Source organism: Chenopodium quinoa, unplaced genomic scaffold (genome assembly GCF_001683475.1).
Source record: "Chenopodium quinoa cultivar QQ74 unplaced genomic scaffold, ASM168347v1, whole genome shotgun sequence".
NCBI lineage: Eukaryota > Viridiplantae > Streptophyta > Magnoliopsida > Caryophyllales > Amaranthaceae > Chenopodium > Chenopodium quinoa.
In genome coordinates, this window is record NW_018744662.1 from 310001 (window position 1) to 370948 (window position 60948).

At 34.3% G+C, this 60948-nt stretch overlaps 2 protein-coding genes, 2 long non-coding RNA genes and 1 pseudogene across 7 annotated transcripts; 3 read left to right on the forward strand and 2 right to left on the reverse strand.

Annotated features, from left to right (window-relative positions):
• The first annotated feature begins 26963 nt into the window (after positions 1–26963).
• Positions 26964–28209, forward strand: LOC110701839. The gene is made up of 2 exons (XR_002507400.1): positions 26964–27583; positions 27911–28209. It is a non-coding gene; the product is annotated as an uncharacterized LOC110701839 (long non-coding RNA).
• Positions 28210–31025: 2816 nt separating this feature from the next.
• On the reverse strand, positions 31026–39772 carry LOC110701879 (annotated as a pseudogene).
• Positions 32570–36596, forward strand: LOC110701880. 4 transcript variants are annotated; one of them, XR_002507418.1, is made up of 4 exons: positions 32574–33979; positions 34358–34433; positions 35467–36169; positions 36307–36596. It is a non-coding gene; the product is annotated as an uncharacterized LOC110701880 (long non-coding RNA). The 4 variants fall into 4 exon arrangements; XR_002507416.1 differs by having other exon boundaries at positions 33506–33979; positions 35467–35667; positions 35756–36596; XR_002507417.1 differs by having other exon boundaries at positions 32570–33979; positions 35392–36596.
• A 1666-nt stretch (positions 39773–41438) lies between the features above and the next one.
• Positions 41439–46012, forward strand: LOC110701882. The gene is made up of 2 exons (XM_021879486.1): positions 41439–41885; positions 43051–46012. The coding sequence occupies exon 2, from the start codon at positions 43423–43425 to the stop codon at positions 44353–44355; it is 933 nt and encodes a 310-aa protein (XP_021735178.1). The 5' UTR covers positions 41439–41885; positions 43051–43422; the 3' UTR covers positions 44356–46012.
• A 12527-nt stretch (positions 46013–58539) lies between these two features.
• On the reverse strand, positions 58540–59574 carry LOC110701782 (protein FAR1-RELATED SEQUENCE 1-like). Its single transcript, XM_021879411.1, has one exon. The coding sequence runs from the start codon at positions 59572–59574 to the stop codon at positions 58540–58542; it is 1035 nt and encodes a 344-aa protein (XP_021735103.1).
• Between the last annotated feature and the right edge of the window lie 1374 nt (positions 59575–60948).

Below are 60948 nucleotides of genomic sequence, written 5' to 3' on the forward strand. Positions count from 1 at the left end.
CTACTCCACCTGTTGAAGACATTGTTCTTCAATCGCTCTTTGCTGACATGACCTTTCTTCACAACCGTGCTTGTCATTTGGTCGATCCCATGGAAGTTGCACTTCCTAAGGAAATGTTCCACTATGATGAGGATGCAGTTGCATGGATCGGCAAAGAAGATGTGAAGGAATTTCTACGTGGTGCAAAGCTTAACATTTCCCTCATTCAAACATTCATGAGGTACTTCAATGCCCACATAATCTATACTTTTTTCAAGTTATTCAAATTGATGGTGATTATCCTACATCTCATTAATTATTTAATGTTCATGCACGCAGAGCACTACAGGAGCACTTAACTGACACTAATTCTCCTTGTAAAGTTGGGTGGTTATGCCCCGAGCAGTTATCCACTACTAGAATCATAGGAAACCCTCATGATGTGTTGTATTATATTGAACAGAGTATCAGGGAATCAGAGCGTGCGGGAGTCAAGTTCATATTCGCCCCATGTTATAGAGAGTAAGTCTAACCATGACAAATTCAATCGATTTGGCCTCATTATATGTTGACTCCTAAATATTAATTGTCTTGTCTATTTTGAACTTATGTAGGGAGCATTGGAGCCTCATGGTGATTTGTAATTCCACTAACACAATTTATCACCTTGATTCAGCTCGATCATCGGAGAAGTGGCTCGTGAAGTCTATATTGCAAAAGTAAATATATATAGCAACCTAGTGATGATTATTGCTAATAATAACTAATTTAGCAATCATACGACTAATCAGATTTGAATGTACTTTTTTTCACTACAGTGTTATGAAGAAGCTACATTGTCGTGCTCCAAAGGGTCCAACATGGAAGTCACCGTTGGTAATTTACATGATATTGTGATTATTTTGAAAATCTATAATAGTAAATATTTGCTCATTTCCTTTGCATGTTTCACTGATGTGATTTGTTTGTCATATGCTAGTGCGCACAACAACAGAATGGACTTGATTGTGCTTTGTATGTGATGAGATTCATGCTTGACATTGTGACTCATTGTACGGACACTCAACAGCTTGATGAGGTAAGTCCTAAAACTTATTGAAATGCTATATTGATGTGATTTATAGCCTTATACACCTAATATTACCCAACAATGGCATGTTATGACAAACAAAAAGGGTATTTCACAAGAAAGGTAGAAAATAGGTTGAATAGAAGTCATATGGGCCATATTTGGGCCATTTTGTTATAATATGCTCTTTTGATGTGATTTCTTTCCTTATACACCTATAACTAGATAATATTGACATGTTATGAGATAAATAAAGTTCATTTAATAAGAAATGTAGGAAATGGGCAAAGTAAAGTCATATAGGCCATATTCGGGCCATTTTGAATAAAAAAGCGTCATAAACCTTAATAAAATACTCTCCTATACAATTTTAGGGATTAACACATACAACTACCCAACATTGACATGTTATGAGAAAGAAATAGTTCATTTGATAAGTAATGTAGGAAATGGGCTACATAGAAGTCATATAGGCCCTATTTGGGCCATGTTGAGTAAAATGCTTTGTTAAACTTATTAAAATGCTATATTAATGTGATTTCTAGCCTTAGACACCTAATATTACCCAACAATGACATGTTATGAGAAACAAAAAGGTAGAAAATGGGCTGAATAGAAGTCATATGGGCCATATTAGGGCCATTTTGTGTTAATATGCTCTTTTGATGTGATTTCTTTCCTTATACACCTATAACTAGATAATATTGACATGTTATGAGATAAATAAAGTTCATTTAATAAGAAAATGTAGGAAATGGGCAAAGTAAAGTCATATAGGCCATATTCGGGCCACTTTGAGTAAAAAGCGTCATTAACCTTAATAAAATGCTCTCCTATACAATTTTAGGTCTTACACACATATAACTACCCAACATTGACATGTTATGAGAAAGAAATAGTTCATTTAATAAGTAATGTAGGAAATGGGCTACATAGAAGTCATATAGGTAATATTTGATAAAATACATATTGTTTTGCCTAATTAATTAATTTTAACATAATGTTTTTGTATTTCAAGTTTTGCAAAGTCCAAAAGTATGGTCCGTTGACAATCAAGGAGCTTAATGAAGTTCTTGACGTGTTGGCGTCTTTTATCACCTTCAACATGTAAATGGCATTGTAATTGTAAATTATTTATGTTAACTTTTGAACTATGTAACTTATTATTCATTATATATTTACTTACTATTATTTGTATATGTAAGCAACTTTTTTTTTGTATTGCGTTTGGGAATATTTATATCCATATATATAATTAAATTCTTGTTTTTAATATTATTTTTGTATCTTATTATAATAATTAATAATATTATTATTAGTTATTATAATAATAATATTATTAATTATATTTAATATAATTGCTGGAATTACAGGTTATTATTATTGCTGGAAACAGGTTTTTTTTTTAAATATTATTGCACAAAAATTGGAAAAAAAAAAACAAAAAAAAAAATATTTGGTCAATAGGCACCGGTTAGGCACGAACCGGTGCCTAAAATAGCTACCACCAAAAAAAAAATTGGCGGGAGAGTTGTTAAAGGCACCAGGTAACCGGTGCCTAATTGGGCATATAGCACCGGTTAACCGGTGCCTATTTTACCCTATGGCACCGGTTTTGAACCGGTGCCAAACCAAAAAGTGGGTTTTTGGCACCCCCCCCCCATAGGCAGCGGTTCAAACCGGTGCCTTAGACCGGGTTTGAACCGCTGCCAAAGTCCTATTTTCACCTAGTGTTATTCTCATGTGGTATCTGTGATGCGGGGGTTTCCAATAATAAAGAATTGATTTCTATATATGTTTCACGTAAAGAAAGAAGGCTTGTGGGACTGTGGGTGATATGTATACTGAATATCTGCTACGTTTATCATGCATGACCTAGATATGCTAAATCCTGTGAAATGTCTCAAGTATATGATTTCCTATGACATGGCATGTTAGTTTTGCACGTTCATAGAATTTGAATTTGTTCCAGTTTCCTAAGCTTTATTCTGAAATTGATGAGTTCATCAGCTAAGGTGTATTTGATTAAAGCTTGAACTAGTTGTGTATCATCTTGATTTTACTTTCTTGATCGAAAGTTGTATGTAGATGGTTTGTTGTGTGGTATATATTCAAGTAGTGGTGGATGGAAAAATCCTGAACCATATGGGTAAACCTTGATTAACTAGTTGTGGAAAGAAGCATGTTAACGCGAGTTGTGCGCTCCTTTGAGTCTGATATGTTTGAGAAGAGTATATCTTGTCTTGCTATTAAAAATCCATCTGTTGTAAGTAACTTTCAAGGTGAGTTGAAAGGAGGTTGATTGGAAATGAGCTGAAGGTAAGATACTGTGATGTCAGGATTTATTCTGTAAGTTTGGTGCTGACCCACATTTATGACTCACCTGGTTTGTTCTAAGTTTGTCTGTTTTGCAGTATGGTTGCTTAAGCTTCCTAGCGTGTTTGATTGTAAATCAAGGGTATGTATTTAAAACGCATGCACAGATGACAACTTAGAAGATGAGGTATTTTTGCTCATGAGGTTATATCCTTTGTGATATGTATAGTGAGTGGGGGTTAGATTTGAGTACTCTAACTTGTTATGTTAAGTTTTTCTTGGCATGTGAGTTGAACTTCTTGATGCATGTGTGATGTTACTATGGTTCGCATTGATAGAGTTCATTTGCTAGAATGATCATAAGTTGTTAACTTCACATGCATGTTGTTTATTGAGATAAAGATGTATATGTGTCTCTAAGCCAAGAAACAAATACAAGATAAGGAGATAAGCAGAATAGTTCTAGGCAGTATGCCAATGAACTAATAAAGGTACGCATCAATCTCATTATTGTGATGTAGAGAAAGTGGTTTGGTAAATTATATATCATGCCTAAGCCATAGTTATTTTATTATTTGGCCTTGATGTTTAATTCAAATGTGCTAATGTTTTGCAATCTAAATGATGAACAAACTATTCTTGACGTGTAGTGGTTTTGTTGTGAACTATATTGTTCATTCTGTTTGTCAAGAGAGAATTACTCAATTATTGTTGAGTTTCAGTTAGTACAGGGATGAAGGTTAAAGTGGGAAATTTTCTCAAGTACCTATCCAGTAAATTCTAAGAGACAATGATTGAATGAACAACGATGATTAGTTGAACCTCTTCAGTGTATGATTTTAACATGATGAAGGGTGGTGCTCTGTTTCGAGTGAGCTGCAAAACAAATTGTTGTACACTATCCATTATGAAGCAAAGGTTCATTAGATTGGATGACGTGTGTCAAGAAGATGATTGTTGCAAAAATTAATCTCTAGAAGTTTTTCCATTGTGGGGGTAAGTTGATCCTCATGTTCTCTACATTATTTTTCACAAGTGTCTATGTATGTTGTCAGGAACTACAGATGTAGTGACAAAGTTAGACAGATCTTGTGGAGGTGATACTCATATTAGAGTACGTGAAAGCAAAGAAGAATCAAGCAAGTCCTTATACTAGGATGAAGCACAGGTAAGTGCTTGATTGTCTAAGAGAATATATTTAAGATCTTGTGGGGTATTTTAAATTATTCTAGCGACGAAGTTTAAAATTGAGTCTACGTCCTGAAGTGATCTGGCTTGATAACCCTCTAATTTATATGGTTATGAGATGCTTTGGTAGGCTTGTTGCTTGATGTTTGCAGGTTGAGATTTAAGTGCTCTTAATATGTCCATAACCCAGATTGGGTGGTCAATTGAGACAGCTTACATGGACACACCGAAGTGTTTTAATTTATTGAACTTTTGTTCTGAATGGGTCTAGAGCCTTGTTTTGGTTGACTCATTGTTGGATTTACACCATTTATGTTTATTGAATCTATAACTTTTTTCAGTGGTTTGTTGATCAGGTGGATTCAGTAAGGTTGAGCGTGGCTCTTAATGTCATTTGTCCAGTTATTCTTTGAGCAGGGATTGATAATGGTTCTTAAGTTGATTTAAGACCATTAGCCCAGTGGCTCTTAGAGTAGGATTGATAATGACACCGAAGGTGGAAGGTTGAGCATTGATTGCTCTTAATACTACTAGCCTAGTTGCTTGAGAGTAGGGAACGATAGTGATCCTTAAATGAATTAGAATCACTAGCCCAGTTACTACTCGAGTAGGGAACGATAGTGGTACCGAATGAATGAGGTTGGGAGTATTCCTTAATGCATCTAGCCTAAGAGCTCATTGAGCAGTGGATTGATAGATGCACCGTCGAGTTGATAGGGTTGAACTTTTTTGTTCTTAATGTTCTTATTCCATTGCACATAAAATCTTGGGTTTGCAAGGCGCTTGAATGTGTTTAAGCCTACAAGGAAAGACCCTAGATGTGCTGGGAATGTGTAATTTATACACAGACGGAACACCTGCGTGAGTACGAGGGGTGGCCTCCTTCAAGGGAAAATTGTGGTGTAGTTTTCCTGAAGTACTCATGAGAGCCCAAGGTGTTGGCCAAGACTGGCGGAGTTGCTCAAGTTCAAAAGGTGAAGTATGTGATACATGTTCCTTCCTCGCTCCTGGGAGTTCAAACCTTTGGATACTCACCAGAAGAGTGTTGAATACCTGTGTCACTAAGGCGTTAGTTCAAACCTTATGGATACTAGTGCTTAAGTACCTAAACTTTCATTTTACTGTTCAGATTTCATGATCTCATGTCCGTTTTGCATTAGTGGGGGATTGTTGGAGTTTTCCTCACTAGTAATGCAAATCGAAGTTTCATCAAGTGAGTGTGCAAAGAGTTAGAGAGGGAATGATGGAGAATGCAAGTCTAGGGGATTGATCAAGGCCAAGCTAGCAAGAGAGCTAGAGCTCGGATGCTGGGAACGCCTACGGCATGGCCGAGCTAGAGCTCGTTGCCATAAGTGGTGTGCAGTAGATCCGAGCTATAACTCTCCTACGAGTGAGCTACTAGCTCGCTTCTTCTTTGGCTAGCTGGAGACTCGAGCTATAGCTCTCATACGGGAGAGCTACTAGCTCGCCCCCTGTTTTCACTTGCGGCAGTCCGAACGAGAGCTTCCTGCGAGTGAGCTATAGCTCTCTACTCCAAGCCCAACCGAGTATATGGGCCTTGCGTGAGGCTCAAGCTGCTTGTCTCTTTTCCTTATTACTCCTATAAATACAACTCATTGGCCTTTATTAAAAACCACGTTAATTTCATTATTGAAATAACCTAAACACAAAAACAAAAACCTACCCTTTGAGATCTGAACAGTTCTTGAGTAATTCCACGCTTCGGGTTCGGGTACAAGAATTATGAAGGAGAGTTGCGTTAAACTTGGGGGGCGTGCGTCATCAGGAAACCTGTACCGGTGGTGGCGTATTTCGCTTCTAAGGCAGTGGATTATGGTCCACGGCGCGACTGTGAGTTTGAGATCTTCGACCAAGTATTTTTTTCCCTTTCATCTTCTCTATTTTGTCATTGGAATCAACAGGTATTTTACCAACAACCTGTAACGTGTAATGGAGGTAGTAGTAATAATCTCGTACCAAATGAGGTGACTAGTATCATAGCAAGTGAACTGCTTAGCCAAACTTGTATGCATTTTTTTTTATTTTTTCCAATAATGTATTTCTTTTATATAGCAACCCTTTGAAAAGCGTGTTGCATTTATTTTAAAAGGCACCATGGAATAGTTGTGTAATTTCAACATCAAGAAAATGTGGAGGAAATGATTTACTTTCTCCATTTTATAATAATAAACGCAATTAAACTTGGTACATTTGTTAAGGCATTAATTTGACAAGTAAATATAACGAATTAACTATTAGGAAAATTTGAAATACACCACCAATAATAATACCCTTTTTTTTTTTACAAAAATCACCAGCAATTTTTTTTTAAATTTTATTTTACCACTAACTTATCTTTAAAACCTTAAAAACTACCACCATGACGTCACTGTGGGCTTCTCTAATTAACTTCTTCTTAATTTACCTCTTTTATCCTCTCCATTCTCACGATTCTCTCCCATGTTCCCCAACTACTTCCCTCTCTCCTCTTTTCTTTTTCTTTCGCAAATCACCTAGGCAATAATTAGGGTTTAAATGTGTAATTTGTTCTTCAAGCCAATAAAAAATGCAACACCGAGTGCATAATCATGTTATTAGGAATGTAATTAGGGTTTTTAAAATCAATTTGGGGGTTTTTAATTGAAATTAGAGTTTATAAATTACATTTGGGGTTTTGATAATGGGGTCGTATTGTATCAAAATTGGTTCTTATTTTGGGATTTGTTGGCAATTAAGGATGTAATTTGATCTTTGTACGAAATCTAGGGTTTTCCACAACCAATTAAATAACAAAAATTACCTTGATTTTGTCATTTTCCTAGCTGAATTTCAACACCATAATCTAAACCTTAGTCCCTCCCACTCCAATGCATCTAATTTGTCCACGCTTTTGGCCCCGCGCTGTTTTTTTTCAGAGAAAAATAGTGAAAATCCTAATTTTAGAAATAAAAAAGATAGAGAGAAAGAGAAGTGACAAATGTAGAGTTTCACATTCAATTTGGGTGGATGAGAATTCAGTAGTGACTAGTGAGTGTTAGTGAGGAGAGAGGGAAGTTATTAGGGGAACAGGGAAAAGAATCATGAGAATAGAGAAGGAAAAGGTGGAAAAATAAGAAGAAGGTTATTAGTGGGGCCCAAAGTGACGTGATGTAGGTGGGTTGGAGAAAATAGGTGGTAATTTTTAAGATTTTTAAAAATAGTTGGTAGTAAAATAAAAAGAAAAACTGTTGATGGTTTTGTAAAAAAATGGGTGTAATTATTGGTGGTATTATTCAAATTTTCCTAATTATTATTAGTAAAAACTATGAAAAAAAAAAGTTCATATTGTAAAATTTTATACAAAATTTTTCATTAAGTTTTTTTCTTATAATATATTAACAAAAAAGAATATTAAAAAGAAGTGTGAATAATGACAAAGTCAAAAGGTGTCAACTAAATAAAAAGATGTAGTATAATGATTGTTCATTTTTGCGTTACAAGAAAAATGAAATGGAAGAAGTAAGTTAGTAAAGACAAACAACAAAAAGACCAAACAAACCATGGTGAGCATGGACATGCAAATCTAGAAAAATAATCATTGAGACCCACAAATAATATTGGACAAATAATTTAACCATCAAAAAACTTGTCTATTAACTTTTAAAATTATTTGTCCAATTTTATAGCAGTTATATTCAACAAAGTTTCATAGAAAATTTGTTGATGCAATTGGTCGTTCATGCACTCGTGTAGTGATCGAACTTATTAACCAAATATGTAAGTGGATTGTTAAAGTCCAAGATTTGCTTATATACTTTATTTACATACGCCCCTTTATACATGAGTATGTTGAGTTTATAGTGTAGATGTAATATGGGCTCTATCCAAACCTGCGAGTTCAGGTCAGCGGGTTGACTTTTGGTCAAATTTTGAGTTATTTGGGTAGTTTGGTTCAAGTGTCTTAAGATTATTTGGATCATTGCAAATTATGATAAATGGGTCAAATTATGTAATTTAGGTTTGAAATATGGTCTAGTCAAGAATTGATATGTCTAGCTCCATCATATCCAACATATAATATTCCACCTTGAAAGGAGGGTTTGACAAATTTGTTACTTTTGTGTCACGTTGGTTGTAATACAAATATATCATGCTAAAGGATCAACTCAATCAAAAGCTTAAATTAATGAATGAAACTCATGATTGGTTTAGACATGTATTATATTCTTCACTTCAAAACTGCAGATAGATCTAGGGTGTGTGTATACACTTCATAAATTTACCCTATAACCATATTCGGCTGTTAACATCAAACGGGTAAATTTGCTTGTTAGTGGTTGAATTATGGTGGTGGGTGAAATTCAAGTGGAGATAAAAAGTAATAGTGAAAATAATAGTTGAAAGGATTAGTTATTTGAGGGAGGGTAGATAATAAGTATGTTCATATTAAAATATGGGCATTACCCAGTAAATATTAGACGAGGTTTAGTACCTCCATATTTTCGCGCTGGAAAACTATTTATATAATTCCAGCTAAATAGCATCAACCTATAACATAAAGATCTTCGTTTCAAAATTAAACAAATTATTTTGTAGCATTATCGTCAATTAAATTTAATGACATGCAATTAGTGTTAAGAGTTGGCATGTTCGTTGCATTATTAATTTAATGTAATCGTGAAAAAATGTAGTAATTGGGTGTAGTAGGTCGAGTGTCGGTCGCCAATAATGATAAAGATTGAGGCATACAACCACATTTCGTCATCAATAGATTTTGCTGCAACTATTCTGGGGGAAACTTGCCAAAATTAGCAATAATTCATTAAATTAATCACAATAATAATATTGACATTAAACAAATGTTCCTTACAAAGGAGTGAAATCAAATACTCCGTACAATAATATGCGGTCCAAATTAAACTAACATTACCTCTTTTAATTGCAATATTTAGACAATACTTCGTATTTGTAAGATTAAAAAAAATACCCAAGTTACAAATAATATGAATTGAGATAGTAACTTGTGCACGTATTCAATACAATTACTTACAAAATTGCACTTGAACTCAACAAATCTTTAGATTGGAGGTTCATTTATACGTGATTCATGTGATCTTAAATACAGGGAAAAAAAAGTCAAATCACAGAATTTAATTAACAATAAACCAGATACATTTATTGTATAGGGTAAGGCAGAGATGTTGTATTAGTCTCACGCGGCCCCGCCCTGTGATGAAGATTAATCTACAAGAAAACAGACATTTTACGACAGCTTCTCTCTGTCGCAAATAAGCAAAACAACCGTGACTCATAAGAAAATATCTTTATCACGGTCAAAACTCATAAGTCAATCAAATTAATTCTAATTATTACATTAAAACCAAGATCTTATTAATTCTTATGACTTCCAAATTAGATATGTACAACAATTTATCAAAATATGGAAATTATGAAAACGTTCCATAAATAAAGTTGTTATGTCTAAATTATCATCACAGGTTCATATGTTCGCAGGTTGCTAGGCTAGGTTGTAGGTTACAGGTTACCACGAAATCGGTTTCAAGTAGTTAAAGGAAGTTAAGTGAATACTTTTCCAAGGAATACTCCAAAGGGATTGAAGCTAAAAGAGTCAATAAGTGAGGTCCCTTATGAATCAGAACCATAAGCATCAACTCGCTGTTAATAAGGAATGAGTAAAACTGCCATGGATAAGTGCAAGGAGAGTATGGCATGAAACTCACAGTTGAACCTTCTAACTAACTTCGGGTTCTACAAAATCAGATTAGGACTCGTAGAGGCATTTTAAAGAATCTTTATTATAAATAGAAAGAGAATCATTGTACAAAGGCATCACAAATATCCTAGCCTTATAATTCATAACAATTAGCAACTATTAAAGCATAGTTACAAATCTATTATGAACCTACAGTGTACTTGTATTAGACTATCAGCCTAGTATATTAGTGGACTCATAGCCACCGTACTCGTAGTTTTAACCCTTATTCCAAGGGTTTTTTACGTCGTCATCTTGTGGCTCTTCTTCCCTTTCCTCTTTGTTCATTTCTTGCATATCATTCATCTTCATTCCTTAAACCTGCATTATCATTTGCATCCTCATTAATCTAGCTGTTGTTTAATTGAGCCTGGTCTTATCTCAGCTTTTGGCATAAAAAAAAAAACCCATAAAGTACACAAATATTAGAGCCGTCAAAAGTTGACCCAACCAGAAAACTTTACCCGAATCCGATCATGACTGGACCTGTTTGAACCCGAGAAATTAGTGACCTGAAACCAATATGACCGGCCTAAAACCAACCCGAGACCCGAGTTAACCTTAGAATTCATGACCCAAACCCGAACATGACTTACGCTAAGATGAACCGACCTGGACATAACCCTTCTATTACTGACCTAAACCGAACCTGACCCGAAATCAAGATTAACCCAAACCCGTTTTGACCCGATGAAACTTGAAATCAACCCTACCTATTTCTAACCTGACACGAATTCAACCTGACCTACATTATTGAATCCGACATGTTACTAATCTGACTTGAATTCAACCTGATCCGTTTTTAACTTGACAGAAACCTGATGTAACCTGACCCCAATAGTAATGCAATTAACTCAAATTGATCTGAACCAAGATAATTGAACCTAAACACTCAAATTCACAAAACTATCTTTAACATTGCTTAAACATTGATTCCTTAAATCAACTTTCCTACACCGTACACTCAAATATGAAATTATTTATCCTAAAATAAGTGAAAAAATGTACTTTAAACTTATTAGCTCAAATGTGAACTTCTCTGGAATTATTCCTCTTACAATAAACGAAGAAATCGATGATATACGGTTAAACATATACGTCAATACATGAACAAAAGACACGAAAAATGTACCTGAACCCGGTATGAACCGACGACCTGAAATCAATCTGAGACCCAGATTACCCAATATTTGAGACCCGAACCTGAACATGACCCGACTTGAAAATGAACCAATTATAACCCACAACTTATTGACTTGAACCAAATCCAACTCGAACATGAGAACGACACTAACTCATTTTAACCAGTTAAAACCCGAATTAAACCCGACCTATTATTCACTTGACCCAAATGTAACCTGACCTTAACCAGACCCAAACCTGATAAGATGTATGATCCGACTCAAGCATGATCCAACCCGACCAACATTGATTACGACACTAACCAAAATTGACCTGACACGAGTTGACCTGACCCATATTAATTCGACCCAAATCTGGCCCGTTTACTCGAATTTGAAAAAAAAAATTATCAAGAACTAAATTACCGAATAAAAAAAAAACCTTAAATTGAAAAAAACATCCACATACTCGCTCACTTATTCAATTCATTCATTTATTCATTCACTTATTCAATACAAAGTTTCAATAAAACAAATATTCACAATAATAAATATTCATAATAGTTTCGTAGTAACATAAAGTTTTGATATCAACTTTTATACTCTCGATATTCTCGAAAGTTTGCCTAATTTACTCTTTATGTGGTCAAAATCAAAGGTTAGACTACATTTTATGATTTATTCAAAACAAGTACATAATTATTATGGAAGATCTCATTTGATTCATTATAGTGTAGAATTTTCAAATATCACACATTTACAATTTTAACTTATACACAACCAAACATATTAAATTAATGGTTAAAAACACATTAGATATTGCATATATTAATGTATGGACTTTCATAATGGAGCTGAGATAATATGTTTTTATTAATACCTCCGTTTTTTATTAGTTGACACGTTTTGACTTTAACACTATTCACAGACCTCCCTTTGACCATATTTTGTGATTTATATATAAGGAAAAATATAGTCAAGTGGGATCTTGTCAGATTCATCACAATGTATATATATTTTCATTATACCAACTTTTTATAATTTTTGCTTATCGGTAATTAAAAATATAAATAATTTAATTTGTGCATCGGCAGGGCGACTAAAGAAACGTGTCAACTAAAAAAAGCGGAGGAAGTATTATTTAATTATACATATTGTTAGGGTTAGTGAGTGAGTAACGAAAGTAAATTAACACTACAAGAAAATAATTCAAGGAGGGCGTCTTTATTATGGAAAAGAGGACGACTTGAATTTCACCTTCTTATAAACCATCTAGTAGGGCATACAGAACTTGCCCTATTTTATTCTTATCAAAGAGGGTGAAAAACATGTTGTTGTCTTATATTTGATTCATAAGGGCTGAAGGAGTTGTGTTTTCGATAAGTGCAATTACTAGATATATCAAGGATCACTATTATGGAGATAATAAGTTCGTTCTCTTGAGGCGTCATCATCTGTTGCTAGACTATGAGAGATGATTTTTGGGCTAGTCAAATGGTCCAAAGCCCGCTAGAATGGATCCTATGAGGTCACACACAAGGGTATTGGGTTAAGCAAGTTAGAGGCCCATTAATGGGCCTCATGAGCATTTAACTAATCATGAAATGGATTGGGCTAGCATAGTTAGATTGGAAATAAGTTTTGGGCTTTTGACATGGGCTCTTATTTAGAGATGACATCTATAAATAAGATCCATGCCTAGGGTTGCAATTAAGAAGTCATAATTCACACACAGTGAATTTTGACATCAAGGCAACCAATCCCAAAACCCTTATTCCCTCTCTAATTCATGGCTCCCTCTCCTTCCCCTTTGGACTCACAGCCGGCCACCCTTGGTGGCGCGTGTGGTGGTTCGTGGTGGTTTATGGTGGTTTGTTGCTCGCAATTCTCCATAGAAGGTCAATTGAAGGGTTCAATTGCAACTAACTAGCATTAGTGGAGGTCTTAATCTGTGCCCATGGACCAAGTAGAGGAATCACGCTTGAGGTTCTTTATCTCCCATTGTTCTTGCTCGATCGCACGTGGAATCACGCTTCAAAGGTACGATTATATGTTCTTTATGTGTTATGCATTAGATCTTGGGATTAGGTACTGTATGAATATGATTCATGTTTATTTTCGCTGCGTAGTACCTATAAACCCCTACAGTGGTATCAGTTAGCCTATTGCATTTACGCATATTGATTATAATTCATTGATAGTCCACAATTTTAATTCAATTAAGAGGGAGATTAATTTAATTCTGGTTCAATTATTATTTTTAATGTGATTAAACTTTTGGAATCGATTAAATGTGATTTAATTATGCTCAAATAGCCACGAAGATGACCGTTTTTAGCCCTAATATGTTCGAAAATTTCGAACCCCCTAACCCTAAATTTTGAATTTTTCAAAAATCCTAGCCCTAAAATATGATTTTTGTGCTTGATTTTGATTTAATTCGGTTTATTTTATGATTCATAATTTTAATCGGATTGATTTATGCATAAAAATGTTTTATGTATGATGATCAATTTAATTTTAAAAGTTAGAATTAAATTGGGATTGATTTTATGATAAACCTTAATTTTAAAGTTGAATATGATTTTAATTTTAATCTTATGGACTGATTTAATTCAATTATGATAAGTGTTGTTTTAATTAGATTAAAAACACAAAAATTTATTTAAGGTCGGCAACCGCGGCTGGGTGGCGCAGTCACGGCGGCTGCCGACCAGGTGCTGGTCCAAGAGGGAGGAAAGGGGAGGGTGGAGGTCGGGGGTGGCTGAGGCAGCAGCTGTGCAAGCGTTGCACGCTACTGTCGTTGCTGCCACTGCTACGGGTGCTGCTGCCTTACGGCAGTGGCTGCTACAAAGCAGCCAGCCACCGTGGCTAGCTCCGGCTAGCCAACCACGGTGGCTAGCAACCGTGCAGTCACTGTTTTTCAAAAAAAAAAAAAATAATAAAACTGTTTTGAAAAATTATTTCAAGATAATTATGAATTATTTTGGGATAAAATCAGTTTTATTTTGGATAAGATAAAATATTTTGAAAATCTGATCTTTTATTTTTAAAAGATAAAATTGGTTTCATTTGGATAAAATCTTTTATTTTAGGATAAAATCAAATCTTTCAAAAGTTGTTATATTTGATATTATCCATATTTAAAGTTGTTAAATTGGTAATTATCCATAATTAAAGTGGTTAATTTTGGATAAGATTTGTTAGGATATTATGAGCATATTCCAAAAGGATAATAATTGATTTAAATAATGTGATTATCCCATAATTAATTTTGGATATAATTGATTTAAAATTTTGTGATTGGCTAGTAATTAGGATAGAATTTCCTAACTTTGTTAGGATAATCTTTGAGGATAAATATGATTTATCTTTTAAGATTAAAATAAGATTTGATTCTATCTCATGACTAATTTAGAATATATGATATTTTATTTATGGTCATGAATAATATATGATATTATCTAATTGCTTTAATTAAAAATATGAGATATTTTGGTGCCATGTTTCCTTAATTGTGAACATTCGATGTTGTAGTTTAGGAAAGCATGATGAGTGATTTATTATGTGGCAATTTTATAATATATGATGTTATTTATTGCTATATAATGACTAGTATGGCCCAGTAGATTACTAAATATGATCTGCGCATCTTGATGTATTTTTGTAATCTTAGTACGGTCTACGTACCGATAAAGTATTTTTGTAATTTTATTTCATTTTATTTCAGTAGTAGATAGAATATTGTAAAATTACAGGTTGCAGTTAATCCAAGAAACCCATGAAGTGAAGGCCCAAAGGAGCAAGGTGGATGAGATCCATGAAGGTTCAAGTGGGAGTTTTTTGCTTTATTAGTTTCTTAGGATTAGGGGCCATGCTATGTCTTGTTTATGCATTCAGTTTGTTATGCATATTAGATTTTATTAATGTTTTGTGATGATGCGCTAGAGTTCACTATTTAATCACAACATAATAAATGTAGGTCCCAGTAATATTGAGGTTGCTTTTCCAATTAAAAACCCGATGAAACCTTCGATATTTGTGATAGGTCATGCCTCAGCTGGTATATATTATATCTTAGGGGAGTGGGGTAAATCACGTTTTACAATTTTAATTGGTTATACTCAACAAGGTTACCTAAAGAGTTTAGAACCTTGAAGCTAAGGGTAATAATTAAACATGTGATGTGTAATTGTTCAACCAAGAGTTATAAAGAGTTGTAATCAGTAAAGAGTTTACTTACCTTGAAAATGCAATACTTGATGGTAGGGCCTCAGTTCGGTCAATTATTGCACAAATAAAGGATCTTGGAATCATTTTATTCAATAGGGATCAAATTAAAATTGAATAAATGCTTTAAAGTTGCCAATTTAATTCGCTTATGGCACTTTAAATTTTTGTTAAACATAATTGAATTTTGCGTTTACTTATAAGTAACATGTCGTTCTAATTTTATTATTATATAATCTCCTCGATTAAAAATAAAGTTGAGAAACGTTCTCAAAAGGTTAAAAGATAATCCATAAACCTATATTCCAATTTTTCTAAGATAGTTCTAAAAGGCAAGTTTAAGAAATCCATGTCACATGTCTAAGGTTGGTTTGATTCAAAATGTTTGAGTAAAATGCCAACACATCTTCATTTTGAAAAGTGTTTTCAAGGGATATAATAAGATGGGAGGTACAAACCCTCTAAAAGACAAGTATAAAAGTCCAATAAAATCTCTTATCTTCAATATGATTGAATATAATAAAGTGATTGGAATATAAGAAAGTGATTGGAAATCTCTATGATCAAAAGTTGATCAAATGACGCTATTCTTCATCCAATTTATATAAGAGTTAAATAGTTGATTAAACTCTATTATAAATAATGATTGAATAGACTTAGCAAAATCATGAAAAGTGCTTAAAGTAGTTAAGCAAAGCATCATTTTGAACCTAAGAGAAGTGTTCTAAGTGGGTCAAATGGGAAAGGTTTAGGAATATATGAGGATTGCATTAAGAAGTTATAGGCCAAGAAATGCAAACAAGTTGCTACTTCTCAAACCTAGAACTACTTAAATGCTAAAAGTTGTTATGAATAACAAATGTTTCAAATTAAATGGACCAATTCCAATCGATTAGAAACTACCTCATATAGTTGGAAGGTAAAAGAATGGAAATGTTCTAATTTAAGAAGTATATTATAGAAATTGATTTAGCACATTGATACTTCTTGGACATATGATGTCTTGTTTAATTCTCTCATTGAGAATGAGGTTGAACTAAATGAAGAAGTATGGCTAAAGGATAAATAAATCTACAAGTTTAGAAGCAAATGTTTCTACTTCACAAGTAGAGTCTACGAGTCTGGAAGCAAAAGTTGCAACTTTACAAGTAGAGCGGCCTATATTTCACCTTACCTTGTTATTGGCTAGAATTAAATAAATGTTATTCACTCTTGCCATTATCAAAACACCATTCAATGTTAGTAATGACTAAGCATCGAAGATTCAAAAACGTGGAATAAATGTTATTCAATGCTTCATTAAGTCATAATGTGTTTCGAAATTGCTAAACAGGTTTAAAGTTATATATGATAGAAATAATTAAACCATTTATATATATATAAATTATCTCTAATATGTAAATTAATTCGAATGAAAAATGAACATTGCATGCGAAAGATCCAAAAGGATGGACTTTCAATAACATTGGATTATGAATCCATTAATATATGTAAATATCATTCTAATTTGAAAGTATTGACAAAGTCACCATTTAGAGAAATGATGATGAGAACTCAAGGTCGAATACATATCGATGTAAGAAAACCAAAGGTTTAAAGGCTAGAAACGGACAATGAAACTTCATTTGTGATATGATCACATGTGCTTAGTTGAAGCATAAGACTGAAAATTTTGAAAAGTTCAAAATGTTCAGTATGAAGTTCAGTATCAACTTGACAAGATAATAATTACATTACAATATGATTGTAATTGTGAAAATTTAATTCGAGACATATACTTGGCAAAACATTCAAAGTATTGTGATGTGATCGTGATAATGAGAATTTAAGCCAAGACCTTGATGAACATCCAAGAGTTGTGAAATCGTTTTACGACAAACTCCGAAAGAAAACCTTGTGAAGTGTTTATGAAGGGAGCTATCAATCTATATAAGATATATTTTGATAATGGATGTAAATTACCTATCTTCCAACCATTGTTCAAGGGATATACTTTTAAGATAAGCTACAAAACTAAACAAACTATATAAGTCAAATCAAATTGTAGCAAAGACTTCATATGTGATATGGATAAGAAAAGTTCTTATTATGTCTTTCTACAAAGCAAGTAATAAATATTGTATTAAATCTTTTAATGCACGATCAATTCCTACACAGAGCACGGGGTACTACTACACAAATCATACTTAGCACAAAATGTGTGTTGCTCAAGTAGGTGCCCTTATGGAAATTGTTCCAAAAGGTCAAGTGGGAGTAGTATAAATCTCAAAAGAGTTCGAGATAAGCAACAAACAAACATGGTTCAAACCATGGTTGGTTCACCCTATGCTAAAAGTGCCTCCTCAAAAGGCAAGTGGGAGTATAAGAATCTCGAAAAGTTCGAGAGCCTTGAAAGAGTTCAAGAAAAGTGATTTGAAAATCTTGAAGAAATTTGAGAAGTAATCGAATCAAAGGAAAAATATGAGCATGATTCACCTCATGTTACAAGTGACAATGCGTGGTCTCATTAAGTGTAATGGGAATAATAACCATGTGTCGAAGGTAGTACATTCCAAGTGCAAATCCTCTATTGTCGTTTCTCATTGAAAACTAAACAAAGTTGTTGTATGAGTCTCAATTGTTGCATAAAAACCCACAATGATGACTAGTATATGTAAAACTTAGCCAAAGAAATATGATTTCATATTGACTAAGAGTTCTAAAATATTTATTTTGGAACATGATGATTATGCAAGTAACAAAGATGATTTGACAAGTTATAACTCCAAGTGCTTTAAAAAAAACCCAGGAAATCTGAAATAGATTCTAAGTCTGTAAGCAAGTGTATGACACTTGAATAATTTGCCTAATTGGGTGAGACCCATTATAAGCAAAACAGACAAGAAAGAAAAATGTTTTCTAACTAAAGAAAAGACTTGATAAAGGATTCAACAAATTCATAGTATGACTATGATTACGATAAAACCTTTACATTTGTCACGTTGCAAAGATCTATTAAAGATATTTTAGTGATTTCTACCTTATAAGATTTGGTAGATGGATTTCAAAAACGCCTTCTTGAAATTTTTCATGAAATAAGATTTGTATATGATACAATCAAAAGTTTGAAAATCCAATAATCCTAAAGATGCATAAAAGATCCTTTAATGGATTGAAGTTAGCATCATGGAGTTGATTAATGTTCTTAATTTTTGAGTTAATCAAATCGTTTGATGTTCTCGTAAAATGAAGAAAAGGTCTTGTGTGTATAAGATGTTTAGTGGGAGCTATGAAGTCTTCTTGGTCTAGTACAGAGAGCAATTGTTCATTTCTTAAAGGGTCAAGTGATGGCTAATGCATTTTGCATGAAAAATCTTGAAGAAGAATGATGAGTACATTTGGGATTCAAAATCTATAGAGATAGGTTTTGATGAATGTTTGAGCTTGGTTAAGAAACTTATATTGATAATATTCTTATAAAGTTCAACGTTATATTGAAAGGAGTTTCAATCCCATGTAACATGTCACATTTCTTATGATTCAATACTTTGAGAAAGGTTGATGAAATTAAGGTCTTGAGTGATGATCCTTATGCAGTTTGCAAAGGATGCATCATGCATGTCATGGACTATACTCGTCTATTTGATTCACATGTTTTTAAGAACAAGTGATGATAGATTTCAATTGAAATCCAATGTAACGTTGGAATACAAATTAGAAATTTCTAAGTTCCTTATGAAAGGACGAAGGAAAATTCTTAGTGTATGGAGATGAAAATGATTATAAAATTTAGAAATTGCAAAATTCATGTTTATGAGAATGTCTCATGAACTCTACTTACTAAACCCCTTCCATTTCCAAAGCATGAGAAACATGCTAATGAAATTGGATTGAGGAAAATGATGTAATTAGAAGTTGTATTTGTTTTTGGGGAAAAACAAGTTACATGTGTAATACATTCATTTGCAGAATTTTGTTTATCAATTGGAACAAAGTTTCAATCTTATTTAATCGTGGTTTCAAGATTAAATAAAATGTCCAAAATAATTATGAATTGATGGGCTCATCGGGTTGATGACCTGGTGAATGAAACCCCACAGGTGAAATAAATTCATATATTATTTAAGTTCCTAGTTTGGAATCATTAAACTAGACATAAATGATTTCAATTCATGGACTAGCATGTAAGATTGATTGGATAGCGCAGTTTCATGGGTTATAGGAGCATAGTGAAGCTCGATCAATCACATGGATATGCATGAATGATGCATGATCGAACTATAGACCTACTTTGAAGTTCAAGTATAGAGCTTCCGGATATATTAGTGGATTCCTTTGACATGAGTGGAACATTGATTTCATTCAATGGATGTTATGGCTGTGGTACACTCAAACGTCTGCCCGCAACTGGAGATTGTAAAGGGTGTTTCCCGGTTATTTCAGAAGTTGAGTGGGAGCTTTGGGTGCCACAAGATTGGATAGAGTCTACCTATTTAATTAGGAATGTGTCTTGGCCTCTTAAAGAGGGAGAATTTAGAAAATGCATGGCCGTGCTCAAATGGATTACATAGTAACCATTTGTTTTGTAATTCTCACTCAGTTTTCAAGAAAAGATTTGTAGACTAATATGATCACGACATGAGATGCAATCATATTATCAAATCGACACACATTGATTTAAGGAATTTGAATATTGCGCACTAGTCTCTGACAAGTGGGAGATTGAAGGAGTTGTGTCTTCGATAAGTGCAATTACTAGATATATCAAGGATCACTATTATGGAGATAATAAGTTCATTCTCTTGGGGCGTCATCATCTGTTGCTAGACTATGAGAGATGATCTTTGGGCTAGTCAAATGGTCCAAAACCCGCTAGAATGGATCTTATGAGGTCACACACAAGCAATTAGTCTAAGGTGCATCCTTATGCACCTTAAATAGGTGTAACAACGTAGCCCAAAAGCCTAATTACACACAACCCAATTAAAAAAAGCCCTAAAACTAAAAAACACGAAAACTGCAATACACCCACCCACACCTAATAAATGTAACATCATTTCCATACTCAAAAATCTTCTTCTTCTATATGATTTTCTCTCTCCTCTTTTTCATTCTTTCACTAAAAAACTGCAAAAACTTCAATGGACATTAGGAAAGAGATGCAAAATCAAAAGGATCCTCCCCAAAAAGGCAATTTTATGTAAATTTCACTTAATTTTTTTTAAATTTATATGATGATCACTTAATTTTGTTTGAATATTGTTCGAAATTTATTATTGAAATTGTCAAAAAAATAAATGAAATCAAACAGATATTTTATGTTCACATTTCGAAATGCATATGTTTATATTTTGAATTCTTATGTTCATATTTTGAATCCGTATGTAAACTTTCTGAAATGCTTATATTCACTTTCTAAATCCATATGTTCATATTTTTTTATGTATATGTTCACCTTCTGAAATGCTTAATTATGTTCATACGCATTCAAAAATGAACCAATGCATATGTTCATATTTTGAATGCATATGTTCATATTTTTAATACTTATGAATTATGATGCATATGTTTCATAATCATATTATTTTTATTTCTTCAATTTTTTATGTTCATAATAAAATGCCTTATATTCATAATAATAATTTATTTGTTCATAATTTAAATATTCATAGTAAATATTTGTTGTTCTCATTAAGTCTGTTTATGCATATCTTCTCTCTCTTAAATGCATATGATCATATTTTTTACGCATATGTTTACCTTTTAAATGGTTATATTCACTTTAACGAAACCAATGCTTACGTTCATATTTTGAATTGCTATGTTTACTTTCTGAAACACATATGTTCATATGTTTTATGCTTATGTTCACTTTCTGAAAAGCTAATCTTCACATTTAAGGGAACCTATGCATATGTTCATATTTTGCATGATTATGTTCATTGATAAAAAAAATGCAGAAAATCAAATGAAATTCATACACAAATGAAATTGATCGAAGCTAAAAAAAAATTAATTCATATGAATTCAAAAAATTAGATAAACAACCAATTCCATATTGTAAGTAACATATTCAATCGTTAAATTGAAAAAACGAGAAAAATAGAAGAAGAAAAAACAATAGAGGAAAAAGGAACTAAAGAAGGAAGGAGAAAAAATAGAGTATAATTTGTGAATTCAAAGATTCATACACTACTACAAAAATGACCAAAGGAAACACTTTAAAGACACTGTATAATTTAAATTACCGATTTCTGTGATTAAGAAACCACATTTAAGAGAAATCCGATTTCTTAGGTAAAAATAAGGAACCGCAAATCTTGAAAATATAGTTTCTTAGTGTTTATTTGATATTTGAAAATAAAATCTTAAAAAATTAACTAAATTAAAAACCTAATTCATCGTATAAAATAACAAACCACCCACCTTCCCCTTTATTATACTAAAATGGAGTAAAATCAGTTTTTCATTTAACTTTTCAACTTCCTCTTGATGAAAGGGGGTTATCTTTCTTCTCTGTCCTGCACCTTATATTTCCCTTTAGTTTGTTTTCTTCTGTTATTTTGTTTTTTCTTTGACTGGTTGAGACAGCCAGCTGTCCTTTTTCCATGTATTAGGGTAATCCATCTAGGGATTGGTGTGCTGATGTATATAAAGAGAATAATTGTAATGTACGCAGTCATGAATTCAAAATGAGAATGAAATGGAAAAAGACTGAAACTTTCCCTGCTCTATTTCTCTGCTGTTCTCAACATCCTTCATATTAAATCTATTTTTCTCTTCATGGTATCAGAGCCAAGTTACTGGTTTTGGCAAAGATTTCTCGCATTCTTTCCATTTTTCCCTTAAAGTCTCGGTCTTTTTTCTTCTTATCTTCTTTCCTTCTCAAAGCTTCAAGTTTTTTAGCTTTTGTTCCTCAAGATGTCGAAGATCTCTCTTGCGGATATGAAAAATCCTCTGTATCTGCATCCTGGTGATGGTCATAACTCAAAATCTGTTGATAAGTTGACTAGAGCTGCAAACTACAGAGAGTGGAGAAGATCTATGGAGATAGTACTGGCCTCTAAGAGAAATTTGGGATTTGTAACTGGATTGGTGAAGAAGGATGCTGAAGATGAAGTGAAAGCAGATCAGTGGGATACCTGCAACAATATGGTGATTGCTTGATTGATGTCATGCATGAGTGACTCCATCAAAAGTTCTGTGTTGTTCTTGAGCACTGCTAGAGATGTGTGGAAGAACCTGGAGATCAGATTTTCTCAGACCAATGGAGCTAGAAAATACAAGTTGTGCAAAGATGTCTATGACCTGAAATAGATTGGTCGAAGTCTAAGTGACTATTATACTGAGATGAGTTCCCTCTGGGAGGAGATTGAAGGGTTGAACTTACTGCCACCAATAACTGAGATGAACAGTGAGGTGAATGTTTTCATAAGTGCCCTCAATCAGCAGAAAGATGAACAACATCTCTTTCAGTTTCTCAATGGTATGGATGAAGACTATACTGCATTGTGAAGTCAAATTCTTATGCAATCCCCTCTGCCAACTGTAGAACTTGCTTGTGCCCAACTGCAGCAAGAAGAATCTCAACGTGAAACCCTAAAGGGAGGAGGAAAACCAGACCCTGAACCACCTACTGCTATGTATGGGAAAGGAGGAAATGAGGTAGGTTGTTCAGTGTGTGGTAACAAATCTCACACTGCTGAACAATGCAGGAAGGTAACACAGGAGAAAATGGAACAAAAGAAAACCATTCAATGGTCAGAAAATTGCAGCTAATGCTCAGACTCAGGAAGATAGTGTATCTATCTCAGCACAGCAGTTAGAGCAGTTGCTAAAACTGGTGCCATCAAGCTCTAAGACAGGCTATGACACTGAAGAAGAGATAGAGTTTGGATTTGCAAGTATGATTACTTGTAATAGTGCCTCTAGTAGTATGAATGAATGGATATTGGACTCAGGGGAAAGTGATCATATGATTTCTAATGATAAATTGCTTGATGAATCCGTGCTTGTGAAAGGGAACACAAAAATTAATTTGCCAAATGGTGGGACTGCAAAAATAACTCACATAGGCAATGTTCTGTTAAAAAATGGCCTGCATCTTAAAAATGTGATGTGTGTACCTGAATTTAAGCACAATCTCTTGTCAATACATAAACTGGTGAGAGATGAAAAGTGTATTGTTAAATTCCAACCTAAATTGTGTGTTATTCAGGACTCTGTCACTCTGAAAACTAGGGCACTTGGGAGAGCTAGCCATGGACTATACTATCTGATGAATGATGATCTTGATCTTGCAAATAAGAAGAAGAATGTAGAGGTGAAAAGAAATAATAGCTCAAAGACATTGAAGACTGAAAGAAGAACTGTTGATTCTGTAAAAAGGAAGTTTGCTGAATGTAATGTAGCTAGTGTAGATCAGTGTACTTTGTGGCATAACAGGCTGGGGCATGCTCCATTTGAGAAACTTGTTAAAATTGGGTGTGTCTCAGGAAAATGTAAGAACAACTCTGTTTGCTTAATCTGTCCAATGGCTAGATTTACTAAACTTCCCTATCCTGTGAGTGATGCTTGTGCCAAATCTGTGTTTGAATTGATACATATTGATATCTGGGGGCCATATTGGGTAGCTGCTCGAGGAAATTATAAATATTTTCTCACTATTGTCGATGATTACTCTAGAGCCACTTGGGTTCAACTACTAAAATCAAAATCAGAAGCTTACAGTGATGTCAGGAAATTTATATTATTTGCAAAAAAATCAATTCAATGCAACTGTAAAAATTATCAGGTTTGATAATGCGTTAGAATTTGATGATACTAAGTGCAGAGAACACTTTGGAAATCTGGGCATTATACATAAAAAATCTTGTGTTGACAGACCACAGCAGAACGGGAGAGTTGAAAGAAAGCATAGAAATGTGCTTGAAATGACTAGGGCTTTAAGATTTCAAGCAGGTTTAGCCCTGAGGTACTGGGGTGATTGTGTGTTAACAGCAACCTATATCATAAATAGGTTACCTAATTCAGTGCGAGGAAATAAAACTCCATATGAATTGATTTTTGGAGAGAAACCAAATTATGCATGTATGAAAGCATTTGGTTGTCTTGCTGTTGCTTATAACCCAAATCTGATGGGTGACAAATTTAAGCCCAGAGGTGTACCATGTGTTTTCTTGGGATATCCGCAAGATACCAAGGGCTATAAGGTGATGAATCTGCTGAATATGCAATGTTTTGTGTCTAGGGATGTGAAATTCTACGAACATATTTTCCCATTTAAAAAAGTCAATAGCACAGGCAGTTACAACACACCCTTGCCAATCTCAGTGCATGAGTTGAGTCATGATGGTGGTCGTGAGAGTGGTCAATTGGCACCTGATATGGATCAAATATCGGTTGATGATGAGGAAACTGGAAATGATCCAGTTGTGAATCATGAGACAGAAGATCCTGATCCCCAACAGTGTGAAGAGATCATCACTGAACAATTCTAGACACTCCAGATGAACCTGCATACACTTCAGAGTTTAATCACGATTCTTAGCAAACTGCTCCTGAATCTCATGAAACTCAATTGAGAAGATCAACCAGGCCACATAGATCACCAAAGTGGCTGATGGGATATGATCGCAGAGTGGGTGTGAAAAGAAGCAAAACACAGAGAGGTGAAACTGAAGTGAATGCTGCTTCAGTGGTGAACTTTGCAATGACACTGGTGAAACCTGAATTTGTTGCTTATTTGAGTCAAGCTGAGAAGACTCAAGACCCTCTGCATTTTAAAGAAGCAGTTAAAAATGAAAAATGGGTGGCCGCCATGAATGAGGAGCTGCAAGCACTGGAAAGTAATGACACATGGGAGATGGATGAGTTACCAAGTGGAAAAAAGGCCATAGGGTGCAAATGGTTGTATAAAACAAAGTACAACCCAGATGGAAGTGTTGAAAGAAATAAAGCTAGACTTGTGATATTGGGTTGGAGACAGAGATATGGAATAGACTACGAGGGAATGTTTGCTCCAGTTGCCAAGATGACAACTGTAAGATCACTTCTAGCTGTAGCTGCTATGGAGAATTGGGAAGTATGCCAAATGAATGTCAAAAATGCCTTTCTACATGGAGATCTCATTGAAGATGTGTACATGACTCTCCCAGCAGGCTACACAGGATGGAATAGTAGGATTCATGTAAACAGCACTGTGAAGCACCAGAATACAAACAAGAAGCAACTAGTGTGCAAATTAAAAAAATCCCTGTATGGCTTGAAGCAGGCACCCAGGCAATGGTTCTCTAAGCTATCCACAACCTTGAAAGACTACGGATTTAGTCAATCCAAAACAGATTACTCTCTATTTACTTGAAGTGAGGGGGAGAGTCTGGTGACTGTCTTAGTCTATGTCGATGACCTTTTGCTAGCAGGGAATGATCATACAGCATTACAACAGGTTAAAGCCTTCCTTTCATCTACCTTTCACATGAAAGACATGGGAGCTCTCAGGTATTTTCTGGGCATAGAAGCAGACAGGACGGAACAAGGTATTTTTCTGTCTCAGAAGAAGTATGCTCGTGACTTGATAAAGGAATATGGTATGCATAAGTCTAAGGCTGTTAGAGTACCTATGGAAGCTAACACGAAATTAACACCAGAGCTTGGGGATCCTTTATCAGAACCAACTGAGTACCAAATATTGGTTGGGAAACTCATATACTTGACCATTACCAGACCAGACATAGCCTATGCTGTTCACATTTTAAGTCAGTTCATGCACAAATCGACTACAAGTCACATGCAAGCTGCAAAAAGGGTTATGAGATATATCAATTATGCTCCTGGACAAGGAGTCTTATTAGCTTCTAAATCAGCTACTCTCCTCACAGCTTACACTGACAGCGACTGGGCAGGGTGTCCTATGTCAAGAAGATCGACAACTGGGTTCTGTGTCCTACTAGGCTCCTCACCGATCTCATGGAAATCCAAGAAGCAGGCAACAGTTGCTAAATCCTCTGCTGAAGCAGAGTATAGAGCCATGGCTCTTACATCTTGTGAAGTGACTTGGCTCACTCAATTGTTGAAAGACTTGGGGTAGAAGAATCTCAGTCCTGCAATTTTGAAATGTGACAACAAGGCAGCTTTATCCATAGCAGCCAATCCAGTCCATCACGAAAGGACTAAACATATTGAAGTTGATTGCCACTTCATTAGAGACAAAATCAATGAAGGTTGCATCAAAACTCAATACACCCCTTCAGGAGAACAATTGGCTGACATATTCACCAAGCCTCTCACCATTTCTCAACAGCATCTCTTATTTCCCAAGCTTGGCGTTCGATTCTCTCACACCTAGCTTGAGGGGGAGTGATGAAAGGGGGTTATCTTTCTTCTCTGTCCTGCACCTTATATTTCCCTTTAGTTTGTTTTCTTCTGTTATTTTGTTTTTTCTTTGACTAGTTGAGACAGCCAGCTGTCCTTTTTCCATGTATTAGGGTAATCCATCTAGGGATTGGTGTGCTGATGTATATAAAGAGAATAATTGTAATGTACGCATTCATGAATTCAGAATGAGAATGAAATGGAAAAAGACTGAAATTTTCCCTGCTCTATTTCTCTGCTGTTCTCAACATCCTTCATATTAAATCTATTTTTCTCTTCACCTCTAGAATCCCTAGATCTCTATATCACCTCTATAATTTATCAAAATTTTTAATCAACGTTTTCTCAATCAAAAGATTAGTTGTTCATCAATTTCATTACTATTTTGTCTATTTTACAAGCAATTGTTTGGATTTCCTTCTTCATCACCGTGGAATTATCACTGTGCCTTCATATTCGCTGTCATCTGCTCATCGTGTGTGATTTGGCATCGTCGGCTTGCGGTGCCGTCATATTTATTGTCAAGTGTTCATCATGCTATCATACCCATGTTTTTCCTTTCATCCTCATAAATGGGTAAGAATTTTTTCCAACTAATTTTAATCATTTTTCATTGATTTATTTTTCTTTCTATTTCAAATTCGCTAATTATGTGAAATTATAAACTAAAGACGAATTGTGTGTTTGATTTTATCCATTGAATTTTAAAAAGAAATATTAAGCATGCTACTTGGTGGGATTTTATAGTACGGAGTACTAAGCATGTTACCTCGGTGAATTTTTTTAATTGTAGATCTCTTTTTGAATTAGAATTATTATATTGCTGTAATTTTTTATTAGAGTACTAGATTTGTTTAGTAAGTTGATTTGATAATTCATATTATATATTATGTAATTTTGCAGTGTAATGGATCCATACAAAAAGAGCATATGTGCAGTTGATGGAAGTAATCAATCGAAGCAGATTAATGCTAATAGATTGAATGGTTATGGTGGAGGTTGTAATTAGTGTAAAATAGTGTAGTTGATTTGAATTATGTCAAATATTTTTCATGTTTTATTTCACCGTGGACTTATGAAATATGAACGGATATCATGTATTTTAATTTCTTTGTACTCTAATATTTTCAAATTTAATTATAAATTTGTAATTGGGCAATTTGTTGGTAATCCAGATTCCATTTTTCTTTGTTGAGATTTTATCATGGACGTAAGATCAAATTTGATCTAGCATTATCATTAATATTTTTATTTTTTTTTTAAATAAAAATGCAAAGAGACCGGTTATCTATATACACTGGTCTCTTTGACTTTATCAAAGAATCCAGCAAAGCAAAGATGCACGGTGTCTTTGTCTCGATAATTTAATGCTTTTAGCAAGACCAAAGAGACCGTTTATTAGAAAGAATTGGTCTCTTTGCTTAATCTAAGACACCAGAAAAAAATACGGTTTCTTATGCTAAGAGACCTACTACCTAGGCACCAGATTTTTTCAGATTTCTTAGGCCTTTTTTGTCAGGTTTCTTTGACCTATTTTGTAGTAGTGATACATACCTTATTCAATCGAAATTGAAGCACAAAATCGAAATTCACACAAAAATTCACTTAATAACTACTTTCATGTTGTAAGAAACAAATTCAATAAAAAAAGTGTAAAAAAGGGGGAAAATAAAAAAAAACAGAGGAGAGAGAAAATAAAAAATGAAGGAGAAAAATAAAGGACAAGAAACCTAATGTTAACTTTCTGAAAAGCTAATGTTCATATTGTGCTGTTGTTACACCTATTTTTAGGTGCATGAGTGTGCACCTAAGAATATGTGACACACAAGGGTATTGGGTTAAACAAGTTAGAGACCCATTAATGGGCCTCATGAGCATTTAACTAATCATGAAATGGATTGGGCTAGCATAGTTAGATTGGAAATAAGTTTTGGGCTTTTGACATGGGCTCTTATTTAGAGATGAGATCTATAAATAAGATCCATGCCTAGGGTTGCAATTAAGAAGTCATAATTCACACACAGTGAATTTTGACATCAAGGCAACCGATCCCAAAACCCTTATTCCCTCTCTAATTCACAGCTCCCTCTCCTTCCCCTTTGGACTCACGGCCGACCACCCTTGGTGGCGCGTGTGGTGGTTCGTGGTGGTTTATGGTGGTTCGTTGCTCGCACTTCTCCATAGAAGGTCAATTGAAGGGTTCAATTGCAACTAACTAGCATTAGTGGAGGTCTTAATCTCTGCCCTTGGACCAAGTAGAGGAATCACACTTGAGGTTCTTTATCTCCCATTGTTCTTGCTCGATCGCACGTGGAATCACGCTTCAAAGGTACGATTATATGTTCTTTATGTGTTATGCATTAGATCTTGGGATTAGGTATTGTATGAATATGATTCATGTTTATTTCCGCTGCGTAGTACCTATAAACCCCTACAAGGGCAACATAACTAAATTTCTCATCTTTGATTAAACAATAAGGGCAAGTTAAACAACACAAACTGTTGGATGCGGGCATCCGCACCCAAGTGTTTGTGCGTCCGAAGACGACAATGACGATGAAGAAAACGATGACAATGATGGCAATGGTGGATGACGACTATAACAATGACGTAACCCTAGATGACTGATGTGGAGGTGGGGGTGAATTAGGTGCGAATTTATGGTGATGATTTTGGTCTAACTCGATGGTGCGGTGGTTGGTCTGGTTCGGTGGAACGAAGGAAAAGGATAGGGAGTGATGATGTTGTTGGTGGTGGGTGCGGTGATGTGGTGGTTTGCGTAGATGACTGATTTGTGGGTGGCGTGAAGAGCTGCGTGCTGACAGGAGAGAGAAAAAAAGAGAGGACAATAATGGGATCGGTGGGTTGGTGGTTGGCTATGGTGGTGTGAGTTTGGAGTTGGTTCGGTGGGTTGGTGGTTGGTTATGGCGGTGTGAGTTTTTGGGTGGTGAAGAGTGAGGGAGAGAGGGAGTGCGTGAGTGGTGAGTTTGAGTATTGCTGATACAAATTAATATAAAGTGGAGTTAGGTCTTACAATGACGCTTCGATTGCTTTCCCGAACTTATAAGTTTTTTTGTAATTAATTTTTATAATTGAGATAATCAGAGAATTTAAATATGAGATTTTTTTTTAGTAGTAGACTAGTAGAATTTCTAAGAGAGTAAATTTTTTTTTTCTGCGCACAAAAAAGAATAGGAATTAGAGAATAAGAGAATAAGAGAGGAGAGATGAGTTGATGAATTGTGAAAAAATTGGAGGAACTAATGGGATATTTATTGGGATTTTAAGGTAGGAATTTTGGAGATTTCCGTTGGAAATCTAGCCGTTTATGGCTGTTGGGGAATAACGGTTGGGACTAATTGGCAAGGGCCGCGCCGTGCCTGGCGAGCCGCATGCCGTTCCTGGCGTGACGCGTGTCGGCCATGCCGCGTGATGTGCTGGTGGGCTGTGTCGGCGTGCCGTCTCACGGGCCGACGACCGTGCCGCCCGCCATGCTCGCCGTGTCAATTTTCGAAATTCGTGTTCACGACACGGCTCCAGGCCCACAAGTAGGTCGTCGTGCCGTGCCATGTCGGGCCCGTGTCAAGACGGCCCATGCCACCTTTATATATATAAGAGGACTGGAGCCTTGAAGGAATATTAAAGGATGTGGGTGGAATACATACATGCTCCTACATGATGCCTAATATAGAAATATCTCATATTTATTGCAGATATATGGAGTTGGAAGAAGTGTATGAAAACATATACACAAACTACATGTGGCACATACAATTGGAATCTTCTTGAACCACCACCAAATTTAGGTTCTTCCACAATTTCCTACCAATTTTTCAAAATATTCACAATTTCTAGAAACAACAATAACCTTAAGCCATATATAATAGTCAGGCTTTGTACGTGGGACACATTAATCATTTAACCCCAATATATATAAAGCTCAAAATAGTACATTATGTGGGCCAAGATTGATTGTGTCAATTATTTTGAGATAGATGAAGTATGAGTTTCAATTACGTAGACAAAAAAATTCAAGAAAAGTTCTTATACAAATCACAATTCACATATGAACAAATTATGAATAGTTTTACTATAAAAAAAAAGGTCAATCATTTAATCATAGTTGAATATAAGAAATTAATGCAACATAAATAACAAATTGTACATATTATACTCTACTCCAATCTTATAGGAGTAACCAATGGTTTATTAGAAAAGAAGGCTCTCAAATTTGCCATAACAATGTCTTCGACATCCTTGAAGGATTGTGGAGTAAAGGCAGCTCGATGAGGAGATAAGACTACATTCTCTAAACCAAATAACTCCTTCGAAATATTAGGCTCATACTCGAACACATCAAGACCAGCTCCTCCAATTTCGTCTTCCACCAAAGATTGCACCAATTCTTTTTCGTTGATTAGAGCCCCTCGGCCACGTTAATCACATATCCATCCTTTCCTAAAGCAGTCAATACCTTCTTGTCGATTTTATGGTGAGTTTGCTTGGATAACGAGCAACAAAGGATGAGGATGTCACTATCGATGGCCAAGTCATAGACATTAGCATAGTAGGGAAAAGAAACATAGGGTTTTTACACCCTAGAGTTGTATGCAATGGTACAACCAAATGATATAAGACGATTTGCAACTAATGTGCCTATGCTTCCAAGGCCGACTATGCCTATTCGCTTTCCACGCATCTGCCATTTACATAAAAATACTTAATATGAATTCGAAGAAGTATCAAATACAGTACCTACATACAGATCCTCGAGAATTTGTAATATAACAAGTTATTATCGTAAAGTATACTAAGACCCCGTTCACTTTACCTTATTTTTGCTGAACTGAAATTATTTTTACTGAAGTGGAATTATTTTTATTGAACTGAAATTATATTTGCTGAACTAAAAATATTTTTACTGATTTTCTATTATATTTATTCTTTAAGTTTACTGATTTTTACTGAACTAAAATTATTTTTGCTAAACTGAACTTATTTTTACTGAACTGAAATTATATTTATTGAACTGAAAAATATTTTTACTGAATATTATTTTTGTAAGGTGAAGTGAACAGGGCCTAAGACTTATAAAGCATTTCTAAATTATTCCCATAATATATAAGATAAAACATTGTCAAGTTGGATTTCATTTAATTCGTCTCAACAAATAACAATATTAATTATATAGGTATTTATTTAGGATAAAATTGTTAGGAACTACCTCCCTAATAAGTCATTTTGTTAACAACTACTCACTTTAAATTTTTATAAAAAAACCCCACCCTTTAAGATGTATTCTATTCACCTAATTTTTACTTATCTAAACTTATAAGAACTTGTATGATCTTATCTGAATTTATCTAAACTTATTTGATCTTTCTGAACTTATTAGCCCGTATTAAAAATTATTGTAGTTATAAATTAAACTTGGTATGTAGCCCTGATTAACCCTTATCACAACTTATCTAAATTTATTTGAATTTATTTTTCCTGAACTTATCTTATCTGAACTTATTAACCCTTATATGAACTTATCTAAACTTATTAACTCTGAAATAAGTAGAAATAAGGTGAAGAGAACAGGTCCTAAATTTAAAAAGTTTGAGTGACACTATCTATTTTAGTTTTCAAGCAACAAATTCCGGCAAGTGTGGTAAAACTTTATTTTTTCCTCCAAAACTTAATCTTACAACAATCAACCTCATCTCCTTTAGAACAACTCAACCTAAAACATAAAGTTTTTAAAAATTAAAAAAAGGAAAGTAATTGTGGTTTTAATCAAGAGATGCGTAATGCTTCTAAATTGATGTTCAACTCACTTGTTTTGACTTCTTAATTGTATGATCTATCATTTTGTGTTTTAATTTTGGAAGGAAAAATAAAAGTAAGCCCTATATGTTGGATTTTGTTGCTGAAAAACCAAAAAGGTAGTGGCAGTAAAACTTTTTAAATTTAGTGAGTAACTTTTTTGATAAAAATTTTAAGCGGTAGTTGCTGATTAAATGACCTATTAGGCGGGTAATTCCTAACTATATTTCTTTTATTTTATGATTACATAAAATAAATAAAGATATTAACATGATTAAAAAAAAAATGGAGATATTATTAAAAAGTGCATTAGCAATTATGTACCTTCAAAGTAAAAGAACAAAAGATCCAAAATAGAGGGAGTATTCAACAGTTCATCATATGATTTCACTTCTTATAATGAAGAAAAATTGTTTGGCCGAACAAATTAACATGGAAATTCAAAATATCCTAATCGGGCTTAGTAAGCAATTCATTCTTCAGTGTATTAATTACTTCTACTCGTTGTCTCGCTCCACTTTTTAAAGTGTAACAATTGACTTAGGACATAGTTTTAGGCATCTTATGTTTATTTCACCTAATCAGTAATCTTAAAGAATAAATATAATTGAAAATCAGTAAAAGTAATTTCAGTTCAGTAAAAATAATTTCAATTCAGTAAAATTAATTTCAATTCAATAAAAATAATTTAACACTATACAAAAAAGAGTATTTTCTCGACGCTTGACCCTCGACGTGGGCAAGGAGAGTCAACTATTAAATATACTATGCGCATTATTTCGACGCTTTTCTGGGTCGAAATTAATTTTTGGCGCTATAAAGCGTCGAGAAACAGTAACACGTCCCCTATACGTGACTGTAAAACCCACTATTGTAAAATTTAGGGAAAATGAAACCGCCGAACACAAACAAAAAAACCTCTAGTCTTACTGCTCAGTTGTAAACCTAACTATTCTTCTCTCTTTAAATCCTAAATCTACAAAGACACTTATGGAACTGTTGATTCCAAACTCAGAACTTTGTTTTTCTCGCAGCAATTTTAAAATGAGGACTATCATTTTGTAAATCAGATTTTTGCTCCTCTTTGAAGTTATTTCGAATTGAGGTACATCAATTTCATATTCAGATCTTTGTTCTTATCAGGTTCAAATTCGAATTCAGGTACATCATTTCAAAATTCAGATCTTTGTCTCTCTTTGAATTAATTGTTAGATCTTGACCCAAGCTTGTAATCTATGTCGCCCTCTCAGTGCCGATCGATAATATAAAGATACTTCCTTTCTTTTTGGGATTCAAATTTTATTCCAAATTGTATCATGTAATTTGTTGTTTAATTTTTATTTTTCAATAATCTCACGAATTATGCTTAGGTGTGGGTTAGCTTCATGAATAATTAATGGGATTTTAAGGTTCTATATTGTTATGTTTCATTTTGTGCCCCTGTTTATTTCAATTCTGAAAATTATCCTTTTGTTTTCATGTGTTTGAATGAGCATAATCACATTGTTTTTCGTCTCATAATTCTATCACAAATTGCAGTGTTAGTTTTTCGAAGGAGCTGCTGTGAATGCTGACTTCGTTGGACTCGTTCTACTACGTTAGAGAAGCTCTTTAGGTGATTTTTTTTTAATCTGGGTCTTTTTATGTCTTCTTTCTGCCTTTAAAATTTCAGAATTTTTGGAGTTACTTTGCTATAAAAATGGGCTGTTTTATTTGGACTGGTCTGTTTTAGTTCGAATTTGTTTATTCTTGCTGTTTGGCTGCGATTTTAATAGGATTGCTCTGTAATTTTTTTCTAGGGAGTTCGTGTTTCATTTAGGCTATATTGAGAGTGTTTGAAATTATTATTGCACTCTTTATTGCCCATTTGTTTCTTCCTTCTACTGTTTTTCTTGTTCGTTTATTTTTCACTTGTTTGTGATTACTAGGTAGATGAATTGCTAAATAAAATAACTTGTGGATGATTTCCATTAGAAAAGTGAGTAACTTTATTAGAGAACAAAACAACTAAATAGTCAGTCGAGGCTTTCTCTAAACTAATACTTGACAACATAAAGAAGAAGAAAAAAAAAAAGAGGATAGTGACGACGAGGGTCAAAGCACTCTAATCTCGATAATAAGGATATAAACTTGTTCCCAATTTTGCATAGAGATGGCCATATTACATGAGGATGCTATTTAAATTTCTAGAAAATTATCTAAATGCTTCCTTTTCTCTATATGAATTACTGGTGCATTGTATGTTGCCTATGTTCTTGTTGCCTAACAAAATTAAAGCAAGAATACTTTAGTAATGTTGAAGTCAATGGCCAGAAGAAAATCATTGAACCAGCTTTTATAGCTTTCTTTAACTTTGGAATATCATGAATGTCATTCTATGTTAGGCAAGCATACACAAATAAGTTAGGTATTTATCTTAAATTGAAAATTTTCTACCATTCATTGTTACTTAGTTAGCGGGACTGCCATTTCAAGCTTCAATATAGTTAAAGAACCACCGATAAAGTTCTGTTATTTTCTTATTTATATACCAGGCATTGATGCATCTGTTCCTCTATCTTGTTTTGGTGTAGGATTCTAAATTTTTTACAAGTGCGTGAGAGCTTTAAAATCCTTTACTTCATTTCATTATAAAGAAACTATTGCAGGAAAGGCGGGTCTAGGGTCACATGCTGCTAGTGGTGTCAAGGAATATATGGGAGAATGTCCAGGAAGGAATATTGAATCACTTGCTTCCTTCCCATGAATTTAAATTCTTAAAAAGCTTGTTTTACCTAATGGTTTGTTCAATCCTCTGAGGTAAATACACGAGACTGCTTCTTCAAAGGTCCTGTTATGGATGGAATAAGGTAAAACTTTGTCCCAATAAATTAGTCCAAATTGAATAAATAACTTATAATTTATTATGATTTCTCTTCATTTCTTGCTGCTTGATAGTTTAATGAAGATCTGGAATTTGAACAAGTTATCTGGGACTATAGGAGTGGTTTACTGTTAAGGAGTAGGGAGTTGGCCATTGAAAGATAATATTCTAGATACTTTAATACCAGGAATTATTTCAGGCCAAATCAGGCCCAATGATGTCGAATTCCTTGGAAAGGTTGGTGGTGATACCTAGCAATGAGATTGTGTAGTTTATGCTTTCAATTCTGGTAAACTTGTCATTTAAACTTAGCAGTCTAGCATAGCCTAATAAACCTTCCTGATATGTTCAAGTAGTTGCTTGACTACTGAATTCTCCGAATTACATGATACACTACTAAAACCATCACCAAAATTCCAAATAATGGAAAAGTGGAAGTGTCATTTGGCGTTCTGACATGTGAATTATATACAATCTGTCCTATAAAGGTTAGTAATCAACATACCCACTCCTTATTTTCATTTTTAGTATCTAAGTGTGGCAAATTTTTATTGTTGCGGTTATTTCTATTGGAGGATTACAGGTATAAGATTATTGATTAATTTAACTGATTTTTTTTCATCAGACAACCTTCGGCCAGTTGCTTCCACTCTAAATTTTCCCTTCTTCCTCCATTCATGATGAACTTTGCTTTACGCCCTCTTGCAAGCATATTAAGGAACAGCTAAATTGGAGATTGATTGAAGATTTTTTTTGAGAATAAATGAGCAAATTTCTTCCACTACAACTAGTCACGAATCAAGTATAAGTTGGAATAATATCTATTGTAATAGAAAACTCATTACTATGAGATATTGTACATATACTATAATATACCTATATGAAATAAAAAGAAGTTTGGCCCTTTTTTTTTCATATTTTGGTTATACTAGTAATACTTTTTTGGTATGAAATATGTTTTTTGGTAATTCTTTTTTTTATTTTTATTGAGATGCATGTTTTTTGGTAAATATATTTAAGATATATGTTTTTTTTAAAGAATATAGACAAGAAAAAGCGTCCCCAACATAGAAAATATAGACGGAAAAAAGCGTCCCAAAATATTGAACATCAAATATTTGTAACTCTAGACATTAAAAAGCGTCACCAATTTAATGGTCTTAGACACTAAAAAGCGTCGATAAAATCAAGAAAGTGTGCCAACAACAGCAAATTTCGACGCTTTGTATATTATTTTAGACACAAAAAGGCGTCTAGATTCTCGACTTTTTGATATCTAACAAAATTCTCGACTCACTTATCGAGAGATTTTTTGCGACGCTTTTATGTGTCGAAAATAAGGCTTAAAAGCGTCAAAAAAACACGCTTTGTATAAGTTCAGTAAAAAATAATTTCAGTTTAGTAAATTAATTCAGTTCAGCAAAATTAAGATGAAGTGAACGTCACATCATATATAATTGTGGCTGTTAGAAAATTTTAAAATCGGATAGTAGATGAATAATTTATTTTAAAGTAAGCAATGATTGGTGAGGATAGAGAATAATAATTTTTAATAAAGTATAATATAGACCGTGGAGAAATGTTAAAAAGTGTAGATGATTTTCTTTTTTCCTACAACAACAAAAAGGTGCAGATCATTTCATTTTTAAATTGTTGCACTTCAAAAATAAACAACCTTGTGTTAAAAAAATATATAAAAAATAAACAACCTTTCATAAAAATTGAAGGAAATACTTCATGGAAATATCTGTCCTAAAATTACTCCGTAGTAGTAGGGCTAGTAGCAAAGATATGAAATACTCGTAAGAAAAGGGAAGGAGTCTACTCACACTAGAGCCAGTGGCGGACTTGGGCTTAGACCTGGTGGGTCAAGTGACTCACCAGGCCCAAAAAAAAATTTTAAGTTATTTTTTGAAAAAAAAAAACTGACATTTGCTTTCGAAATCCCGAGTTTCTGTCTTCTTCAAACAATCAAACCCTAACCTTCTTCTCTTCGCGACTTCGCCTCATCTCCATTCTTCAGTTCGCCTCTTCGCTTCGTCCCAGCCAGGCAGCCACCGTTCTCTTCGCCTGGTGGTCGGTCCGTCGGTGGTCGTGGACTCCGTCCTCTTCGTGGCTTCTCGCATAGTCGCATAATCGCATTTCGAAATCGCTACTCGCTAGTTCTCCATTGAAGCGCCTACTGTGCTTTATCTCCTCCATCGAAGTAGTTTCTGATTTTCACTTCAATTTCTTTTTTTGCTCTATTTGTTTATTTATTTTTTTTATTTTTTATTATTGAATATCAAATCAATTGGACTGCTTTGCTTTTGTCTTTCAACCATCCTAATGGTGCTAGCATCTGATAGAAATTCATTCTACCCTGATTGAAAGTTTTTCTTCTCACCTATTATAATAATTTCGGTTGAAATTTGTGTTCATTTCTAATCTATCTTGTTCTACTTCGCTAATTTCTTTGGCCATTTATTTCATTCTAGGTTTATTCTCATACTTTCTTGTTGGATTTTTTTTTGTTTAATATGACTTTTTGCTTGTATTTTTTTATTTTCTTTGTAACCTAAAAATTTGGCCTAATTTAGTGTCTAAATTGAGCTCTAATATTGTAGCCGATTTCGAATTTTTGCTAACTTTACTCTATATCCTGTCAATCACTGAAGTGTTGGAGTTGGCTGTAATTTACAGGCTATAAACACAGCACAAAACAAGATTGCAATGATGAATGTGCAAATAAGGCTATTATGCTGGAGTTCCCGGCAAGGATAACAAATTTGAGAGCTTAGAAGTGTCAAAATAATTAATGCTTGAGTCCACTAAAGGGAATGAGCATCAAAGGAAAATGTAGTCTCGCCCAAGGCCAGGTTGGCAACCTCTTGGTTTTCTAAGGGAATGAGTAAGTTGATTTCTAATTTCATCAATTGATTCTTTTTTTTTTTTTTTTTGTGAATTTTTGATCAAATTTGCATTACTTATCTCTTGAACTTACGTGAAATCTGTTTTGTGTAATTGTGTTTTGTGTAATATGTTTATGTGATTATGTCATTATGTTCGGTAATTTTTTTTTTTTACATACTTGATTATCGATTGTGACCCACCAGTCGGAAATTCCTGGGTCCGCCACTGACTAGAGCCAAGAGGGAACTCCCCTGGCCGGGGCCAAACTCCGCCGCGAACAAATCGGTCCGCAACAGAAAACTTACGGAGCACATCAAGGAGCATTCCAACAGTGTAATCGGCTACATCTTCTGAGAATACATTGCCAACATTAGCAACAAGGATCCCTCGACGGCGGCATTCTGAAAGATCAATATGGTTGTAGCCTGCGCAAGCAACCACAACAAGCTCCAAAGAGGGAAGGCAATCTAAGATATCCTTCCTTAGCAGAGATGCCCATACGCAGACAAGAGCACGTGCACCACTACCGTTGGTCCTCAAGTAAGATTGGATGGCAGAGGAGTCAGCGCCAATGGCATCGAGAGGCTCTAGGAGAAAAAAATTGGGGGCGAGGCGGTGGTGGAAAAAGCATGTGTAGGAGGGTATGCGGTGGATAATGAGGAGGGGTTTTTCCTTCACTTGTTGAATGTGAGAGTGGGAGATTATGGTGTCCGACATATTGTTTTTTGAAAGACTATTTTTAGTTTGTGTGTTTTATAGTGAGTTTGGATAGAAAAAAGGGAGGGGAGAGAAGGAGAGAGAGTGGAAGAAGATAGAAAGGAAATGGAGGTGAAGGGGGGAATGATGATGAGTTTTCCTTTCAAATTTCTCTATTGTTGGAGAAATTAATCTCTTACAAATCAATCCCTCCATTTCTCTCCTCTTTAATTCTCTTCATTCTTCTTTTATCATCCAAGTGAATGATATTTTATTCTTTTATTTTTATTTCCCTTCCTTTCTCTCTATTTCCTTCAATCTAAACGCACTCTTAAATCTTTAAAGGAGGAGAGTATGTTCTTGAATACTTGATGGAAATATATTAGGCTATAGGTTAAAATTAGTTTGTTATTTGGCACTTAGTTTAGTTAAATATATTTAATTTTGTTATTAAAACTATAAAAACAATATGAAAATATCATATACAAGTATGAAATTTACATACTAATACGAATCCTAGGACACCTGAATGATGGCACATTTTTACTTACTCATTAGAGTACAAGTGAATAAGTTAAAGTTTGGTCAAATTTAATAAATCATATTTGATCAAACCAGGCAGACCAAGCTACTTATGATGCATGGGTACTTCTAATAATCAGGACATGCGATGTGCACTGGTATCTCTATGGTTACTGGGTACTTTGATATATATTTTTATTGTAAATTATTTTTAAGGAAAAATGGAAACTTAAAAATCCAACCTTTACGATCTGACAATAAAAATCCAACCTTCCATTAATCTCACAAAAATCCAACCTTTATACCCCACCTTCTTTGACAGGTCCGTCACCTGTTGATGACCGATTTTTATAAGTTATATGCCTTGTGTCAACTACTAATAGGTCAATTGTTTTTTATAATTATTAATTAAACCTCCACGTGTCAGCAACCTCCCCTCCTTCCCCGGCGTGCAACTCCCCTTCCCCTGCGTGCAACGCTAGACACCCATCTCAACCACCGTCAAATACCCTAACCCCCGAAAACCTTCCTACCAGAAACCTAGCCCCTATCAAACCCCAATCGACGACGACCATAACCGACCCCAAACACAAGCCCTGGCCTCCACAAACCCAGTTGCCTACCCCAACTTCCACCATTATCAAACCCCAATCAGCTCAGCGGCGACCCTAAATCGTCCCCAGACCCTATCCCGGACATACTCTTTCTCCACCTCGACCACTGCCTGAAACCCGTGAGGCTCTGTGATTTGAAACAGGGAGGTTTTCGAGGGGCTACATCGTTTGGGAGGACTGGGTGAGGCTGCTTGAGACTGCTTGTGGTTGGGCATTGGTTTGGGAGGAGAGAAAGTGGAGGAGGAGGAAGAGGGTTTCGGTTTTGGGTTTGGGCAGGGTGGGGTAAGTGGTGGCAGAGGTGGTGGACTGGTGGTGGTGTAGAGAGGAGAGAGAAAGAAGAGGAGTGAGAAGAAAAGTGAGAATTTAAAATTAAAAAAATTAACCTGTTTAACAGGTTATAGGTCAAATAGACCTGTCAAAGAAGGTGGGGTATAAAGGTTGGATTTTTATGAGATTAATGGAAGGTTGGATTTTCAATGTCAGACTGCTCAAAGGTTGGATTTTTCTTTTCCATTTTTCCATTTTTTAAGTATTTTTTAACAAACTTTGCTTTAAATTTATTCATTTTGCAAAATAATTTTTTTTTTTAAATAATACATTAGCAAAGACAACGAATATTCCAAGATAATATACTGATAGCGAAAAACATTCAAGAGTACCAATAAATTATTTTAAGATGGAGGGAATAACTTAGTATTGACAAGCAACTAAAAGGTTGAGAAAATGACTAAAAAAAATAATAATAAAATAAAAAATGGTGAGCATGGAGATTCAGATCTAAAGATCAGCCAACCCCCACATATAAAATTGGACCAAGAATTTAGTCATCAATAATTCAGCAAAAGACAATCTAGCTTAGTTTGACATCAATTGACTTATTAAATTCTTTGTTGAATTTTATTAGCAAACATAGTCAATATAATTCCACAGAAATATTGTAGATGACAATTGGTCGGTCATGTTATGTATCTAAAATATTCTCTATCTTGCACTTAGTGTTAAAGAGTTGGTATGCTAGTTGCATTCTTGGTTTATAGTAATCGTGAAAATGTAGTATTCGGGTGTAGTAGGTCGAGTGTCGGTTGCCGATAATTATTTTGGTGGTAATAAGTAATTGCAATGAAGTATTGTAAAAATTATAGCGTAGTCGTCGACTACAGACGATTACGGATGACTAATTTTTCTTAAATAAACCTGGTCCACAATAATATTATTGTGGACCAAATTTATCACGTGACTTTAGTCACTCTCAGCTGAGCTATTTACTCTCCTCTCCTCTCCTATCTTTTCTTACATATTAATTGCTCCAAATTACCAAATTAATTGTTTCCTTTATTTTCTCAATTAATCTGACACTTTCTCTCTCTTCCCTTCTTCCATTTTCTCTCTCCTCAGCTCGAGTTCTTCAATGGTGCTACATTTCAACGAAAACGCGGCCTCCGTTCTTCTGCTACAAAAGTCGACGAACCACAACCTTCAGGTAATCTTCGTTTATATCTTTTTTTCTGCAATATTTAGTTGATTAATTGTTGTTTTCTTGAATTGAAATTATTTGCATGAATTTTGTATGAATTTTTGTTTGAATTTTGTTTCGTAGTGAAGATCTAGGGTTTTGCGATGCTTGATTGTTATTTCGTTCAACTTTGATTGTTTTTTGTTTTCTGATTCAATTTTATTGATAATGTGTTGTTGTCGATGATTATTTGTGTAAATTTGAGCTGATTATTTGTTGTTTTTCTTTAATTGAAACTATTTGTATGAATTTTTTTTTTGAATTTTGTTTTGTGGTGAAGATCTAGGGTTTTGCGATGTTCGGTTTTTATTTTCTTTCAATTTTGATTGTTTCCTGTTTTCTCATTCAATTTTATTGTTAATGTGTTGTTCTCGATTAAGATTTGTGTAATTTTGAGCCGATTAATTGTTGTTTTTCTTTAATTGAACTATTTGCACGAATTTTGTTTCGTAGTGAAGATCTAGGGTTTTGTGAGGTTTGATTCTTATTTTGTTCAATTTTGATTGTTTTTTGTTTTCTCATTCAATTTTATTGATAATGTGTAGTTCTGATGATGATTTGTGCAATTTTGAGTTGACTAATTGTTATTTTCTACTTTATGATATATTTAAATGTTTTGGGATAGTAATTTTTATAGATTATATGTTTGTCTAATGTATCTAGTTAGAAGTTTAGAAAAGAATGAGCATTAAACTAGCTAATTGTCACTTGATTGGTTCCTATTAGTATTAACAAGTAACAATTTGTTAATTTGAATGTAACTTTGATAGCAATATGTTTCATGTATGATTTGTGAATTGTGCTTTATATTCAATAATAAAAAAAATTGTCCAACTAATGAGGCCTTGGCTTATTAGGTAAAACTAAGGAATTGTGGATTCATGCTTAATGCTTGAAATTGTTTGAATAAAGTTTATGATATTATTCAGTGACAATTTATAAACCAGATTCTTTACTAGCTGTTTATTCAATCATAATACTTGTTGAGTGCTTGTATCTTGTTCATGATTTCTCTTTTACAAGGGAAGGGCGATTGAATGAGCTTGTATCTTGTATTTTCTGGTCACTATTGTTTCAGTAAGGTTACTATAATATACATTTTGATTTCTTTTGTATACAAATGTTGCCAAAGGCTTGAAGAAGAATACTAGAGCTAAAAAGAAAAAGAATGTTGCTGAACAAGATGTTTCCAGAGAGCTTCATGAGCATCAGATTCCTGCAACTGGTTCACCTTCGTCTCGGCAAAAGAGAACTTGTGAAGATGAACCTGAACCTTGTGTTGAACTACTGCTCCTGTTCGTGTTAAGAGGCAAAGGATAAGAACGAATCAATCAACAGTTGAAGCTGGTGGTGATGTACCTACGTAAGTAACTTTTTTTACTTTGGAGTGTTCTCAAAAAATTAGATTCAACATGCATGTTTGTGTGACTGTGCATTATTATTTCTATTTTGCAGATTGCGACCATTTAAAACTAAATGTAGGCCTTTGCAATTGGTTGACTTGATGTCTAACTTTACTGATGATAAAAAAATTTCTGTGAATGAAATCGGCTTTGGAGGGTTGTTATCATTGAAGTTGAAAAGGAATCCTACTAGTATGTATAAGTGGCTAATTGATTGTTTTGACTGTGGTAGCTGCATGTTTTCAATAGACAATAGTAAGGAGTTTGTGGTCACTGAATATGATGTGTATGATGTATTTTGCCTTCCTTTGAACCCTAATAATGTTGAGGAGATACCTCGATCTACTAATAAAAGTAATCCTGACTTTGTTTTCAAACATAATTGGAGGTTGAATTTTGGGTTGGCAGATGAAAATGACCAAATTTCACTTAATTTGTTAGAGGATAGGATACCTACTTTAGATCAAGGTGGAGATGAGTTTAAGCAACTCTTTGTTATGCATGCAGCATCCTCTTTTTTGGCTCCTACTTCTAACCGAACTGCTGATCTTAGGATTGCTAAGGCACTTGATGATGTTGGACAAATTAAAAATTTGAATTGGTGTAAATATGTTCTTGAAAAACTGTGTGAAGGTGTTAAAAGTTACCAAAAAGGAGAAATTCAAAACTGTTGTGGTTGTATTTTGATGTTGGAGATTATTTACTTTCATAGGTTGAAATTTAGGAATGTTGAATTAAGTACTTCTTTACCCTTAATTCAACATTGGAATGATCAGTTGATTAGGGACAGAATTAAGAAGGAAAAATTGTTGAAAAGTTTTGGGTCAGGGATTTTGCTATGTGATGTGTATCCTATTAGTCGTAAGCTGAATTTTCAGGATGCTCCTGTGGGTACTACAGAGGGAAGTGTGGGAAATGTTGAAAATGTTAGGGAGGGTAATGATGTACCTGGTACAATACAGTTTAATCTCCCACCGGGTTCGATGTCAGATCAGGAGATCCATTCATCTGCTATTGATGTAAGGAATAGCTGACTTTTATTCTTTTTTTTTTTTAATTATTGGATTTGATTTCAATATTTATACATGATTTTTTTAATCTCTTTGCAGCCTGTTCATGAACAATTTTTGTTCATAAAAAGAGATATGAATGTGATATCTTGTTTTTATAATGACAAGATAAAACAGATTCTTCTTTCACGCCGCAATGAGATCCACAATGCTCCTGGTATTAATGTGTCTCAGGATGATCTGTTTTTTTTTTTTTTGGATCCTCAAGTTCAATCTGTGATTGATGATATCTATGAACTTGCTATTTGGGTGACAAAAAATGCCCGAGGTGTTGGACCAAGTTTCTGCATTTGACAACAACAAGACAAATGAAGGGAGGGAGGAAATTAGGGGAACTTTACCTGTGATTGGCTTTGAAAATATTATTACAAATGGAGGGTCCCGGTGTTCGATTTCTTTTAATTGGAAATATGATGAAAGGCTTATTGTTATTTCACACTTTTTGAAGTCAAATAACAAGGAAATGAAGTTATTGGATCCATTAGTCCTAGAGATTGTTGACTATTGCATTATCAATGATTCTTGTTTGCCTCCTAAGTAAGTAAGCTTTTGTTTGATTACATTGATTTTTTTTATTTTTTTTTTATTTATGAAACACTTTTTTAATTCTTATTTTATATTCTTTGACACAGTGAACTATTGGTATGCTTTCATGAAAATCATTTTATTCAAAGGCAAGAGTTCTACACATTAGGAGAGCCTTCTGAAATCATGAGCAGTAGTATTTTGGATTGTTGGGCGTTGCTTCTCAATGAAAATCAGAAATTTCTTAAGGATGGACCTCGAAAATTGTACTTTGGTTCTTCAATTAGTGTGAGTTGTTTAATTATTTCAATGTTTATACATGTTTTTACTTTTCACTTATTTTTTTATTTGTTTAAATGTTATGAAGGTTTCAATAGTAGAAGTTGCCGGCAGTAATGACAATTCACAACTAGTGGACAATGTATATCAAGAATTGGAGGAGTGGATGAAAATAGCTTGTAATAATTTTGATTTATCAGAAGTGGAGCTGGTAATACTTTCTTTTTTTGATGCTATGATAATATAGTTCCTTTTTTTTATGTTGTAGTTACCTTTATTTAAATGAGAGTGCCTATTGAAAATACTCTTAGAAAGTCTACATTATAAATTGTTTTGGTTTCTACTGGTACTTTTTATACAATTGTTTTGGTAGTTGTATTTTTTTTATGTTGTAGGTACCTTTATCACAATTACAAATGATATGTGTTTTTTTTATTGCTAATTATGATATCTTTGTTGTAGATATTTTTACCTTGTCTTTGTGGCAATCATTATTGCTTATTTGTGGTGAATTTGACTAAAGGAAAAATTCAGTTTATTGATAATCTGAATTATGATGAGGATGGTCGTAACTTCTTGAAAAAGTTATCTAGTCTCTTGGTATTACTTTCTCACTCTTCCATATTTTCACTATTTTCTTGTCTAAAGGTTCTGATAGTGAGTTTTAGTAATTAGGATTTGGACAAATTTTAAACTAGTTTACATGTTATAATGACTCTTAATAGATCATTTAATGTGACTGTGATCTGATTATATGATTTTTTTGGTAGTGTGATATGATCAGTACCTTCTTTGATCATAGACTTACTCAATCTGGAGCTATGGTTGACTATGCTTTGGAGTTTCCTACTTTGAATTGGAGATTATGGTGTTTATACTATAATGAGTATGCTTTTATTCAATGGAGCTGATGAGTTTAAATGTGAAATTTTAAAAACAATTATGATTCTATTCCTTTTAAATTATTTCTTTTAAATAATATCACAATATCTTATATTGATTATATACTTTTTTAGGCTTCAAATAGGAAGATTCTCCGGGTTCAAATTCCTGCATCTTTATTGTTATCTGATATGAATGAAGCTAGATCAAATGTAATTGGTAAGGTGGCTGAATTCAAAACCTGATAGGCAGCGTCTTTCAAAAGAGGTTGAAGAAAGAAGGAAGAAAGAGATTGAGCAGAGGAAGAATAAGAAGAAGCAGACTGTAGACAAGAAGAAGAAAGGAAAGGCTTAAGATATCATAATTTTCTGAAACTAAGCAAGGAAAGGCTTAACATTGTGTAACTGATTTTTAAACTTAGTTGTTATCATAATTTTCTGAAACTAAGCAAAGTACTTTGAAGAATGTATAGCTAATTAGTATTCATTCAACTTTTGTGTAGGTTATTGAATGAAGAATGGAAAAATATTCATTTTGTGTAAACAAGCTTTTGCCAATATTTTATGAAAATGGTATATTGTTTGTTTAATTCAATTATTAAAGATCTTTGTTATCTTATGTCACTATATGTTAAAATTTGCACAATGTGGGAATAAAAGAAGAGTGTTTGTTCTTTGATTTTTGATTGGAAAATATTGATATGTTGTGTTTCAAAGTTGAAACTTCCAATATGAGTTAAAAAGGAAAAAAAAAAGGAGCAAAAGAAAAAGTTTTTTTTTTTTTAATGCTCAAATGTTCTATTTGAAGGTTGTTCAAAGAAAAAGAAAAAAAATAATAAAAATTCAAGTTGAAAAAGAAAAAAAAATGAGTTCAAAGTTTGTATTTCACTCAAGTTCTATATTGTCATATTTTTATGAGTGATTATTGTGAGTGTTGGGTTTGTTTATGATGATTAGAGTTGTATTTGGTGGTTTTTGTGGAGTAGGTTATGTTGATGGAGATGTATGATCATCATTATTTTGATCATGGGTTTATTAGGATATGGCTCCCTTAATGCATAGCTTTTCTCTCACATAATCCCAAATTTATCCTACCTTTACCCTAGCCTTACATTACAAGCTTAAAAGATCTTCCGACCTTATGCATGGAAGTTATGTAAATGTGAAATTGTTGTTTATCAATCAATGCAAGTTATGACTTGGCATATTTCGAGTCGACTAGTAGGATGAGCGTTCAATGTTTTTATACACACAAGAGTGTGAGTTGGGAGGGCATTGTTCACATTAAAGGGGTTGGGTTGGAGAGCGATCGAGTACATCCTTTACTCGCCACATAAATGAGAGTTGAGTGTGTGAGCACTAGTCTTGAATTCTATATGCTCTTGTGGTTTGCTCTACTTGACAATTGTTGGGGAGGAAGGGTGATTAGATGAATAAGATTGATTGATGTTGAAGCATGTTCATTAGATTTGCCTTGAATCGTTGGTTTTTGATTTGATGATTGGGGTGAAGTATGTTTTATATGTTCATTGATGAGCTCTTTGCTTAAGGACAAGCAAAGGTTTGGCTTGGGGGAGTTTGATATGTCCATTTTATATAGTGTTCTACCCCCGTCCCTTGGTCGTTATTAGTAGTGTTTTTGGCTCTTTCGGGCCACTTTTATTACTAATTTGTGTGTTCTAGTGTTTTCGTAGTTTTAGTTGTATTCTATAGGAAATTGCACTCTTGGAGCATTTTCCCGGGCTTCATGGATCAACTACGGAAGTTAGAAGGACACGACCACTTTTGGAGCCCAGGATCGGTGAGAGCCGGTGATTAAGGGCTCGGTAATTGGGATCCCGAGGCATTTGGACCAAGTATTCGAGACCCGAGAGGAAATCCGGATTGGGCCAAGAAATCTAGCCCAATCGAAGTCCAAGCCTCAAGGAGAAGCAACCGCCCGATCGGGCTACCTCTAGCACGATCGAGCGCGGCAAGATTAGTAGGCTGAGCGTGCTGAGGCGCACCCGATCGTGCGAGCATCTAGCATGATCGGGCGATGCTGCTGGGTAGGAACGCGAAGAAAAAGGCGCGCCCGATCGGGCGGCCCTTCACCCGATCGGGCGCGTGTTTCTGGAAGGCCTGATTAAGTTTAGTTTTAATTCTTGTTTTAGGAAACGTTTAAATACGTTTTTGTACGGTATTATTAGATTACCTTCTTTCTTAGACTTTCTCTCTCTACTTAGTATTTTTCTCTCTCTTAAATTTTCTCTCAACTTTTGTTCTTAATTCTTCCTTTAATTCCAGATTTATTTTTGGTAATAATTTCTTCTCTTTTAATTTCAGCTATTTTATTTGTTTTCTTAATTATGCTTTTATTTAATTGCTTGATTAGTTTAGTCATGATGATTTGTGAGTAGTTTAATTTCTAGGGTTGTGGGGATCTAATAAATGATATGAAGGGGTAATTTTGTGATTGTTAATTATCAATGCTTGGTTGATTTCCTATTGATTGTTTTAATGCTATGCAATTAGCTTTGGCTAGATTTAATTGTATGAGTCTAGCAATATTAATTCGAGATTCGATAGATGAGAATTGATGTTTAGGCTTAGTTTCAATAGGCGGATTAATTTATAAATGGTTAAGTCGAGATTCGACAAATGAGATTTAATACCGGTAAATTAACTCTGTGGTTATAATATGTAGCGAAAACCCTTTATAATCTGATTAACCAATGCTTGATGATTGCTTATTATGATTTGCCCTGGAATATTGTTTATTAGTGAACCTATGCCCTAGGCCTTTTAATATTTGAATTTCTCCCTACTTTATTTCCTTCGACCTTATTCTCCGTAGTTTAGATTTTATTCATAAAAATATTGGTTACTTAGATAATTTAGATTATATTAATTAATTAGAAGTAAAAAGACCTGTTTCCCTGTGGATTTCGACCCTACTTCCCTATCTACCTTATTTAGAGGATTTAGGTAACTAGTTTTGAAGTGCGCCTACGTTAAAGCATGTGTGAATATGCTTGGCACTCATAGGAAGTGGGAATTGACATTACGATTAGGGACAATGATTAGGGACAAATAACGTAGGGAGCCGCCAACAAGTTTTTTTAGGAACTTGTAAACCGTTCACGGATCATAAAAGGCAACCACGAATAAGGGACAACGAAGGCAACAACGATTGACCCGTGAAGGTTAAACCCCATTCATAATCCATGAGATTACTAACTCCATATGGTTCGGAACCACGAAAGGAGGATCGGGGATGATGGTACGAAGTGAGTCGTGGAGTCACATTCGCCCGTATTGGCCTCTACTCGATTCTTATATTGAAAATCATTCATGTGATCTCAAAGGCATACAAACAAAATATTCAATTCGCTCCAAACTACTATTTAGCTAAATTGGTTAAATATTAATGCAACATATAATTCTAAAATATTTGTGATCACTTGAATTAAACAACAAGATTAAAAAAAAAAACCTAAACCGGTTGTCCAAATTATCTTATTAGGCGTGGTTTTCAATTACATATTCCCTTTAACCATGCAATATGGTGATCAATAAAAAATATAATAGAATAAACATTAATATTGGAAGCAATTTAACAATAATAGTGTTAGCCAAATCAAATAATAATAATAACAACCCTAATCATGATACTAGCAATATTAAAATAAGATAAGAGTAATTCAATTAATTAATTACTCACATTCTGCGCGTTCCTTTAAATTGCTACATCATGAATAAACTGTTAGTAACTTCAATAAAAATATAAATCAAATGAAAATTAAATTAAAGTAGAGTTGATTTGGTCCAAACCCTCAGTCAATTATACCTTTCACACTTTGGTTTAAGTATAGAACTTTGGTATAGTATGGACTCCTTGGTGTAATTAGGAATATAGGTTTAAGGCTTAGAATATCGGAGAGAGAGAAGAGAATGATTTTTGGTGTAAAAGAGACAAAGAGAGAAGGATTTGATGATCAAGCTTGTTGATGTTTCAAAAAGGGGAGATATGACCTCTATTTATAAGGGGAAACGAGTGGTCGAATCAAGAAAAGATAAGAATTCGAATCGGATAAAACTCTTGTGATAGACAGCAGTTTTGCGGTTTTTGTTTTTATCATATCTTTTGAACCAGAAATCGGAATAAGATGAATAAGATATGGTTGGAAAGCTCTTGAAGTTTACCTTTTAACCCAATTGGAATCAGATTAAAATATTTTGTAGAACTATGAGGTACAAAAATAATATCTGTATATCTTTGAACGATAATTTCATGTTATATCCAACCATATAAAATTTGGATAAAAACTATGAGGCACGAAAATAATATCTTTATATCTTTGAACGTCTTTCAATTCGGATATAAATAGGATTTTCAAAAAGAAAAGTTTTATTCAATTTCAAACTCTTTAATCTTATCTTTTCAAAAAGGATAATTAAGATCTTTTAGAAACTTATAGAGGCTTCTAATTAATCCTAATTAGTTTAGGAATTGGATTAAATAATTTGGACCCTCTACATGATCATTGGGTCGTAGGTAAGGTGGGCTTAGGTTCGGTTTGGGCTCAGTTTAATATTTTGGCCATAACTTATTCGTTATAACTTGGATTTGGGATTGTAATATATCGTTGAAAAGCTCCTTTAAAGCCCCATACAAATATTCAATCATTAGACCCAGATTATGGACCAAAATAAACTGGAATAAACGTTTTTATAAAAAGGACACGAAATGATTGATTTTAAAGGACACGAAATGAATTATTTTGGGTTTAAAGGCACGAAAAGAGGAAAATAAGTTATGGTTTGGGGAAATGGGCTAGGAATTGGGTTGGTTTATGAAATGGAAATATGGATTTAAGCACTCCAAAAATTAAATACTCAACCCGACCAATAATGGTGGTGAAAGATTGTTCATCATCGGGTTTGGTTTTGGGGAGACATTTTTAGGTGTCTACAGAAGCCCCCACTTTGACTGAGTTTGTAGAAACGTTAGTTTCAAAAACGATAGTCAAATTAGTCGATAGGGACGGAGAATGATTCAAGACATTCTGTGATCCTAAATCATTCTGTATACGCCGATACCTGCAGAAAAATGTTAGTTCTACAGATAAAAGAGTAAAGGGATAGAATGCGTATCTGACACCAGTGTATCGGTGACAAATGAGTTTGGTAGCTTCCTATGCTTGAAGGAATCCACCGGATGACGTATGTTGAAATGCTTTCCATGCTTGAGGAAAGCCGACAGATGAGTTTGGTAGCTTTCTAAGCCTGAAGAAACCTACCGGATGACACTTTCCATGCTTGAGGAAAGTTGATGTATGAATTTGGTGTCATTCTATGCTTGAAGAATTCCACCGATAATGCCTTACATGCTTGAGGAAAGCCGACTACTTGGCGGTTTCTATACTTGAAGAAAAATCCACCGATAACGCTTTCCATGCTTGAGGAAAGCCGACTTGGCGGTTTTCTATACTTGAAGAAAAATCCACCGATAACGCTTTCCATGCTTGAGGAAAGTCGACTTGGCGGTTTTCTATGCTTGAAGAAATCCACCGAATAATACTTTCCATGCTTGAGGAAAGTCGACAGATGATGAGATTGCAAGTCTCTATGTATCGAGAACCTTGCGCCGTGAAATGATGGTGGTTCGATTGTCCCCGAACGTGGGCTGTAGATGGTCATCTTGTCCCCGGATGTGGGCTGTAGATGGTCCGCTTGTCCCCGGACGTAGGCTGTAGTTGGTTCGCTTGTCCCCGAACGTGGGTTGTAAATGGTTCGCTTGTCCCCGAACGTGGGCTATAGATGGTCCGCTTGTCCCCGGACGTGGGCTGTAGATGGTCCGCTTGTCCCCGGACGTGGGTTGTAGATGGTCCGCTTGTCCCCGGACGTGGGCTGTAGATGGTCCGCTTATCCCCGGACGTGGGATGTACATGGTCCGCTTGTCCCCGGACGTGGGTTGTAGTTGATTCGCTTGTCCCCGAACGTGGGCTATAGATGAGACCTGCAAAAATAAATTTGCCAATGGACTCGTATATATTGTGATTGACTTGACCACTGACTTGACCAAGTTTGACTTGATGTGACATGACATGTGTATGACTTGTGAGTGTGTGTGTGTGTGTATATGTGTGTGTGCAGACACAAGCAAATTAAACGAAGATGCAAAAGCAAAAATTTTCCGTCAATTTTTGTCATGAGACGAGTGGAGGGTACCGATTTTCTCCAGAAAAAGAAAGAAGTGAAAAATGAAATTTTATATTCAAACTTCCCTCGATAAAAATTTTGAAATTTTTCTTAAACTTCCCCAAAAGAAAACAATGAAAAAAAGGAAGAAGTTTTGAACTTCCTCCTTGAGCAAGACGAAATGAATCGTATGGATTGAATTGATTGTCTTGGAAATAATGTATGCATGATGCATGTTCTTAGGCCAGGAGGCTAAGGACAATTACATCATGTGACACGATAGATGAATGAACTTAGGTCATGGAGCTAAGCATCATATATGGCGTAAAGAAATGATCTTGAACATCACTTAGGTCTGGAAGCTAAGCACGTATATAGATGAAGTGGTTGATGAGTATTGCATAATGAATGTTTCTTAGGTCAAGGATCTAAGCACGATATGCGATGCATGAAACAATGAATTTTGCTCAGGTCAGGAAGCTAAGCAAGTATACAATGTTTCTTCTAATGAATGTTGTCTTGAAAGATGATGAAGCATGCACAGTGTTAAAACAAGATTTCATGAAAAAGGGTTCTTAAAGGGGAGGATGATTGATATGGATATGGATGTGTGAGTGAAGTGTGTGAATGTGATACTAAGGCTGGCTGCAAAGGCTATGGTGATGGAAATTTATGTGAGAAGAGTTAAAATGGTGGCTCTTTAGGCTGGGTAGGCTAAATGATGTGGGTTTAAGCCCCCAAGTCTAGCTCTAAATGGGTACGGGTAAGCATTGATATTCTTTGACTCGATCATGCATAGATATGAATATTGAATGTGGTCGCACCTCAATGTGAGGTTGCCTACGTATCCGTTAGGAATCAGGCCAACGTAGCTCTAATCGAACTTTGCACAAGTGTATGTACACCTCAAAGAGGTCTTTCAAGGGTTGTAATATGGTTAAGTTGATGGTTTAAAGAAGAAAAGGGTACAAGGCTCCATACCCGAGAGAATCCCCAAGATATGCAATTGTGAATTGGACTTTGCAAGTTTTATTTTCAACATTTTTTGTTTTGAATTTTTTTCTTTCTTTTTTTTTATTATTTTGAATCAATGTAGGCAATCTCAAATCATGCGGTCCATCACTCACTTATCATTCATGTTTCTCAGGCACGGTACCAAGCACTCGATGAGAGACGCAATTTGAGACATGTTCATATCAAAGACATTGGAACACTTGCCTTTAGACATTGTTTTATTGTTATTTTGCTGCTTTTTTTTACTTGCTTTTTGAATGTTACACAAATTGCACATCTTCCAATTCCATGGTTGAGTGAATGTGGGTTGAAAAAATGAAGGCCAAACGTTAGACGAGACTCAAATTGGTTGACGAAGAAATGGATATGTGATTAAATGGTTAATAGGGAATGACAGGGTTGCAAAGGTGCCTCAAGTCATTGGTGTACCTTGTGTTTAGTTCGCCAATTGATGATTTTTTTTATTTTTTTTATTTTTATCACATGATCGAATGTAAGAAAGAGATGCTCATTTATGAAGAAGGTAAGAAATGTGACGTATAGACACATGGGTAAGGAGAACCTATGCTAGACTTTTTAGGGGGAAGGGTTTGAAACAAAAGAAGAAGAAAACATGAAATGTTGGTGAGAAGCATGCATCGTGCATTGTATTCATGGTTGTTTATGAGTAACTTCTTGCCGCCTGGTGAAAAAAAAAAGTTTCTTGTTGTTGATGCTTTGATTGGAAGGAGAGAAGGAAGGAGTGACGTTCCCCTTATTCTTCCAACTATTGCCTAGTGATTTTAGACTCAAGTACTTTGTAAGGATGAACTCACTTAATGCATTCACTCAATACTCAGATTGGAAAGGAAGAGCGTAAGAAACAATTTTGAAATCTGATGGGAAATACTCCACTCATTCCTATTACGATGGAAAACTATACATGCATGGGCCCTAGTATACGATCATAATCAATAAAGTGCATTACTCGAAGACAAAGTGTGTGAAACGACTCAACATGTGTGATTAGGTGAGTTTATTAAGACTCGTGGTATGATCGCATGGCTAGACATGAGGACATTGTGAAAAACAAAGGACCTAATGACCAAATAGCACGGAAGACTAAAAGACAAACTAACTTGATTAATTTTGTCCATTTTTAATGTTTATGCTATTTACTAAGTGAAAACGGTCCATTGGAAATCATTAGTCATAAATAAGATCAACCACGATCAAAGACAAAAAACACATGTTAAGGTTAGCACTAGGAAGAGAACTAGAATTCTAGAAGAGTTATGACTCATGGGTATAAAAAAAATAAATAAAAAAATAAAAAAATTCTATAATTCTATGTTATACGAGTTGACACGGATTAAAGGACTTGGCTAAGACTATCTTGACACGATTTTTATTTTTTATAAAAAAAAATAAAAAAGGTAACGTTCAAAAGACACCTAAACTGGACAGGCTGTAGTATATCGGTTATAACTTTTGATCTGTGACTTTTATTGGGACGAAACCAATTCCAAATGAAAGATAAAACTCGGAGATATAGATCCATAGGTGGCACGACACGTAACTCTTTCTAGAACTCCGGCTATGACCAAAACAAGTTGACTCTTGTGCAGTATACGGGAATTAAAATCCGGGTGACTCAAAAATTAAAAAAAAAAAAAAAATCTATGGCCCGACCCTAATAATAAAAAAAGGGTTTGATAAGAGAAAAAAAATAATTAAAAAAAGTTCAATAAAAAAATGCACACATAAGCATATAGTCACACATGATGCAATGAAGTTCGCAACTTAAAGTCAAGTTCTATGTTCGACTATGGTCAAGCTTTTGGGTGTCAAAGGGTATCATGGTTAAGAGTTTGGACGCGTTAGCAAGGAAGCCTCCCTTGAGGGTGTATGCCAACGGGCGGCTCCGCGAGTTCGTGATGAAATCGAACTCGACTCCATGGTTTGGGTGGATTTAAAAACTCGGATGAACCCTTATCGCCATGAGCGTTTTCGGGTCGATAGAGCATAAACCCCCCCGGGCTAGCCACATACGTAGAACACGTACTATTGTGGAAAAATAGGTAACCTAAAAAAAATCATATGCATATGTGACAATGCCAGTTAAATCGCAGGAATACAATTCAAGAATCTTTCAAGTCTCATCCACTCATCTTAATTAAATACCGATCACTCAAATCGATAAATAACCAAGAATCCTCCCCAGTGGAATCGCCAAATTGTAGCCGTCGTTCGAAGTGCGACTACGTTAAAGCATGTGTGAATATGCTTGGCACTCATAGGAAGTGGGAATTGACATTACGATTAGGGACAACGATTAGGGACAAATAACGTAGGGAGCCGCCAACAAGTTTTTTTAGGAACTTGTAAACCGTTCACGGATCATAAAAGGCAACCACGAATAAGGGACAACGAAGGCAACAACGATTGACCCGTGAAGGTTAAACCCCATTCATAATCCATGAGATTACTAACTCCATATGGTTCGGAACCACGAAAGGAGGATCGGGGATGATGGTACGAAGTGAGTCGTGGAGTCACATTCGCCCGTATTGGCCTCTACTCGATTCTTATATTGAAAAGCATTCCTGTGATCTCAAAGGCATACAAACAAAATATTCAATTCGCTCCAAACTAATATTTAGCTAAATTGGTTGAATATTAATGCAACATATAATTCTAAAATATTTGTGACCACTTGAATTAAACAATAAGATTAAAAAGGAACCTAAACTGGTTGTCCAAATTATCTTATTAGGCGTGGTTTTCAATTATATATTCCCTTTAAACATGCAATATGGTGATCAATAAAAAATATAATAGAGTAAACATTAATATTGGAAGCAATTTAACAATAATAGTGTTATCCAAATCAAATAATAATAATAACAACCCTAATCATGATACTAGCAATATTAAAAATAAAATAAGAGTAATTCAATTAATTAATTACTCACATTCTGCGCGTTCCTTTAAATTGCTACATCATGAATAAACTGTTAGTAACTTTAATAAAAATATAAATCAAATGAAAATTAAATTAAAATAGAGTTGATTTGGTCCAAACCCTCAGTCAATTATACCTTTCAAGCCTTGGTTTAAGTATAGAACTTTGGGTATAGTATGGAATCCTTGGAGTGCTTAAGGGAAGAATGGTGTAATTAGGAATATAGGTTTAAGGCTTAGAATATCGGAGAGAGAGATGAGAATGATTTTTGGTGTAAAAGAGAGAAAGAGAGAAGGATTTGATGATCAAGCTTGTTGATGTTTCAAAAAGGGGAGATGTGACCTCTATTTATAAGGGGAAAAGAGGGGTCGAATCAAGAAAAGATAAGAATTCGAATCGGATAAAACTCTTGCGATAGACAGCAGTTTTTGCGGTTTTTGTTTTTATAATATCTTTTGAACCAGAAATCGGAATAAGATGAATAAGATATTGTTGGAAATCTCTTGAAGTGTACTTTTTAACCCAATTAGAATCAGATTAAAATATTTTGTAGAACAAAATATATAGCCGAAATAGTGAGACGGTGTCAGTTTTGGATAGAGTTTGACATTTTATTCATATCTTTTCCGTTATAGCTCGGAATTGATATTATAATATATCATTGGAAAGATAATTTCAAGGGCTATCTAACCATATAAAATTTGGATAAAAAGTATGAGGCACGAAAAAAATATCTGTCTATCTTTGAACGTCTTTCAATTCGGATATAAATAGGATTTTCAAAAAGAAAAGTTTTATTCAATTTCAAACTCTTTAATCTTATCTTTTCAAAAAGGATAATTAATATCATTTAGAAACCTATAGAGGCTTCTAATTAATCCTAATTATTTTAGGAATTGGATTAAATAATTTGGACCCTCTACATGATCATTGGGTCGTAGGTAAGGTGGGATTAGGTTCGGTTTGGGCTTAGTTTAATATTTTGGCCATAACTTATTCGTTATAACTCGGATTTGGGCTTGTAATATATCGTTGGAAAGCTCTTTTAAAGCCTCATCCAAATATTCAATCATTAGACCCAGATTATGGACCAAAATAAACTGGAATAAACGTTTTTATAAAAAGGACACGAAATGATTGATTTTAAAGGACACGAAATGAATTATTTTGGGTTTAAAGGCACGAAAAGAGGAAAATAAGTTATGGTTTGGGGAAATGGGCTAGTAATTGGGTTGGTTTATGAAATGGAAATATGGATTTAAGCACTCCAAAAATTAAATACTCAACCCGACCAATAATGGTGGTGAAAGGTTGTTCATCATCGGGTTTGGTTTTGGGGAGACATTTTTAGGTGTCTACAGTATATTGTTTGTTTAATTCAATTATTAAAGATCTTTGTTATCTTTTGTCACTATATGTTAAAATAAAGTCACTATATTATTTATAAGGTCTTTGTTTGGTTTAAAAAAGTCACTTCATTACCATAGGTCACTATATGTTAAAATAAAGTCACTATATTATTTATAAGGTCTTTGTTTGGTAAAAAAAGGCCACTTCCTTTTCAATATTTTATAGTGTCAAAATTAAGGACTATGTTTTAAATTAATGGTAATTATCATAGGTCACTATATGTTAAAATAAAGTCACTATTTTATTAATAAGGTTACTATTCTAAATATAAAGGTAACTAAGTCGAAATTATGGACTATGTTAACTAATGGTAATAAACTAACAATATAAGGGTATTGTATAAAGATTACTATATTAAAATAAAGATCACTATATTGTAAAAAAAGTTTACTATTCCAAGAAGTATATTTCTCAAAATTAAAGGTTACTATGTAAATCATAAAAGATACTATATCATAATAATCAGTATTTAGTTTTAAGATTTGAGCATTTCATTTTCTTGATTTGTTATCTGTTGATCACAGGAAACATTGAAACAGCTTTAACAACTAAAAGGAGCCTTCTGTGTAGGACAACAAAGTACCAATTAACAACAAGTTTAGAGAAAAAAGATTTGTGTATAAGGTATTATAGTACTCATGTGCTTTATTCCTTGTTTCTTTGAAAAGCAATAAGTACAATTAAGATCAAATCAAATGACATTATACAATAACAAAGGACACTATGTCAATCATAAAAGACACTATATCATAAAAAAGACACTATATCTTAAAAAAAAGAAACTATATAAGTATTTAAAAGATATAAAGTTTCCAAGAATGAAATTACAAATAAAAGGTAACCATGTAAGAATTCAGGTTACTATGATAAAAAAATATTGTTCTTAAGATAAAATTTGATGTCTTAAGACTATCATAGCATATACTTATTATTAATATTTGGTGTTTTGGCACCAAATTCTATATGTTTCCTCCTCTTCCCCTTTTTCATGTAGTCATAGATTCCTGGAATCCTTTTATTTGATTGGCCTCCTTTAGTTTTTGCACGAGCTGGGTCTAGTACTTGAACCACATTAGATAAAGTTGCTTCTGAATTCTCTTCTACACTTGTAGTGTTCTCAGAATGGTTGTCAGTTGACTTCATAGCAGAAATAATCTCATCAATTGCACTTGAATCTTTTGCATAGCTTTCTTCTAAGACTTTCCTTGCTTTTTCAAACTTGTGGCTCTTAAGGATTAAACTATAATACTTCCTCACCATGTGTAGTCGCCAGGGTGTGAAGTTGTTTAATATCCCCTTCTTCCTTTGCTCTGCCTCAATACTCTGCCAAACTTTATCCTTAGCCACTTTAGTCCACCTGACAGATATGTATTGCTCTGGGATTTTTTCAACAGAATGCATGTGTAAGATTCTAAGGCTATGGAAGCATAACCAACCTGACTCTTCAAAATTCTTGCATGGACATTGAATTGTTTGGTTAACTGGATCATAAGTTACTGCTTGAATTGTGCCATCTCTGCCTTCAAGGTACACTTGGTAAACCATTTTATCTCCATTAATGAATAGCAGTTTAGTTTGAGATCCAATGGCTAGGTTGAATTCTTCTTCAAAGTCCCTGAATAATGTATGTGTATAAACCTCAGCAGCATGTTTTAGTAAGGCAGACATTGGATAGCTTGAAGTAGGAATTGATTTTATGCTATTGAACTCATAAAAATCCTCATTCCTTCTCCAAGTCTTCACTGTCTTCTGAAATATGTTGTAGAATTCTGTCAAACTTGTTTTCTTGTTTGCTTTGAATCCCACTGAATGATTTGTGCTCTCACTTCTCTGTGATGACAAGATTCCTGCGGAGAAAAAGTCTTTACTTAGAGTTGTTGACCACTTGTGCTTTAGTGAGTATAACCTTTTGAACCAACTATTGTTTTTCAGTTTGTACTTTGTCATCATTAAATCCCAACATACTTCAAACTGAGCTTCATTAATACAACCACTCAAGCATTTCGATCATGAAAGCAGCTTTGAATGTATCATCACTCTTCAAAACTCCAAATCTTGTTACAGCATTTTGAATCAAGTGCCATAGACATAATCTATGTCTAGTATTTGGAAATACCTGCACATTTTTATACAGTTACTATAGTTTCAAAATTGCTTATTGCATTTAAAATATAGGTAACTATATAATTTTAGTACAAACATATTTAAATGTAGTGGTATTCAAAAAGTTCCTTCAAAATTAGAAAGTACCTTTGGTATTGCTGCTGCCATGGCTGCATCTTGGTCTGTAAACAATGATACAGGACATTTACCACCCATTGCCTTTTTGAAAGTCTCAAATAACCACACAAATGAATCTGTGGTCTCATCACCAATAAAAGAACAAGCAAACATAGTGTTCTTCCAGTGGTTGTTTATTCCTACAAAGGGTGCACAAATGAGGTTGTAACGATTAGTCCTATATGTGGTGTCAAATACAGTGACATCCCCTTATATTTTATAATCTTCAAACATCATGGAATCCCTCCAAAACAAGTTACAAACCCTTCCATCCGAATCCAACCTTACTCTGAAAAAGAAGTTAGGGTCCTCAGAATAAGCTTCCTGTAGTTTGTCACAAACTACTTGAGAATCTCCTCCTTCAATGGCCTTTATTTTCAGTTTATAACAATAATTCATGTGGTCTTTCACTGTATGACCAATAGCATCTTCTCCACCAGCTTCATTTGACATGTAATTAAAGTATTCCATAGGTCTTAGTCCAAATTCTTGCATGGCCTCAATCACTTGCCCTTTAATTCCAGTCATTGCACGCTCTGAACGTGGAAATGGTTCCATTGTGGTCTAGTGAGTGGATGATTGTGCACCAACACACGCTGAACTATCTCAAATTGCCCTTCCTCATTCAATTTTGCTATTATCAAAGCATTACAGTTTGTCCTTGTTATTGGAACTCTCCTACTTTGTCTTTTTTTTAACTGAAGAACTTTCCTCTGTCAAGAGTACTTCTGTAATTTTTCCCTTCTTTTTACAAGAATTTCTTAATCCTGCTGCAGAACATACAAAGAACTTTTTGGTGATGATATCTTTAGTTCCAATTTTGCTTGTTTGTTTTGCTTTTCTAACACTAAAACCAACTGCAGCAGCATGTTGACAATACAATTCATGTATTTCCGCAAGTGTTGCTCAAGTTTCTCACCAACCACTAATCTCATCGTTATTACTTGCACCTGTTATTTTAAAAAATAGATCACTATACTATCACTAAAGGCAATTATGTTACTTAAAAGTGGCTTTGCATGTCAGAAAAGCTTTAACAAG

Bases quoted from the DNA above. Each gene is read 5' to 3' on its own strand.
- LOC110701882 (XM_021879486.1), top strand. From the start codon at position 43,423: ATGTCTAACTTTACTGATGATAAAAAAATTTCTGTGAATGAAATCGGC.
- LOC110701782 (XM_021879411.1), bottom strand. From the start codon at position 59,574: ATGACAAAGTACAAACTGAAAAACAATAGTTGGTTCAAAAGGTTATAC.